The 55,599-nt window shown below is 39.4% G+C and overlaps 3 protein-coding genes and 1 long non-coding RNA gene across 5 annotated transcripts; 1 reads left to right on the forward strand and 3 right to left on the reverse strand.

The window, feature by feature from the left end:
• Positions 1-19,063: 19,063 nt before the first annotated feature.
• On the reverse strand, positions 19,064-21,882 carry LOC109827525. Of its 2 annotated transcripts, none has more exons than XR_002243458.1 (3): positions 20,602-21,882; positions 20,368-20,498; positions 19,064-19,745 (listed from the first exon to the last, which is right to left on the reverse strand). It is a non-coding gene; the product is annotated as an uncharacterized LOC109827525 (long non-coding RNA). The 2 variants fall into 2 exon arrangements; XR_002243459.1 differs by having other exon boundaries at positions 20,734-21,880.
• Positions 21,883-21,933: 51 nt separating this feature from the next.
• Positions 21,934-24,371, reverse strand: LOC109827524 (putative disease resistance protein At3g14460). The gene has a single exon (XM_020394535.1). It carries the CDS (start codon positions 23,771-23,773, stop codon positions 23,162-23,164), a length of 612 nt encoding a protein of 203 aa, XP_020250124.1. The 5' UTR covers positions 23,774-24,371; the 3' UTR covers positions 21,934-23,161.
• Positions 24,372-24,373: 2 nt separating this feature from the next.
• Positions 24,374-29,440, reverse strand: LOC109827523 (putative disease resistance protein RGA3). Its single transcript, XM_020394534.1, is given in 5 exon segments — positions 24,374-24,578; positions 24,581-24,639; positions 24,642-24,777; positions 27,828-27,982; positions 29,404-29,440. Coding segments are annotated over 5 exon segments (558 nt in total). The 3' UTR covers positions 24,374-24,407.
• Positions 29,441-43,895: 14,455 nt separating this feature from the next.
• LOC109827526 (red chlorophyll catabolite reductase) lies at positions 43,896-48,199 on the forward strand. Its single transcript, XM_020394537.1, has 2 exons — positions 43,896-44,288; positions 47,459-48,199. The coding sequence occupies exons 1-2, from the start codon at positions 43,986-43,988 to the stop codon at positions 48,068-48,070; spliced, it is 915 nt and encodes a 304-aa protein (XP_020250126.1). The 5' UTR covers positions 43,896-43,985; the 3' UTR covers positions 48,071-48,199.
• The last annotated feature ends 7,400 nt before the right edge of the window (positions 48,200-55,599 follow it).

Consider the following 55,599-nt stretch of genomic DNA (forward strand, 5'->3'; position numbering starts at 1 on the left):
CCTCAAGTGCTCGGTTACAACCTCTCTCTAGGCACGTCAACCGACGCCACTCCTCTTGGATTCGACCCCGTCTCTCACCACACACTTCTCTCGGTGTACAAGTGTATTACAAGTGAATCCTCACAATAAGCACAATATAAATCAAATGATTTGTTCTCTAAACAAGGTGAGAACTCAATTAAGCACAACTCTTGGTCACAAACCCACAACCCCAAATTATACTATGTATGTAAATACAATAAGCTCAATAGGTTGTGTGTGAACAAAGAGTATCAATAAAACGATTAAACTCAATATAGAAATCTAGCTTATGGAAATTAAGATCAAAACAATAAATAGCTAGAATTGAGTTTAAGGAAAACTTCTCTATAGATCAAGAGTGAGAGAGAGATGAGTTGAATGCCCAAACACCAAAGGATGATCTCCTCTTTGCTCTTGTGAAATTTGATTCACCAAAACAAACTCTCAATTTGCTTAAAAGCTTTTTAAACACACTTAAACCAAACTAAAACCCTTGTTAAAAACTTTATTAAACTTGATTAAAAAACTCTCTTAACTACTTTGAAAAGACATCAGCAATGGGGTATATATACCCACTCAAAGCTCAGCCAAAACCCCCAAGCCAAATGACAAAACAGCCCCAGCAAACAACTCAGGAAAATAGCCGTTAGAAGACAACGGCTAGATTGTCGGTCGACCGGAAATTCTGTCGGTCGACCGATGGAAAAATTCGGTCGACCGACGGAAAGTTCGGTCGACCGTTATCCAGGTCGAAAACAAGTCATCATCAAAACAAGAAGGCCAACATCCTCCAGTAGCTGCTGAAAAGCCGCAACAACCGGCTAAGCAAAAAGAGAAAGAACTTCAACACAAAGAGGTTCAAGTTCCGAAGCAGTTTCGTTTCAGCCGACCGATTGGACGAGATAGACCGGAAAGCTCGAACGCACCATACCGTTTCAATGTCATGGCTCAGTTGGCTAATATCCCAGCAAGGATCACGTTATATGAGTTGTTGCGCCTCTCGAAAGAAACCAGAGAAGCTTTACAAGAAGCTTTGGCTGATTCTGAAGTGTTCCTCACTCAGATCAAGCCAACTCCTGGAGGACCAGAGTCATCAGTGCAGCATTACAATCTGGCAGCTACCAAATTTCCTTACATTGCTTTCACAAAAGAAGACATGCAAGTCAGGAATTCAAAGCATGATAGACCGTTATATTTTACTGGATATATCGGTTCGAGCGTTGTCAACCGGATCCAAGTCGATCCGGGTTCCGCTGTTAGCATCATGCCACTTCGGTTGATGTACCACCTCGAAATTCCCGCCAGCAAGTTAGCCTTCACAGGAACGGTTATCTATGGGTTCAATACTAGCGGGTCAAGACCGTTGGGAAAAATCCGGGTGAAGTGACTTCCTATAACTTGCTGTTGGGTCGCCCATGGATCCACGGTAATCTTATAGTTCCCTCCACCCTCCATCAGTGTTTGAAATATGTCGACACTAATGAGGAGGTCAAGACGGTGGTCGCGGATAAGCAACCATTCAAGGGGTTAGAAAATTACTTTACTGACTCCCTTCTTTATGGTGCTGAGTCCGAAACTGAACCATCGGCCCATGGCACGGACAGCGGAGAAGAAGCTGATACCGAAGCCGGGCTCGATTATAGTGAAGGTCTTGTACTAAATGACATTGAACCTCTTGTAATCGATCTTGACGGTGATGAATCGTCGGACGAAAGTTGTAACTGGCAGCTTGCTGATGAGATAATAAATCATGATTTAGAGTACTCGTCTTGTCTTAATGATGTAATGCAGAAATTGTATGACGACCTTAGTCTACATATGCCACTTCGTTCGTCTTGTACGACGACGAAACACCTCCAAACTTCATTCGGAACAACATAAAAACGACCACATTAACGATCTGAAGACAATGTTTGAGCTTATGAGAACTCATCAGCTGAAAATGAATCCGACTAAGTCCTTCCTTGGAATGTCGAGCGGTAAATTTCTGGGATTCGTCGTTACCACAAAAGGGATTCATATTGATCCTGATAAAGTAAAGGCGATACATGAATTACAACCACCGAGGAATCTTAAAGAACTCAGCGGGTTGCAAGGTCGATTGGCATATATCCGTCGGTTTATATCAAATCTGTCTGGAAAATGTCAACCATTCTCCAAACTTGCAAAGAAAGGCATGTCGTTCGTTTGGGATGAAGCATGCCAAAAGGCATTCGAAGATATTAAGAAATATCTGGCGAATCCACCTATTCTCGTTGCACCGAAATCAGGCAGACCGTTTTTGATTTATGTCAAAGCGACGAGCCATTCGTTAAGTGCATTACTTGCACAAGACGACGATAACGGTCACGAACAAGCTGTGTATTATCTGAGTCGTACATTGGTAGGAGCTGAGTCTCGTTATCCGATGATTGAGAAGGAATGTCTCGCCTTGGTATTCGTGATTCAGAAAATACGACACTATTTAGTTGGACAGACAATATATGTCATTTCTAACATAAATCCCATCCGAGTATTCATGACCCAACCGGCCTCCATGAATTGGCGTTTAGCCAGATGGGCTTTACTCTTATCGCAATATGACTTGTACTTCAAGCAACAAAAATCAGTTAAAGGACGAGCTATTTGCGATCTTCTGGTGGAAAACCCTACGAAGGATGTAGTCGAATTGTACGACGATCTGCCAGATGAAACTCACGAAGTTAATACCACCTCACATCAACAAGTGTGGCAATTATACTTCGATGGGGCTTCCCGAGCAACCAACGTGGCGAGCGCGCCCGGATGTTCTAAAATCTCCTCAGGAGTGGGGGTCGTTTTAGTTTCCCCGGAAAAGCATGTCTTGCCTAGAGCATATTCGATGACCGAGCCATGCTCTAATAACGTGGCCGAATACAACGCATTGATAATCGGACTTAACTTTGCCAAAGAGCTGGGGGTCGAATACCTTGAAGCTTTTGGAGATTCTCAATTGGTAGTTAATCAGATTCGAGGAGAGTATGAAGTCAGAAATCGAGACCTGATTCCATACCACCAGGTGGCCATTGAGGTGGCAAGCTCGTTTGAAGAATTTTTCATCGAGTACGTTCCGCGTCTCCAAAATACATATGCAGACGCATTGGCGGCATTGTCGGTATCTCTGGCTCAGCCTCCCGAGACAGAACAATTAATCACAGTGAGAACTCATCAACTTATCGTCCCTATCTACGACTCGGTTGCCAAAGAAGCATATTCAATAGGAGTTGAACCTGAAGTTCGAGATTGGCGTTTCCCTATTATTGATTATGTCTTACACGGTATCTTACCAGAAGACGTAAAAGAAAGGGATTCGATTCGGCGGAGAGCACCGAGATTTTACTACAACGCTGAATCACAAATGTTGTACCAACGGTCGTACGACGGTCTATTACTCCGTTGTCTATCCAATAAGGAAGCAGAACAAGCACTCAAAGAGGCGCATGAGGGGACGTGCGGTGCACATCAACCCGGTCCGAAACTCTGTGACCGACTTAGGAGAATTGGATATTATTGGCCGACTATGGTAAAGGATGCGGTTGACTACGCCCGACGATGTCAAGCGTGTCAATTACATGCAAATTATATGCACATACCTCCTGAACATCTACATCCTTCGGTGACATCGTGGCCGTTCGAAACATGGGGAATGGATATCGTGGGTCCTATTTTTCCATCTTCGTGGATATCGTGGGTCCTATTTTTTCATCTTCGGTCAAAGGAGACCGTTTTATTCTAGCAATCACCGATTACTTCTCGAAATGGGCAGAAGCAGTTCCACTTCGAGAGGTGAAGACGAGTGATGTGATCAAATTTATCAAACACCATATCATATATCGATACGGTGTTCCGAGGCGAATAGTGCACGATAATGGACCTCAATTCGTCAGCAACGCATTTATCAAGTTCTGCAGTAAATTCGGGATTAAGGACGTTTCATCGACTGCTTATAATCCTACAGCTAATAAACGAGATTGGGACGACAAACTCGGCGAAGCTCTCTGGGCTTATCGTACGACCGTCCGCACGCCTACCGGAGCCACCCCGTATGCTTTAACGTATGGGTGTGAAGCCGTTCTTCCATTGGAAGTGCAGATTCCTTCTCTCCGTATCGCTCTCGTAACGGGAATGACGACGGAAGAACATCATCAGAAACGTCTCGAGGAATTAGAGATGTTAGATGAGAAACGCTTGGAAGCTCAACAACAAATCGAGTTTTATCAAGCTAGAATTTCTCGGGCTTTCGATAAAAAGGTCCGACGACGAAGCTTTAAAGAAGGAGATCTAGTGCTCGCTGTTCGAAGGCCTATGATTCTCACTTCTAAGAAGAAAGGCAAATTTGAACCTAAATGGGAAGGACCGTTCGTGATAGAGACAGTCTATTCAAACGGTGCTTATCGCCTGATTACTCAGGATGGCAACAAATTGATGATGCCAATAAATGGGAAGTTCCTGAAAAAGTATTATCCATAATACGTTCAGGATAACCTATGTAAAACGGGAAGTTCCTAGAGAATCCTGTATAGGATATTTCAGGATAACCCGATATCAGTTGATTATTCTAAATGAAAACTGATCATGTGAATAATCTATTCTTAATTGTTATAAAAATAATTAAGATCCTCACATTACTGTTATTGAGATGAGATTTAATGACAATTAATCTTTCCTCACAAAACCCTGTAATGTGATCATTTAATCTTTCCTCACAAAACCCTGTCACGTGATCATGGAAGAGGAGATTCGATAATTTGTAATCTCACACCATGAAACCCTCACTGATCGGATCAACCAATAGTCATCAGTCCGTATCAGTCAACAAATTATTTTGTGTCAAATTCTTATGTTTGAAAATAAAATTTCCCACCGAGTAGTTTGTGCAAATCAACGAACTCATTGTTATTTGCACCCTACTCCTATTCCTCACTTGGTCAAACCTTTAAACAGTTAGGACCAAAGCCAAGTCCACAAATTGAACGATCAAATCTTTAAACGGTTAGGATCGTCTCAAAACTCCCACTTGGTCAAACCTTACTACAGTTAGGACCACAACCAAAATCTCCTTTTCGATTCATTTTGCGAACGAAATGTCCACTTTTGAATTGAGTAATCAAACCTTATGACAGTTAGGATTATTCAAACCAATCCAGATTCTCTAAGTGGAGATCCCACTTTGAGTTTTCCTTTGCACAAGGAGATAGAATATAAAATTCTCCCTCTCCGATTCCGGGTTTATCTCTACCAACAAACAAGAGACCAGGAGATAGAATATAAAATTCTTCCTCTCTAATTTTGGGTTTATCTCTACCAACAAACAAGAGCCTAGGAGATAGAATATAAAATTCTCCCTCTCCAATTCCGGGTTTATCTCTACCAACAAACAAGAGACCAGGAGATAGAATATAAAATTCTTCCTCTCTAATTTTGGGTTTATCTCTACCAACAAACAAGAGCCTAGGAGATAGAATATAAAATTCTTCCTCTCCAATTCTGGGTTTATCTCTACCAACAAACAAGAGACAAGGAGATAGAATATAAAATTCTTCCTCTCCGATTCTGGGTTCATCTCTACCAACAAACAAGAGACCAGGAGATAGAATATAAAATTCTTCCTCTCCAATTCTGGGTTTATCTCTACCAACAAACAAGAGACCAGGAGATAGAATATAAAATTCTTCCTCTCCGATTCTGGGTTCATCTCTACCAACAAACAAGAGACCAGGAGATAGAATATAAAATTCTTCCTCTCCAATTCTGGGTTTGTTCCTTTTCAGCAAGTATTTTATCTTGAAGGTTCAGCTGCTGTAACAGGTTTTCTTCAACCTGAATTTCCTGCGTCAACTCGGACTCCAAGACCTCATGAGCATCCTTGGCCATTGCAAGTTCCTCCTCTAAGCGAGCTATTTCCGCTCGACTCGATTCTAAATCCCGGCGTAGGTTAACCTTGGCTTGTGTTCTTTTGCCAACACTCACCCTAAGTTGATCACTTCGGACTCTTAGCTTTTGAAGTTCGAGGTTAGCTGATTTTTGAGAATCACGCCACGCTTGCAACTTGGATTCCATATGAGAAGCGATATAGAAGGGTATGCCTTTGGTGCGAAGAGCTTGCAGAAGTTCAACATGTCGCTTCAAATCAACTAAATAAGCGTTGACTGAATCGGCTAACTCATTATACCCTTCCTCTCTGAATCCTGATATAAAACGCTCAAGAGATTTTTTATAATTCTCAAAATATGATCCTTTGAAGAGAATACGATCCACCATAGAGTTCAAAAAGGGGATGAAGCCTTGGAGATTAGAACAGATGACAGCCTTATCCGGATCGTCGTCGACCAACAAAGCTTGGATCTGATTTGATAGTGATGAGGGAACTGCAATGAGGGCAAATAGGTCAGTACAGAACATATGTATGCATACAAGACAACGAGTTGAAGTGTACCAAGTTTAACAGAAGAGCCTTCAGCACGATCTTGTTCACCCAATGGGGGTAGTTCGGCCTCCTGAGCAGCCAAAGTCGGTTCAGGAATAGCAGCTTTTGACGCACTAACTACGTCAGAAGATTTTTCAATCTCAACCTCAGGGAACTTTGGGTCTAAATTGAGAGGCTCCTTGGGAGAATATTCTGCAAACAAAAGAATCATAATAAGTATAATGGAATGATAATCCGAGATTTGAAACAAGTTATGGGTAAAACTTACCAGCTCTGGACACCACATCGGCTGATGTACCAACTTCTTTAGTTGGTCTCGCTTTTGTTGCAACTGGGCTAATTTGAGGAGTGACGGTAACTTCTATCATCATGGGGTCTATAGGAGTAGAAGGTTGAGGTTCAAGAACTGATGATTGCAAATCAACCTCAGTTCCTGCCCATGGCACGAGTTCACTACCCTCCGGTCGATCAGACATTCCAGTGATTATGGTAGTATCAGCTCCAGCAGCTGGTCCTATAATTCAAGCACTTATATGATTAATCAAGTTTAAACATATATGTATGTATGTATGGAGTTCACAGAACCAAAGTCTTACTCTCAGAAGGACCTGATTCTGTTGAACCGACTCTAACGTTGGATTCTGTGGCCGCACCAGGAGTTTTCCCCGATAATAAATTGGAGATATACTGATGGTCGCCTTCAGAGAGATCGAAATCGAGGTGATGCTCATTGAATTCCTCGACCTCTGTTGCATGCGTGGCCTCTCCTCCAATAGATTCTTTCATTATGGCATCTACAGAACGTGTTGAATCGTAAATGACACGTAAATTTAAACGATTTTGCTCAAGACAAAGATTAATTTTACCTTCGTTGGTCGGGACGGATTCGAGAGCTCCACCACTTGTACCTGCTTCTTTTAGTTTAACTAAAAGGAGACCAAGCGCACAAGTCATTAAAGGAGGCACACGGTCTGACTCATTCATTTCTCGGATTTCTCTTCCAAGGGGAGAAAGATCGGTACCTGTGTCCGCAGCCGAGGGATCGATGTCAGAAGTTGGTGGAACATCAGCTGATCCTTCTTTCAGAGCATCCTACATTTGCTGGACGAAGCTGGTCTCCTCAGTCTCCATACCTCCGGGAGAAACAGCATTAGCTGACAATTCTCCTTCTTCTTGATTCCCTACAGAAGTTGAGCATGAAATAAATTTGAACGTTAAGAAATGTGAAAGCAATAAAGACAAATAGTTACCTTGTTCATCAGAAGAAGCACTACGATCAGACGTCTCTTCTAGAGCAGGAAGATGAACGCGTGGTTTAGAGACAGCTTTCTTCTGTCTCTTCAGTGGACGTGCTTCGGAACCTTCATGGCGATATTTGGTGCGCAGTTCAACTCTGGGGGAAGCTTGGGTCTGAGCTTGAGTGGAAGATTGAGATCTTTGCCTATGAGCAAGAGGCACTGTATCCTCTTCATCCTCTTCGTCCCCACTGAGAACGTCTACCGTCATCCGATTAGGATAGGTCATGACGACTCTCTCTCTCCGTTTTCTCGGAGCAGCTTGTGGCTGGGCCGGAGCGACGGAAGGTCTTACAAGTCCCCTTTCAAAGAAAGAATCAGGGAGACCAGCTCTTTCATCAGAACTCGAGCTCACCCGCCCCTTTAGAAGTCTCCGTTTCCTCACTATCAAATTCCTCTTCACTACCAGCTGGAAGAATCGGTTCCTTTCCTTTTCTCGAGGATTCAGCAGCTTCTTTTCCTCGAGTCGACACCATAGTCTCCTCACGAGTCGCCTCTGTCGCTGGCTGCGGAGCTGCCTCTTCCTCTGAGTCCGATACTCTCCCACGTCGAGTGATGATATTAGCGGCAATCAACCACTTACAAAAGAGGAAGGTCATCCGTAGAGGCGGCGCCTCTAAAGGGAGATCGAATTCAACATTTGTACAGCCAGCAATACTCCAAAACCAAGCTCTCGCCCCATCAATAAGTCCACCTCGAAAGCTAAGGTGACGATTCGGGTTGCCGATATAAATTTGGTCATAGCCGAATTGATGGGCAAATCAACATGGAAGATAGGGCTCAATGTGGCAAACATCCCTTACCCTGAACAACAGATATCCAGGTTGGATATTCATCAGCCATCTGAAACATCCGACATCTAGAACAGTACGGTTCTGCCTCGGGTCTTCAGCATCCAATAAAGTTGTGTTGTAAGTGCCGGAGAACCGAGGGAAGCAAGGGAAGAATTCCCAACACTTATGAATTTTGAACTGCCTCGTTATGTCCGGCCATCGATGGTTGATCCATTTGCAACCCTCAAGGGTCTGTAAAAGAGGAAGACTAGGATCCACCGTCTCAGGAGCTTCCATTAAATCTGGCCGGTGCAGAACCAGATAAGGGCGGAATTTAGTTCCGTGTGAAAACCCATCTTCTGAATGAGAAGTATAAGACTGTGCGTTGGTTTTCTCCAACAGCCGATTGATATCACCCGGGCTCAAAGGAGATAATCCACGTACCTCTTTCGATCGATCCTCCAGGTTCTTGAATAGATAATCGGCGAATTGCTTTAAGCTGACCTGGGGAGATTTCTTCCTAGCTTTGGTTTCCATCTCAGCCATAGCTATATGATAATGACAAGTCAGCTCCCATAAAGTCTCGTGGGTCACAGATGACCGATCCTTCATCTTATTAAGCTGACTGGTGGTTGGGAAGAACTCTTGATATGGAACATCGCCTATGGGCAAGCCAGACACCTTCATCATTTCGTGCAATGGTAACCCGAGCTCCCCGTTCTTGGTGAAGAACGTATTAGTGTTAGGATTATAGATCTTGAACAAACGGAGGAAACGACCTACACTAATTTGCAGACCATGCATGCTGGCACGGATCGGGACTTCCAACCCTAGTTCTGCTAACTCTCGCCCCCAACGATTCAACACATATCGAGTCATTCTGGTCCACCACCATTTATCCCCATAATAATGGACCCATCCATAACATCTGAAACTCTCGTGGGGTAATTTCTTCTTCATTGCAACCAAACGATTCTTCACGGTGTTGTCCTGCGCTGTCTTTTCATTCTGAGGTATATTGTCTTGGCCTAAGACACCCGGATGAAGCCCTCGTATAGAAGCTCTTTCACTGGAACCTGGAGTAGCCTCTTTCCCGATGAAACCGCAATGAATACGTTCGTGGTTTTCGGTTAACCTCCAGAACATTTCACGTCCAACCGATAAATTCCTAAACTTTAACAGTGAATGCTCTCGACCACTGCGCAGGCTTGCAGAAAGCAATCGCCGGATCCTTTATGGAGTCACCAAACAAGAAGTCTGGTTTCCTTATACATTGGTTTGAGTCCTGTTCTGAAATTAATGTTGCGTCCGTGATTAACCGTTGCAGAATACGGCAACTACCTCGTTGAATCAACTCTCGGGCCCCTTCGTTGTAATCTGACTTGAACTGAGGAGCAGACTCGATTAACGATATCCCCTTATAATAAGAATGAGTGACACTACTCTGGCATGTAACTGCATCGACGGTGAAGATTGTGGCAGGAAAATGGACTGATACAGGAGATACACATAAGCTGTGTAAGTATAGTCCTAAAATTTTAGAGAAAACGGTATATCTTACTCCATAAGATATAGTCGCTATCTCATAACAGGTGCGACGATTTTCCATCTACTATATGTATAAAGGAGATATGCGTTACTATGCACGTGCATTATAACGGCATACCAGAACCTTTCAATACATATGGGATGATATGAAATCGCCCCTGTGTATTATGAAGTGTGTTTTGTCCAAGCAAAACAAACACTTTTAAGCGTCGATCCCCTCAAAGGAGGATACCGTCTCTTCTCGAGGGTATCTCAAAGGATACAAACGAGGATCTGCATGCAAATACAGGTACATATATATGAAATTAACGAAATACAATATTTAAATTCGTGAAAGGGCAAAAGAAATATACCCCCATGTGAAACGGCAGCGGGACCAGTCTCTTCAGGGGACTGAGCAGTCGAGCGACCTCGGGAACTTCTGGATCGGCGCGGCGACATGATGAGTGCGCAAACTACATTGAAACCCAATAAGAAAATTAGGGTTTCGGGCTCAGAATCAACAAGGATAACACTCAAATACATCACAATATGCGCCAGAAACATTGCATGCAAAGTCACAGTCAAGGAAAGTTGAGATTTTTTAAGAAAGAGAGTGAACAAACCTTCAAAATCCGAGTAAAATCTCCACAAACGAAAGCTCCACACGAATCAGAAACGAAGAGAAGGAGAAAAGACAGAGAACTGGTCGAAGCCTGCAGAAAATCGCCCAAGAAATCAACAAAAATCGCCCAAAATCCGACGTAAAAAACCCAGGAAAAACCCTAAGTCGGGGTTTTATAATCCCGACTTCGCCGTGTGGGACAGACTTTACTGTCTCGCACCGCGAGACAGTATTTACTGTCTCGCACCGCGAGACAGCATATACTGTCTCGCACCGCGAGACAGCATTTACTGTCTCGCACCGCGAGACAGCATTTACTGTCTCGCACCACGAGACAGTATAAGTTGTCTCGTATCACGAGACGGTAATGATTGTTTGGCGATATCGTGCTGTTTCAATACACATGGATACTCCAATGGGTACACGAGTCTAAACTGTTTTCCTACAGTCGACGGGAAGTTTCTGGAGAATATTACTCTTGATATTCTTAAGGATAACCTGAAAAACTTTCGAGAGACAAACAAGCATCAATCTGGAAATACCAACTTCAATTCAAGATCTCAACAACGGTCAAGCGATAAACGCAGTGCCAGAGAAGTATTAGCTATTCTACAAAGAACTGAATAGACTAATGAATGAAGAGATCAAGAGCCGAAGCCATTTTACAAATTCTTCTACACGATTTACTCCACCAAGCATTGAAGGGATCGTAAGTAAAATCTATCTTATCCAAAGTATCCCATGCTCCTCTATAAAAGAATGAGTCTGGAATACTTTGGAGGGGGTATCTGTAGGCGTCAAAAAATGCTAATAAATATCCAAACATAGAGAAAATCATTCAAAAGAAATCGACAGATATGAACTGTCTCGCCAGCGAGGCAGTCTTTACTGTCTCGCCAGCGAGACAGTGTTTGCTGTCTCGCCAGCGAGACAGTGTTTGCTGTCTCACCAACGAGACAGTGTTGAAATGGTTAAAACCACCTTTGTAACTGCCCTACACGTGTCCATTAACTGCCAAGGGACGTGGAAAATATCGTGGGCGAAAATCACGTGAATAACTGCAAAAATAACAGAGTTTGAAACGTGGGAAGTCAGTTAAAACGAAAACTGCCAGAATATTCCACTTCCGAGACAGCATTTACTGTCTCGCGGGCCGAGACAGCAAACACTGTCTCGCTCAGCGAGACAGTAAACACTGTCTCGCGGCCATAACGTGTTGTTTTGTTTAACTCCTTGAAATTGAGCTTTGACTTGATTTTAAGAAGAACGACTTTCTTACTTTGATAAGATATCGTTTCAAATTCTTACTTCGATAAACGAAGTCAGAATCAGTAAACCCCCTTCACGATCTGTGATTCGGCGGTCCACGAACCAAAGCGTTCCCGGCACAGGCAAAGTCCCACAAGAACAAGAATCGATAGACGATTTTTTGTGTTATTTTCTCAAGAGTTGTAATTTTTGCTTTGTTGTGTAGAAAAGGTCTTATAAAAAGACTATTTCTTTGAATTTGTTGTAATCAAACGAAGATATAATGAATTCCTCAACAGAACCAACTTTTGGCGAAAACAGTTACAAATTATAGTTAACATGCGGATGGCATTTACATTAACATATCTGCTGTGAAAGTTATCAGTTTATAAATAATAGTTAATATGTAATCTACAATAGTTAATATGCAACATACAATAGTTAACATGTTAACAATAATAATTAACACATTAACTATAACAGTTAACACGTTAACTATAACAGTTAACACGTTAACTACAATGGTTAACATGTTAACTATTGTTGTTAACATATTAACGGTTATTGTCTTAATTAATGACTTGTTTTTGTAAATATTGCTTCTACTTATTGACTTATATTTGTAAAACAACATTCACTTTATGGCGACCGTCCTCATCTGCAGCAACTATATAAAGTATATATACAGCATCATATTGCCGCTGACCGATCAATACTAATTTTTCCAATCGTTCGTCATGACCATTGGTATTGTCTCAAAGTTAGATTGGATTAATGAAGCTCTGTACTATAGCTCGGTATCTCACAGTGCTTACCTTGAGCCTGTTAATAAAATTATCAACTTCATAGACCATACGAAGACCGTATTTGATCCTGAAAAAGTATGGAGGACATACCAATATAAAGAAATCTCATGCGAGCCTCAAAAGGGAAGGTATGTTGGAACTGAACACCACTGATTTATTAAAGAATTGTCCTAACCAAAACTAACCACAAATATGTTTCATATTTGGTGATTTGTAGCTACGACTGTAGAATATATGTTTACCTTTATGTACGGGTTATTCTCAAAAAAGGTGATGTGTTGCATGTTACGCCTATTGATGATTCATCGCAAGTAGTACGTGCAAGGCTTGCAGCTGAGCTGATAATAGAAGGTCGAGAATTTAAAAGGCTCAAGGGCACACTAGACGCGGATGACCCATAATTAAAGGACGATGCATCAACCACAATTGTAAAGGCCGAGGAAGAATCTTAGTTATACAACAAAAAACAATCTTTACCCTTTTGCTTGTATAAAATTTCCAAAATATCTGTGGGTAATGTGATACTTATAGGAACTACTTTGTAGATTGACATTAACTTATGGTTAACATGTTAACTTATGGATTATAGTTAACATGATAACTGTGTTATACAAGGAGTGTGATATACAATTAACAAAAAATGACTTATTATTAACAGGAGATGCTTGTTAATTAATAGTTAATAGTTAAGGGAATCATGTTAACAGTATAAAATAAGTGTTAACATATAATTCAATATAGTTAACAGCCTACATATATAAGTTAACAGATGGACGAGATGAGACGAGATGAAAGGCGGACCAAACGAGACGACAACAAACCAGGATGAGATGACTCAACAGCAAACCAGACGAGACAACTAAACAGAGGGATGAGATGAGACGAAAGGCGGACCAAACGAGACGATAACAAACCGGGATGAGTCGACAACAAACCAGGATGAGACGACTCGATAGCAAACCAGACGAGACGACTAAACAAATGGATGAGACGAGACGAAAGGCGGACCAAATAAGACGACAACAAACCAAGATGAGTCGACACATGCCAAATGTCACGCAATGCGGAACTACTCGACATACTTAGTCGATACATGACAGGATGAGTCGACACATGCCAGTAGACACGAAAGGCAGAACTACTCGACATATTATAGTTAACTTGCTATTTATTATAGTTAACATAGTATATATTGTAGTTAACATATTATACATTATAGTTAACATGTTATATATTATAGTTAACATGCTATGTATTACAGTTAACATGTTATGTATTACAGTTAACATGTTATATATTATAGTTAACAAGGTATATATTATAGTTAACATGATATATATTATAGTTAACATGTTATATATCACAGTTAACATGTTATTTATTATAGTTAACATGGTAAATGAGAACACTCATATACCCAGCTGATGACATACACAAGTATTTCAATAGTTAAGGAGGGAAAATTTGTACATCATTTTTATATCGCATTCTGGTTATAGTTCACACATATACCAAAGTATTTCAGTTCATATACACACTATTTCATACATACAAAATTACCCAAAAGTGTTTCACAACCCTAATATCAATCGGCGATCGGTTCGTTGCAAGTTGCTCGGTTGTGCCCTTCGGCGCAGCATCGAGAGCATTTCAAATGTCGTTTGAAAACTGTTCTATTGTTGATACACCGTGTTTTATTTCTCCTCTTTCTTTTGGTAGTATGTGGTGGAAGTAGCATGATCTCATCCCTTGGTACACTTCGCTTCTCATAATCTGGTATATGATACAGAATTAGCTCATAGCTCTTTTTAAATACTTCTATAGACATAAACCAATCGCAATATTGGTAAATATCTCTCTTCATGTCAAGATGACTGCATATGCATGTTTACACGAAATTCGCATAACGTCCCAAGCACGGCAAGTGCATGTCTTCTTCTCCAGTTCAACCCGTGTAGTTTTATGTGATTGTCATTCAAATATATCATTTTCAGCTTGTTTAACATCCAATGGACGACCTTTTTCTATATTTTCTTTAAGCATCATCTCTGCTTTTAGACAGAGATATCCACCCTATTTTTCTACAAATACCTGACGACTACTCATTTGGACCATTATTTGTTTACGAATATACTCAACCATTTGTAGAATTCATAGCATTCTAGCCTCCCTTATCCAATTATTAAAAGACTCGGCGACATTAGATGTTAAGTGCTCATATCTGAAATTATATTAGGAGAGCATTAACAGTTACAGTTAACAGTTCATATATAAGGTTTATAGTTAACAATTTAAAAATAAGAGTTAACATATAATTGCTTATAGTTAACAAGTTACATATAAAAGTTAACAAAAAATTGAATATAGTTAACATGTTGCATATAACAGTTAACAAATAATCGAATATAGTTAACAGCTTACAGGCCTTTTGTTATCAATTTACCAGTTACGGTTAATATGCTACATATAATAAGTTCATACATGAGTGTAGATATAGAACAGATGTATAACGTTACCTTATTCTCGGAAAGAATGCATTTGCTCACTGATCAGAAGAGTAGTTCACAACAATGTTGTATGCCCTTGGATCAATGTCATATATCTCTTTCATGTAATCATTCAATTCTGCTATTGTGTATTTATAACAAGCATCTTAGAGCAAGGTACCCAAAACATGAGTGTCCTTCGATTTCATGCCCAAGTCCTTAAGATTTAACCTAAAATTTTTAACGAGATGTAGAATACACCTCGAGTGTAGATTTTCTAGAAAATATTTTACTGATTCTTTAATTCCTTTGTCCGCACCAGAAGTTATAACTAATTGGTGGGGAGGATTGTAAGGATCAGCTCTCTCATAAAGTATGGACTATAGACCTTGGAGGAACCACTTTCAATTCATCAAATTCTCCTGATCACATATGCAATACGCTAAGAGAAATATCTCTTGGTCCCTATTGTATGCTATGGTGGAAAGGAGTATACCTTTATATCGGTCCTTCAAAAATGTACCGTCCAAAAATAGAAGGGTCTGCATCCACTCAAGAAACCATTAATGCATGCAGCATAACAAACAAAGAGTCTTGAAAATGTTCAACATGTATATAGCTGTCAGGATTTGTCTCTTTAAACATGCACTTATACCTAGAAAAGTAACAAACAATAATCCAAAGTTAACATGTTATAGGTGTAACTTAACAAGCGAACAAAAAAGTTAACATGTTATTAGTGTAACTTAACAATCTAGCGGCAAAATTTAACATGTAATCAGTGTAACTTAACAAGCGAATAAAGAAAGTTAACATATTATCATTGCAACTTAACAACCTAACAAAAAAGGTAACATATTATCAGTGTAACTTAACAAGCCAACGAAAAAAGTTAACATATTATATGTATAACTTAACAAGCGAACAAAGAAAGTTAACATGTTATCATTACAACTTAATAATCTAACAAAGAAAGGTAAAATGTTATCAGTGTAACTTAACAAACAAACAAATAAAGTTAATATGTTATCAATATTATCAAAAAAAAAACTTAACAAGGAACATGTTTTCAATGTTATCAATGAAAGTTAACATGTTATCAATGAAACTGAACAAGGAACATGTTAATTTTTTGTGTTTTAACAAACAAACTTTGAAAGTTAACATGTTATAGTTGTAGCTAATCATGATCAGAAACAGACTTAACATGTTATTAGTGTAAGTTAACAAGCATTGTAACAATAAAGCAGAAAATTTACCATCATAGTTGATCATACGACTCATATATATCCCCGTACAGCTTCTCCTGTGCTCTCTCTTCCCCCACCAAATATTACTGTAATCAATTCTAAGGCCGTAGTTTGTGAGGAACTCCTTTTGCACATCAACGTGGTGGATCTCTGGACGGACCTTCAGGAGTGGTTGCAACTGTGTTGCAATGAATTTACGAGATTCCCTTGAACGACCTGCATTTTGCCCGTGCTGTGCACAAGTGTGTTCATTAACAATCTTCTTGATCGAAAGTCTCTTTTTATTCTTAACAGGTGAAGCAAACAACATCCATGGGCACTCCTAAGTTTCTTTATATCGGCAATATACACGGATACGTTTTGGTTTGTTCTTTTTAAATTCATAATCAAACTTTTTGGCCATAGAATAATATGCCAACGGCGTTCTTAATTCCTCAGCACTTTCAAATTCTTGATCATCTTCAGTTAATGCATTGTGCCACCAACCAGGAATTATTACTGTGTTGTTAACAATGTCATCGGATCGCACTATAATGCTACTGCTGAGATTATCATTGGGAATTTTTTCTGAAGTATGATTTGCGACAGAAGTGCTATCAATAAACTGTGGCTTCAATATATTCATAATGTTGCACAAATGTAAATATTTTTTTTCTAAAATAACGACTATGACTTGTAGTTAAATTCTGCATCTTTAAAAGTTAACACATATACTGTAAAGCTTAACAACCGTGTGATGACAGTTAACATATGACATTTAACAGCTAACATTTAACCTGAAACAATTCGCTATACTACTCATTTCTCCACATTTTACTCACACAATTCACAACTTTTCAAAAATTTAAAGATAACTTACATTTCAGGAGGTTCCTTCTGGGTGTTCTGACATTTGGAAACATCTACATCTATAGTAGCTTGGATATGGATCTCCAGACACCCGATATTACGGTTGAGCTCCACCATACACTTCATATCATCCTCGTTCTCAATCTCAAAACTCAGATCATGGATCCTTTCAGATTTATACACCAGACTTAACATGTCATATAGAACCTTCAACCTCTCAGCCACGTCAAACTTGAACTCAAAAAAAAGAGGTTACACACGTTACCCTTGAGAACACTGCTTTCTCACCCAAGGACACCATGCAAATCAGGGGTTTCTCTGCCATAAATAAAAGGGATTTAAGAGGATTTATGAAGGGAACGTTAGGACAAGCGGATTGTTGAAGATCAAAAGCCCTAAGTTCATAAATGTGCCCTTTACACCATAAATGAACTCGAAGCAAAGAAGAGTGGGTTATGAGGAGATATAATGGAGGGAACCCGTCAAAATTTCCCCCCAAGACCGCCATCACCTCGCCTTAATTGCGACGGGGATCGATCTCCAACAACCGGGGCTCGTTTTTAAGGCTGGAAGAGAAAGTCAGGGGCATTTTCGGGTCTCTGTGTATAAATACGGGTGAGAGAAGGTAACTTGGGGCTCGATCGTAATTTTTTCAAATTTTAAGGGGTTTGGCATATGGGCCAAAGTACACGGGGCTAGGCCACTTGAAAACTCTATTTTTAGGGCCTTGAAGCAATTTTTCCCAGAAAAATTGGTTTGATCCCCAACTTTAAAATTTCTAATGGAACACTTTATGTATAAACAGGGGTACATGATTTTCCCGGGAACTATGTTAGTCAAAGTAATCAGCTTACTTTCTGAATTGTCGTTTATGGTATCATACCTTTTAAAAACAACCATAGAATTATAGAACTAATACTTGCACGTTAAGCAAAATGACCAAAAGCAGCTACCAGCCCCCTGTTGCTGATAGTTACTCTATACAGAAGATGATGGTGGGTACTCCACCATGCGTACTGAAATAAAGGTGAAATTTGCAAAAAATATAGGGAAAAAAAAAAACTGTTTTGCCTACTTTCTTTTCATTGTGTTGATGCTCCCTATCCCCAGTGATATAATAATACCAGGGAATTATTACTGTCTCCCCTTGTCCACCACGAATGACCAGCCGCTGTGACATTTCATGCATTATACAATTTCATGCTCCCTAGTGCTGCAAAAGGATTCACCTTGAGCAAATCATTTTCTTTTCATAGGGAGTCCCTAACAAGGCAGAGAAAAAATATATATATATATGCGCATCTCAAGCCGAAAGAGAACTCCAACTATATTACCTTTTTCGTCGAAATGAAACTAAAGTACCAACATGGGTGAATAAAAAGTGAGGCGGATAAAATTTTCAAATTTAGCAAAATACCACAAGGTGGCCTCAGGAAATAGTATATGCATGCACCCCCTAACAACATGGGATGAACAAGGATAGCACTCGGCGAAAAGCAAATCTAAAGTAATACCGTGCGCTAAAAGCAATGCATATTATTAAACCAATCATGACGGGTTAGACCGAGAATCTCAGAGGCTATAATTACAAGACGATGACATCGATCGACATATAATCAACTTTTGCTCAAACCGATTAGCCTTCACTCTTCGATCCGTGCCTTGAACTGTTTTTGGAAATTTAAGTCATGCAGACAAAGAGTACTAAAAATGTGAGTAAAGCTATATAGACACTATATTATACTTACAAATAGTATACAGGGGATATATAGGTACAACAGAAACTCCAAGTTTGAATACTTACACGACAGGATTCGTTAGTCGTATAGTAAATCCTACAAAAAAAGTATGCTGGTTGCATGTTGTATGTATACAAAAAAAGAAGAAAGCTAGTTGTATATATACAATTATAGGTGCACCGATACATACAGAACCCTATACTTAAGATGTGGATTTGTTGCTGAAATGCTGAACTGTAGAGAATGAGAACACAGCGTCCAGCGGTTCTTTTTTGTTCACCTCCAAAACAAGAAGTCTCTATAGCAACAAGAGCAGTTTGATAAACAAAGCATGACTTTCCTTGCATAAAAGTTTCACAGCAGGCTCTTAATTAATGACCATGAATTAGAATATGCAGGACCATGCATCTAGTAACTCTCAGTACAAGGCATCACTTCCACTGTCAGAAATACTTATACGTACACTCCGAGAAATTGCTGTAAAAAACTCCTTTGAACTCAATCAGTCAGCTGGAGCAGATTGAACTCGTGGTTATAAAACAATAGCCTCAAGTTTATCGCAAGAGCTTCCCTCTTTATGTTCTCTGAAATCATCATCACTATCAAATTTGAAAATGTATAATGGTTGTGTTCGAGTGATGCCAGGATATGCCGATTAATGTTCAGGTCAATCTCCAAGCTCTGAAACAAATTATCAAAATGAAAACTGAGAACACCATCTGCAGAGTTGAATTTGCAAGGTTTAGTGAACACTAAGCTTAAGTATAATAACAAGCAGTTGAGAGTTCAGTTCTTTTAACTACCAAAAGAAGTTGATCAATCAGAAAAGCTCAATTTATGTGACATGACTTCAAGTAGACGTCTGCTGAAAAGAGGTAGTGCCAACTTTCTATTGATATACGAAGTCTAAAGATATATAAGTATATTGCCATTTTAGAAAATAACTTGTCAATCTATATTGTTACAGGGGATTATCAACATTTTTGCCACATTTACAATAAAGAAATAATATTTTAGAGACATCAAAGAAGTGGTCTCAGTTGGTAATTAATGGAAAACTGCGACTTCTCTAAAGAGTTGAATATAATGAAGAATACCTTTAGCTGTCACCATTTAAGAAAATAACTTGTCACTCTGAATTATTACAAGGGTACAAGTAAAAACCACGACTACGAATTGTTACAAGGGTACAGGTGAAAACTACGACTACCCAATTTCAACAATTTGACCTCATATAACCTAGGAAAAGAAACAATTGCCATTTCCAAGTAGGCGGATTTATAAAATTGAGGGGTAGTGTTACCTCATATAGATTATGTAGTGAATTTCCATCGTTCTCTCCATAGAAATATTGCAGTCTTCTAATATTTTTCTCTGATCGTCATTGCAACATATAAATGCAAAGTCTGCAGGATTGGACCATCATACTTCCAACTACAAGAGAAGAAACCATATAGGTAAATCATAAGGTCTGTAGCTCTGTAATACAGGACAGTAGAACACAAAACAACTTATTGCTCAATGTTGTATCTCGCACATTTAGATTCTAAAATAGAACATTCTTAAGAAGCGTGCGCAGGTGTACAAGATATGTCCAAAGCAGACGTAAAACTCAATCACTTGGAACACCAGTGGAAATCTCATCCCAAAGCAGTCGATGAATCTTAACTGTGAAATGTCTGATGTGCTTGAAATCGCATTGGTTTCAAGGAAATCACGAGTTGGTGCATGAGAATGTGGTTGTTTGTCGAAGTGGCGCAACATGAAACATGATCCTTTGCAGTAATGCAAGGAAATTGTAAAGGCTGATGAGTGAATTCAATCATTTCAACTCCACCCACATGCTTCTTACACAATTGAAGTTGTGTGTGGGTGTGTAAAGTCAATATCAGCGTAAGAGGTCATGTACTGAAGGAGCTTGGGACACGATGAGCTAGCAACACCACGCGTAACTGGAATGTGACAAGGCATTAGGACAAAGATGTTAGTTGTATAAAGCAGAGAATTGTAACAAACCCCACAAGTCTCAAACTTGTAAAAGATAAACATAGGCAAGAGGTTAAGACTGGTTGCCACAACCTAGCCGGTAGATTATCAGAATCATTGCCCTTTGGTCTAATCACAACAGGATTCTAGGATACTGCCAAAATAACTAGATCCTTCAGATCCAATCACAGCAGGATTCTAGGATACTGCCAAAATAACTATCATAAATATATGAAACGCCCTCCTAGGGAAAGGAAGGTATTCACAAACTAAAACCTCACTTTGTTTATTCTCTCTGTACTTTTGTGTAGTGTGCAAACCTGCATGGACACTTTGGGCTACCTGGTCTTCTCAGATGACAAATTTCTTGCTCTCGTCCCATCACCTAAATCCAACAACAAACCTCGGAGATCTCAGGTTTGTGAAATAGGATCATATTGGTCCTGGGTTTAGCAAGCCTGGGTCCATTGCACAAATACAAGGATTTCTGAGCGTAGATCTAAAAAGATTATCTTCCACGTAAAACATATGATCCACATGATTCGACTAAAGGTATAGATGCTACAACTTGATATATTTTCGCCATAATTAATAAACCTTATTAAATAATGAGTCCCTAGGATATGTGATATAAAAGCATGAAAACTGAAGAAATGAAACACAATCAAGATTTATAGATGCACAATCAAAATATATTGGCAATCAAGATTTATAGATGCACAATCAAAATATATTGCAAAGTCATGTACAACATAAGAATTGTTGTATATGATATATCAATTAATATACATATTAAGTACATGTGTTGTACTATGATCTATACAATAAATTTACCTCGTAAACCAAAATGTCTACTCAAATAATCTATTTATTGAATCAACACACACATACACACACATGTATACATCCTGGACTTTTCAGATTTATCCACTTATTCTATTTTGTTCTGCTAATGTTAATGCAACATAGCAGCACGTAAGCAGAATCTTGTTGATAAACTTTGCAATCCTCTGATGGGAGGCAAGAATGCTTGAATGGGAAGCATAATAATGTCCAGTAAAATATTCCTCTCACAGAAAAAAATAAAAATAAAAAACTCGTAGGTTGGGCGGGCATATGAACTAGAAAAGAAATGGGTATGAATTACCTAACAAAGGGTATCTTCCGGACATGAGCAATCTTTGGCATGTCTGTACCACTACCTCCTCTGAACCTTTGCTTCATATCTGGATGACAATTTCTTGAAACCAACTTCTTTTAAGTTTTAAGAAACCTGGAAGCCCGTTCTCCAGTAATGACTTCAACTCAGGACAGTCCTCCATCTCTAATTTTTGTAGTGAGGAAACTGCATGCAAGTTCGAAGGCCAAGCTTGCAGATTGGGACAAGCTTTGAAGCTTAATTCACAAAGGCTTGTGAGATTCCCCAGCCATTCTTGCTTCCCACCATCAGTAAACAAAGCAACTTTTAGAGAATGCTAAATTTTCAGGATCTGAAGCCTCCAATAAGCTGCCATATGATCAACGAAGTGTCATCAATACACTGAACGGAGTAATGACGGCCCATTTAGCAGCTCGTTGTGGTTCTGAGGAGAAGCCATTGTCAATCTGGGACATCTAGAATTGCCAAGCTTTCTGAGGGAAGGAAGACTGTGTAATGGTTCCAAAAAGGTAATATGTGCAAAATCCTATATGGTCAAATCTTAAGCGATATCAGGTGATGCAGGTTTTCTTTTTGCAGAGATGTTATGTGGACAACTGATCATCTTCAATGTAGAGAGAGAGTTTTACAGGCAACCTGGCAGTGACATGTAGAGATTGCCACAATATCCAAAAACAAATTTTTTTCAGAGGAAGGAGGAAGTTAGCCCTTCTTCCTGATTTGGACAGTCCCAACTCCAAGCATTCAAGGCTGATGAGATCTTTCAACCTCTCAACTGGCAGCGAGGTAACATTTCCTTTAATCCAGAAAGGTGCTTGACATAACAATTCTTCAAGTTTTCTTAATTTTGGACAGTTCTTGATGCACATCCATAGAGAGTGAAGAACTCTAACAGTTGCTATCACTGTGATTGGATCCAACCCCAGCTCCTGCAAGTTCATCCTATCCCATCCTATCCCACTTTCGACAGCCTAAGTTTTACAAGAGAAAATGGAATGCAAGGTAACCTTCTCAGCTTGGGGTAGTCCTTGACGTAGAGGTCAAGTACGCAAGGAAATAATTGTCTGGCATCTGTTGAAGACCTGTCATCCCATTCTGGCATGTTCCAGCATGATAGATGTTCGAGCACAGGGAAACTACTAATAGTTGGAGTTCCATAGAAGTTTAATCCAACTTGTCTCACTGCATTCACACATCCAAATTTCAGGTATTTCAGAGATGGCCAATGTCCCAGAGATGGAAGCTGCTCCAAGCTTTTGCAATTACCCAAGAACATTGATTTAAGTTTCGGGAGTGATGTTTTGTTCAACCAGCTTGGATATTTGACCCCGCCATATGTTATGACCTTCAGATCTTTATGATTAGGGTGTGGTTGTAAGGCATCTAGTACATCAGCATCAGGCACATCAATCCCCAACTGAGCATGCATGTCAAAGATCCATTTGAAGCGTAACTCATTGGGGCACTTCTTGTTGTTTAGCATAGCCTGATTAGCTTCTTCTTTAGTATCAACATTTTCCAGGTTACTAATGCATAACCTACCATGAAGCTTATTCATCTCCATCAGTTCTCAGATCATGCGCTCAGTTTTCTTTACAACTTTTAAGAGACTCAATTTTTGAAGAGCAGATAGCTTTCTATTTCAAATATATGTGCAGCACTGTTTTCATTTGCATCAGGTTTCTTCAAGTTGATAAGGTTTCTTATCCGTCTAGGAAAGCAAACATTCAAATGCGGCATCAATTTCAGTCTTGCAAGTTGTAGAGTCTACAAAATGATTCAGGGAAGCTTACAATGTTTGCAAGAGAGAAATCAAGATATCGAAATTGCTTTAAGTTACTGATGCTGTTAGGAAGCTCTTCCATGCACAGATAGCCTAAAGCCATTACATGGATGCTTCTGAATTACTTCAAGATGGTATCAAGTGCAAGGCGAGGATCAGGTGCATAGCTATAAATGAATAAGAGAGCACACTTAAATCTGCACAAGCCATAGAACTCTCAAATTCATGATTTGTATGCAAATGGATAAATTGCGAATAGAACTGGGAATGTTCTGCTATTTTTCCTCTTCTTCTACTCTGAAACAATAATATACTGCAATGTATTGTGCCAGGTCATGCAATAATCATGCATAACGTATGTATTTTTCAGCCAACAGTGTTTCTGAAAGGACACTGAAAGCAAATCATTAAAGTATTAATTCCCTAAATCCTCCATTCTCATGTAAGATGTTCTCTTTTTCAGGTCTAACAGACCTTGCGCCATCCACATCTGGATTAAGCTTGTATTACTGAAACGGTAATCTTTGGGAAATAAAGAACAATATTCAAAACATTGCTTCACGCATGAAGGAAGATACCGGTAATTCTTAAGTTTAAAATTGTGAGAATGTCATTTTCACCTTGTTTTAACTCCCACATTTTGCTTTCACAACACTCACCCAATATTTGGTATTCGAACTCAAATTAAAAAGGCCTCCAAGAGTCTTTGCAGCTAAAGGCGACCCCTTTAGCCTGTCCGAAATCGGCTTGCCGATTAACTCCAGCTTTGGATATCTTTCCAACTTTTAGTTCCCGAATGCACAAATCTAGAAAAAGCTCCAATATGGATTTGCAGATAAACCGCTAAGAATGAAAGGATCTTTGACACGTCCCGGGCAAGCAAGCCCATTGGCGCGTGCAAGCCGCGGGACCCACCGAGCGTAACGCTCTGTTTGGCTCAATCCACTGCCAAAATCGACTAGCCGGTGTTATACTTGAACATCATGACTTACATTATAAACACTCAGCACTTTCACTCACCCACCAATGTGGGACTATAATTTAGGGATATCACAATCACCCCACCTTATAAATGTGGCCTCCTCGTTGTGACAGATAATCGGTACATCCCAGTAGCGCTAGGCGATGTGGACTCTAGAGATAGCTCCCACAGCGCTCACGCGGTGTAGCACTTAGCTCTGTATAGCACTTAGCTCCACATTTTCGGGTGGCAACTGCTCTGATACCATTTGTCACATTACTTGATCTCGAAAACATATTGCTTGTACCAAAAGTAATATTGGTGTAAAGTTGTTCACTTGTGAAAATTACAAACCCTTCTAATTTAAGTGAAAAAGTGTAAACTCATCATATCAATTAAAATGGTTCACTTTATTTATTTTTGGTTCAAATACCAAATCACGAAAAATCTCTTGAATTCGTTAAACTGCTGAAACACATTTAAATCACTTCTTCAATAGCTTTCAAATAAAGCGATATTCACAATTATTTGAGATCGTGTGAGAATCAAAATCACTTATCACATTTTATATGAAATCAAATTTACTTTCAATATCTCATAAGGAATCAAAATCATGTTATGAATTAGGCAGCATTAGAATCGACCAAATCACATATTATTTTCTATATATAAAAAATAATAGAATAATTATTTTTCAAGCACAAGATCAATCAATTATAATACTCGTGTAATTTTATATTATAAAAACACTAGTGAGAAATGAACTCTCCTTACACTGTCCGAGTCTTCCAAATTTGATCCCCCTTTGATATCAACCAAATCCTATAGTATAAAATTATAAAGTTAATATTAAACTAATGTAGATTTAATCTATGTCCAAGTAGCGTCATAAGACCCATAAAAGGGGTTCACATAGGATTATTGCTAATTTATCAATTTACCATAATTTTTACAACACATTTCTAATAAATTTGGAGCTATTAACAATTCATGGCAATTTCTGGGAGCTACACATAATTATTCAAGCCAGACAATAACCCTACTTTCACAGTCTAGACCTATTTGCAAGATGTGGAACAACTGGGGTCTATAGATAATCTTTTCCCTCTTCAACTATTGCACTGTTTTGCAAAGTCTGGACCTGAGTCCAAACTTTATGAGACTCTGTAAACTAAGTTCTCCTAAAATCCATATTTTCCTCTCTCAAGTTGGGCCCTTTAACAAATCTTTTGTGAGTCAGGGGACAAGGAAATTTTCCTTTCCCCTTTCACTTTTCTCTTTGCTCTTACGCGACTTCTCATCTTCTCCCCTTTTTTCCATTTCTTTTTCTTTCTCTTTCTTTTCTTCATTTTTCGTTCTCTTTTCTTTCTCTTTTTCTTTTTTTCTTTTTTTTTCTTTTTCAAAGTCAGGCTTTAAGACCGGCCCTCATCTTCTTCCTCAGTTTTCGACGAGTGACCTAACAACGGCAGGTAGTTCTTTGGCGGCAAACGGTTCGGTGGCGGCGAGCCCTTGCTGGATCTAGTGTTTGTAGATTTTTTTAAGCAAGCAATTATCCAATAGCCTTTGTCCAAATAACAAAATCAAACTTTTTCCCCTCATTATTCACTCTAGAGATTTGATTAAGGGAAAAGGATTTATACCTTACGATTTGAATCTGATTGTTACCTGGATACTTTCCCCTCCTCTTCCCTTCTATCCGTCACTAAGCTCCAAGCTCCAGTAGAAGGTTAGGGAGGTGCAAGTAGGCTTCATGCTGATTTGATTTTCTTTTTCCTTCTATTTTCTGTAACTTTTTATATCAGTGTTGAGGCGGTGCCACACCCACTCTGTTGACAAGAGACCACCAGTTCTTTGATGTGGCAAGAGGGAGATTAGGGAATGGGAAAAATTTTACACAACACCCCCTAAAATTTGTTATTTGCACATATTATCCCTTCTTATGAGAAGTGAAATCTATTATTTGTTAGGGGATATTGCACTCTCCCCTCCTAATAAAAAGTTTCATCCTCAAAATTTAAACGTTTTTTAATTTTCAAAGCGCTTTGGATATTTCTCTCGCATAGAATCTTATATTTTCCAAGTAGTTTTTTTCCCTCAGAGTGATTTCTCCATTTAACTTTCACATATTTGTTCACAAACAAAATGGAGAAAGTCAATTTCACAAGTCTAAATGAAATGAAAAGGAGCTCGTGATCCAAGAAACCCAGCTTACCCTCGACAACAACATCTTCACTCTGAAGTTGTCTGCACCTTTCCCCAAGAAAGATCGTATTAGATCGATCTTAGGCTCAAAACCAAACTATCATCTGCCTCATTCTCACGGATTATGACACTAGAGATGCTATATACATCAAACTATCCATTTTTCACGTTCCAGACCTGCGTGCTCGTGGGAGCGTGCAAATCGTGGGACCCACCGAGTCGTATGTGTTGTTGGCTCAATCCACTGTCAAAATCGACTAGCCGATGTTACACTTGAACTTCATAACTTACATTATAAACACTCAACACTTTCACTCACCCACCGATCTGGGGAATATAATTTGGGGATCTCACAATCACCCCCATTTTACAAATGCGACGTCCTCGTTGCGACCTGTAATTGGCACATCCCAGTAGTGCCAAACGATGTGGACTCTAGAAGAGCCTCCAGCTAGCAACTGCTCTGATACTATTTGTTCTGTCCCAGGCCCACGAGCCCATTAGCGCGTGCAAGCATGAGACCTACCGAGTATAACACGTTATTTGGCTCAATCTACTGCCAAAAACTAGTCAATGTTACACTTGAACCTCATAACTTACATTATAAACACTCAACACTTTCACTCACCCACCGATGTGGGACTATAATTTGGGGATCTCACAATCTCTTACACCAATTAAATTCGACACTTGTTTGGAACGAGTTGTTACTAGGATTTTTCTATCCTATGCCCCGAGTTTCAATGGAGCCCATAGCATATCCCATTCGGTTCTATCTTCATTCCACACATTTTCAAGTACAAGCAAAAAATCTCTTGAAGAATAATCTATCCTCACGCATTCAATGGAGCTTATTCAAACTAGTGAGGTTGGATAGCTTTTCCCCTGGCTGGCCTCTGTTGTGCGCGGCGGAAGCTAAAACCAAACCGATGTGCTTCGAGAGACCAAATCAAAACAAACACCGAGAGAATGCCAAACAATGCAAAATAACGGCACAAACTCAAACAACCAATTTTAACGTGGTTCGACAAGTTGCCTACGTCCACGGGCAAGAAGGGGATGTGGTTTTCACTAATAGAGAAGAAGAGTACAAACTGAGATTACAAAATCACACAAACTCACCAATTAATCTCACCAACAAAGCTCTAATTCTTTCCAAACAAAACCCTAACCAATAGCTCAGAAAATACCTCTTTTCTGTGCTCCAAATATCCCCTTCGCTGCTCCCTTACCCATCAAGTTTCTGCTTAGATCCTTCTGACTACATTCAAGCTATATTTGCATATGATGTGCCACCAACTTGCTTTGAGTATTCGGGCATGCATCAACAAGATTTAGATTCTTAAGTCGATATTTTTCGTGAAGATGATTACCAATTGCAAAAGAAAAATATTGGGGATATGCTTGTGTAGGAGTTGCGTCTTACTCTTCTCTTTCTTGTGAGAGATGTTGATATACTTGTTTCGTATTAGTTTTGGTTGTAACCAGAAATTTATAAGACATTACTAATTTGTGAATTACCGTACAATACACCACTTTTTGCAATAATCTTTGATACCAATATTTAGTTGTGGCATGCACGCATTGCGTGCAGCAGGAGATTAATCTTCATTAAGGAAGTCAAAAACACAACTTTACATCCATGAAATTGAAAACATTGAATTGGGCTATGATGGAGAGACGACGAGGAGTGGCGGTGGCTCCCATTCCAAGGTGTCATGTTAGCATCCGCGATGGAGAAATGGTAATTGAAAAGGGAGCTCCAGTAGAAGAAGGGCCGAAATTGTCATAGAAATAGCCAAATAGCAAGCGATTGAAGCTCTTTTACAGAAGAGGATGAAGATGTGATGGGGGCTAATTTCTGATGTTCTGCATGCTGAGTTCTATTTTGTGTCCCTTGTTTTTAGATACTATGTATTTGGTTTTGATGGTCGCTGGGAGACGGGCTAGTCAGCTCATAAAACTTCGTACTACTCCTTGTTTGCTCTCGATCAAGGTTTTCAGGTGATTAGGCATATGTGATAACCAAACCCATCTCTTCTGAAACAGGTGGCGACGATGTCCGCTTCTTGTTCACTGTCGGTGGTAGGTTTGTTTATCTCACACATCCTAACTTACTCTTCAAATTTGATCAAGAATGTTAATACTAATATATTTTGAATAGGGATGCTTGCCCGAATTGGAGGGGTGACATTCCAATTCAGAAATTTGACTTGTCTTCTTCTTCTTCCAACCCTTCTCTTCTCACCTTCTGTATTGTACTTCTCCCCTACCTTTCTGTTCATCTACCATTCTATAATTTCTATTTCTGTAACCTGTTTATCTAGTTAGTAACCTCCCTCGGCATTTTGACCCGGTCGCTCAAGAAAAGAAATCTAAAACATAGCATTGCATGATTCCAAAAAAGCTACTTCCTACATATTTCAGGCTTATGTTCCTCATGTTGAAGGATTTGAGACTTGAGAGGCGAGCTACAATAAAAGAGAGAACGCGATGGGTTGTTGAAAAATATCCACCAAGTGACCAGTCAATAAAAAGGGTTCAAACCTCACCTTCCAAAAGGAAACAGCAACTTTCTGCGATTTCTTCGATCGAGAACCCTAGCGATTACAAACAAACGAAGCATCTGGATCATCCGCTCGCTCACCCTGCTTCAACAATCAGTGGGGAGGAAAAATCCCAAAATCAGCTTTCCTGAATCGAAATCAGTTCAAAAACGACATGAATCAAGTTGGTTTCAATCAAGAGAACCCTACTGGAAAACCCACCCCGCCATCGATCGATTAGAGCTTCCCCTAACCTCATCGAAGTGCGATTGCTTCAGTTTCGGCCGCGGAGTCTCCTCATTCTCCGATATAAGCCCACTCGGATTCACTATCGAGGAATCTCCGAGCAATTTCGTGCAACGGATTTCACAAGTTGTTGGCCTCTCGAGCTCTGGGGCGAACTCGAATCTTGTTGTTAGATCTAAATCAAAACTTGAGATCTAAAACCATATAGCCATGATTAATTCGAAGAGATTAATAAGAATCTAAAAGGGCGGATGCTTATACCTGAATCCATAGAAGAAATCTTGATTTGGGTTTTTGATGATCTTCTAACATTAGGGTTCCTCTAAATCCGAATTTCTCTTTCTAGATGGGGGTGAAGAAAATTAGAGAATGTAACCCTAGGTTAGGGACCATAACCCCTTATTTATAGATGTTGTACATTTATAATTTGGCCCCTCAACAAATTACAATTACAACCTGGTATCTGCACATATAACCCCATGACTTACTCAACAAATTACAATTACAACCTGGTATCTGCACATATAACCCCATGACTTATTTAAATACCTAATTAATCCAAATTTATTGATCACTTTAGTGGGTTATCCTGAAAGATACCAATACACATTGATTAATCATATGTGCCCACAATTAGATTTATTAGATTAAATCCAACAATCTCCCACTTGGGCACCATATGATTCCTTAAATTGTGTATAACCTTATGAGCTCAAAAAATTGCTATCACTGAACAGGTATTTCCGAACAATCTCGTCCATTGACTATATCAATATAGGATCAAAGCGGCCTTCGTCACATTTATCGTGACTCGACCCATCAATGGTCACATATACCAATACAATCAAACGATATAGATCAATCATGGATGTGCAGCATGAAAATTACATGCAATGTGATCAGTACATGTCTATTTTCAACTGGTCCTCCTTAGTGAGGTCAAAACCAAACATAATGTAACAGAGTGTCTTAACTGAATACTTTATTCTGATCAGACAATACAACCAAACATAAAGCACCACAAATACAAACTCCCACTAAAACATAATATCCTCAAATAATACCACACCCATATGAGCAGTATGCTCAATAAAGGCCTTGGGTGGTAATCTCTTAGTAAGAGGATCAACTATCATGGAGTTTGTCCCAATGTGCTCTATAGATATTTGTCCACTCTATACCCTTTCTTTCATAACCAGGAACTTAATGTCAATATGTTTTGACTTAGTTGAGCTCATGTTGTTATTGGAATACATTACTGCAGATTTATTGTCACAATATAACCTTAGAGGTCTTTCAATATTTTCCAAAATGCGCAGTCCCGTGACAAAATTTCGCAGCCATATTCCCTGATTGGATGCCTCATAGCAAGCTACAAATTCTGCTGTCATAGTGGAGGAAGCTACTAGTGTTTGTTTGACACTTTTCCATGATATAGCTCCTCCTGCTAACATATAAATGTAGCCTGATGTAGACTTTCTGCTATCTTGGCATCCAGCAAAATCAGAATCCGAATACCCAATGACCTCTAATTTTTCTGATTTTCTGTATGTGAGCATGTAATCTTTTGTTTTCTGAAGATACCTCATAACCCTTTTGACTGCTATCCAATGATCCATACCAGAGTTGCTTAAGTATCTGCCTAACATCCCAACAATGTACGCAATATCTGGACGCGTACATACCTGAGCATACATTAGACTTCCTACAGCCGAAGCATAAAAAATCTTCTGCATTTCCTAAATTTCAAGGTTACCTTTAGGGCACTGATTGAGATTAAACTTGTCTCTTTTAGCAACAGGGGTGTCACCTGGTCTGCAATCTTGCATGCTAAACCTTTTAAGTACCTTATCGATATAGCTCTTTTGTGATAATCCAAGAATAACCCGAGAGCGATCTCGATGTATCTGGATCCCTAATATAAAAGAGGCGTCCCCAAGATCTTTCATCTCAAAATTCTTTGATAGAAATCTCTTGGTTTCGTGCAACATGCCTATATCATTAGTGGCAAGCAAGATGTCATCGACATACAGAACCAGAAAAATATACTTACTCCCACTGAACTTGTGATATACACAGTCATCAACAATGTTTATCTCAAAACCGAACGAGATAATTATTTGTTGAAACTTATGATACTATTGACGAGGAGCTTGCTTGAGTCCATAGATGTATTTCCTTAATTTGCAAACCATATTCTTTGGATCTCCTGATACAAAGTTTTTTGGTTGCACCATATAAATCATCTCATCAATGTCTCCATTGAGAAATGCAGTCTTAACATCCATCTGATGTAACTCAAGATCATAATGAGCAACAAGTGCTATGATTATTCTGAAAGTGTCTTTCGATGAAACCGGAGAGAAAGTCTCTGTATAATCAATGTCTTCCTTTTGAGTATAGCTTTTAGCCACAAGACGTGCCTTATACCTCTTCACATTACCGTTTGCATCCCGTTTGGTCTTAAAATCCATTTACAACCAATTGGTTTTGCACCTTCTGGTAATGGGACAAGTTCCCAAACCTTATTGTCTTGCATAGATTTGTACTCTTCATTCATGGCATCAATCCACTGTTGAGAGTTAGAACTTTTCATGGCCTGAGAGAAGTTGATTGGATCATCTTCTAACATTCCACTACTTTCCTCATGTTCTTGGAGAAATACAATATAATCATCCGGAATAGCATTTCTCCTTTCTCTCGTGGATCTCCTTAATGGCACTGGTTCTTGAGGTTGTTGAGTTTGTTCTTCTGGAACAGGGAGTTGTTCAACATTATCATCTTGAGGTTCCGGATTTACTTCTTGAGCAACAACAGGTATAGGAACATGAATATTATCAGAAGTAACTGTATGGATTGGATCTGAGTCTAATTCCTCCTCAAAAGCAATGTCTCAAAAGCAATGTCCCAAACTCAACTTCCTCAAAGAATGTTGTTGTTCCCGCCTCAAAAATATTCCTTAGTGTGGGATCATAAAACTTATAGCCCCTAGAGCGTTCAGAGTACCCAATAAAGTAGCTGCTAACTGTTTTGGAGTCCAATTTCTTTTCATTCGGCCTATAAGGCCTTGTCTCACCTGGACATCCCCAAATATGTAAATGGCTAGGTGAACCCGGCATGGTGTACTGTGGGACGATACCGTATTCCTCTAGGTATCTAGCAAATGGTCCTGGACGTTGTTCACCTGAACCATCATATCTACCGTAGTACTCACCACCACGATCAGATCTGACGGTTTTAATTCTTCTGTTGAGTTGATTCTCAACTTCAGCTTTATAGGCTTTGAACATGTCCAGAGACTCAGATTTTTCATGAATAAGATATAGGTGCCCATAACGTGAGTAATCGTCTATGAATGATATAAAATATTGTTGACCATTCCAGGATTCCGTAGGGAATGGCCCACAAATATCCGTATGTATCAATTCTAAGACATCCGAAGATCTGTTGGCACCTAATCTTTTCACTTTGGTCTGTTTTCCCTTGATACATTCAACACATACGTCGAAGTCCGAAAAATCAAGGGAATCCAAAATGCCATCAGACACAAGACGCTCAATTCTACCTTTTGAGATATGACCTAAGCGCTTATGCCATAATGTCGCCGAATTTTCCTTATTTAATTTACGCTTAGTACCACGTGATTCCACATGCAAGGATTCATTGTAAGAAGCAATTGTATCAAGCAAATATAGGTTGTCATAAATACTCAAGTAACCGGTTCCCACAACATTTGAATTAAAAGATAAACTGAATTGACTGTTTCCAAATGAACAAGAATAACCTGATTTGTCCAATACAGAAACAGAAACCAAATTCCGTCTAAAAGACGGTACTACAAAAGTATCTTTTAAATCCAAATAATAACCAGTTCCTAACAACAACCTAAAGTGCCCAATTGCTTCCACATCTACCGATTGTCCGTCGCCCACAAAGATGTGTCTTTCAACATCACTTGGCTTTCGGTAGCTCAGGCAACCCTGCATAGAAACACTTATATGAGTAGTAGCACCAGAGTCTAACCACCAAGTGTTTCTAGGTACTGAAGCTAAATTAACCTCAGAACAGACCAAAGCAAGGAACGTACCCTTATTATCACGCCAGGCGTGATATTTTGTACAGTCCTTCTTTACATGTACAGGCTTCTTACAGAAGTAACAACCCTGATTATCATTATGTTGTTTCTTCTCAACTGGACCCTTAGCAGCTTCCTTATCATTCTTCCTTTTCTTGCCCTTATCCTTAGAGGCATAGGCCAAATGAACACTTTCTGTCTTATCCTGCTTCAACCTATCTTCTTCTTGCACACAGTATGAAATGAGCTCATTTAGAGTCCATTTCTCCTTTTGACAGTTATAACTGACCTTAAATTGGTTAAACTGTGCAGGAAGAGACAACAAAACCAGATGCACTAATAACTCGTCACAAAGATCGAGTTTAAGTGCCTTAAGCTTTGAAGCAATATGAGACATTTCCATAATGTACTCCCTGATATTTCCTTTGCCCTTATACTTCATTGAAATCAAGCGAGCTAAAAGCGTGCTTGTTTCTACCTTATCGTTTTTCGCAAAACGCTTCTCAATTTTGGCAAGGAAATCTTTAGCCTTAGTAATCCCTTCGGATTCTATGCCCCTGAAGGCTTACGGAACGCTGCGCTTAATGATCATAAGACTCATGCGATTTGAACGCTCCCACTTCTCATGCTCATTCTTTGCATCAAGAGTGCTTTCCGTATTGAGATGTTTGGGTTGTTCATTTCTTAATGCATAGTCAAGATCCATGCAGCCAAGAACAATTAATATGTTCTCTTTCCAAACCTTAAAGTTTGTCCCATTTAGCATGGGAATTGAGTTGATGTTAGCAGAAATTGTTGCAGCAGATGCATTAGCTGAAATAAAACAAAAATGCTCACATCAATAACTATAATCAATAAAATTCAAGTAATGACAATCCACATCCAAGATATCGGGCACAACATTAATATCAAGTCTTTGGACAATAATATTAACTTGTAAGTGATACCTTGTTGCAATGATCAAACATTGACAATAACTCATGTCAAATAATGAAACTATCTTTGGATCGATTCATTATTCACATGTAAACCTTATAATTGTCACACGCTTATCATCGCAGATGTGTATACAGTCTAAATAAATATTAACCTTCCTTTGGGCCGATTAAATATTTACACGAAAGCATACACACAAACATCTCACATTCCTCATGAACAATCTACACAAAAGAGGTTACTTTGGCAACTTCTTATTTCAATTAATTAATTAGAGTGAGAGACAACCTTAATTCCTTAGTGTCATAATAATTGAATTAAATAATTAATTAAAAACCAAATTAGATTTAAATTAAAATGTTTTAATTTAAATCAACTAAATTTCCAAAAAACTCAATTGGGGTCTCACAGCTTAATTAGGGCCCATAACTTAATTGAATAAATTAAGTATACTAAAGTGGACACATGAAAAGCTGAGGCTTAACCATAGTGAACACGAAGTTCGCTTGACTTCGAGCGCGAGGTTCGTTTGAGAACGAACGCGAGGTTCGTTTGAAAAATGAACGCGATGTTCAACTTGAGAACGAACGCGAGGTTCGTTAAAAAAGATGAACGCGAGGTTCGACTGGAGTACGAACGCGAGGTTCGACTGAAGAACGAACGCGAGGTTCGACTGAAGCACGAACGCGAGGTTCGACTGAAGCACGAACGCGAGGTTCGACTGAAGCATGAACGCGAGGTTCGACTTAAATACGAACGCGAGGTTCGGCTGAAAACTGAGCGCAAGGCTCACCTTAGAACTGAGCGCGAGGCTCACTTGAAAACGAACGCGAAGTTCGTTTGAACGTGAAGATCGGTTAAAATTGAACGAACGCGAGGTTCGTTTGAAGCTTACCGCTTCGCCAAAATTTGAGGTAACCACCTCCTTAATGTTCGCCACGTTTTCACGTACGAACCCTTAGGGTTTCAAACTGAAACTGCCGCCATTAAATCAAAAAACAGATCTATAATCGAAAAATGAGTTTTCTTGATCCAGATCCAAGAAAAAAACGCTGAAAAAAACCAAAAAATTCCAAAAAGTTACTGTTCAACGACGATTTTTCAGTTACTATTCATCCGAAAAATTTTCATTACTATTCATCCGAACAAAAACTTTACTGTTCATCCGAAAAATTTTCGCTACTATTCATCCGAACAAAAAAATTATTGTTCATCCGAAAAACAAAACTGAATCTTTAACCAGAGATTTAAGATTAGAAAACCCAATAAAACTTAAATCCCTAAGAATTAATCAAGGTGGCTCTGATACCACTTGTTAGATCTAAACCAAAACTTGAAATCTAAAACCATATAGCCATGATTAATTCGAAGAGATTAACAAGAATCTAAAAGGGCGGAAGCTTATACCTGAATCCATAGAAGAAATCTTGATTTGAGTTTTTGATGATCTTCTAACCTTTGGGTTTCTCTAAATCCGAATTTTTCTTTCTAGATGGGGGTGAAGAGAATTAGAGAATGTAACCATAGGTTAGGGATCATAACCCCTTATTTATAGATGTTGTACATTTATAATTTGACCCCTCAACAAATTACAATTACAACCTGGTATCTGCACATATAACCCCATGACTTATTTAAATACCTAATTAACCCAAATTAATTGATCACTTTAGTAGGTTATCCTGAAAGATACCAATACACATTGATTAATCATATGTGCCCACAATTAGATTTATTAGATTAAATCCAACAGTAAGTGACCCAGTCGGATCTTCTCCCAGCTGTCCCTCTTCATTGTTAGCGGTCTCTCGGTAACAAAATTGGAGTTTGTCAGGGCTTCTTCCCTTCGTCTTCCATCCATAGTCACCGGTGGTGTGTTTGGATGGAGGGCAGAGGAGGGAAGGGGAAGGAAAATTTGGACTAAAAAAGAAAAAGCTTGTTTGGAGGGTAGAGCGGGGTAAGTTAGAGAAATTTTACATTAAAATCTTCCTCCTCAAATTTAGGGGTTAGAAAAAGGAAAACGAAGAGCGTGTTTGGTAGAGGACTTAGGAAAAGGAAGGAAGAGGAACTTAGGGCTTGTTTGGATTGAGGGAAATGAGGGTGAAGGGAAGTTAGGGGAACCATTCACCTCCATTCACCTTGTTTGGGAACACTTAGGAGGTGAAGTTAATTCACCCTAGTTCTCCTTGGTTCACCCCCTAATAGTATAAAAATTGTTACCCCCAAATTGGGGTGTAACCAAGGGGAAGAGAATTCCCTTCCCTTTCCTTCCCTTCCCTTCACTCAGTTTCCCTTAACTTTCCTTCACCCCCTTTACAAATCCAAACAGACCCTTAGGGAAAAAGTTCTCATTCCTTCTCTTTCTCTTCATTATACCCCAATTTAGGGTATAAGATTTTGCCTCAAATTTTCCCTCGTTCCCCTCCTCTATCCTCCTAAATGGAACTCTCAAACAAGATTAAAATTAGATCTCTCTTCCCCTCCCCTTCTCCACCCTCCATCCAAACAGACCGTTTGGCGCGTTTGGTAGGGCGCTACCGTTTTGACTTTAAAGTCCCAGTTTGATTCCTCTGGTCACTATTTTTTTCTCATTTCCCCTTCTTTAACTTATAAACAAAAAGGTTTAGGCCGTTATTTTGATTCTCATCCGCTAAATTTTTCAACATGGAAATTGCTATTAAATTTAGCAACTTTTAAGTTATTCGGAATTAGTCCTTCAAATCTTTTAAAATGCTATTTTGTCACTCAGCTTTTTAAGTTATTTTGAAATTAGTCAATGCAATCAAGGGTAAAAGAAATCAACTTGAAAGATTATCTGTAAAGACTGAGAATTAGATGGCCTAATAGTAATTTTAATGATATAAGGGACTAATTTCAAAATAATTTTAGAATTTAGGGACCCAATAACAATTTCAATTTTAGGGGACGCAAAAAAATTCTAACTGTAAACCCAAAGTTTTATCCCTATTTTCTAAAGATAACTCTAGAAGTTTATCCTTATTTACTCCGAGTCAATTGACTTCCATAGTTACTATTAGATTCAAAATACTTCATGTTAATATGACCCAGTCAATTATTGACCAAACCAACCAAGGAATATTCCCTAGATATTATTGGGTTATTAGCATAACTTCCTATCTGAAGAAGAGGGATTCGTGGATGGTTAGAGGAAATTATAGAGGCTGATATGATTTGGGGTGGAGGTGGAACTAGAAAGCCTCTATAAAAGGAAGGGTTATCTCATTGTTGAGATACACAGAAAAACACAAAAGTTTCTATCCGGAACCCCAAATCAAAACCACCATATTTTATCCTTTTATTGGTGTCAGAGCTATCAAAAATCCGTTCACTTCTATTTCCTCAAGAAAAAAAACTAGTTTCACTTTTTGTCCTATAGAGAAAAGAGAGTATTCTGTTTTCAATCAAAAACCGTGATCACCATGCTCTTACATATATTTTTTAAAAAATTTTCTATAAACAACTAGTGAAGTTGTCCTTTATCCATTTTTTAAATATTTTTTGAGCCATATACCTCCACATGAAGCTTTGGAAGTTGTTCTCTCATTTTTTTTATTTTCAATCTTTGTCCCATCAAACACAGCACCTCCAAAACTAGCTATCATATCCCACTGTCTCATAGTCTTCATTATTATCCAAAAGATCCAACAATCTTTGTCCATCAATCTCTACACCATACACTGCTAGTTTCGCTTCCCAAGTTCCCTGCTAGTTTCATTGTTCTCATGTTTCATTTCTTCTCTGTGACCGAGGAGATCAAGAGAGAAAAAGCCAATAATTTTTTTGAGCTCCGTGCCTAATAGAACTTCCTTTTTTTGTTTTTGCAGTGACAAAGAATTTTTTTTTGGCCCCTCTATTTTTTTCAGCAGAGTCATTTCTAGCTTGAGGGAAAATTTACTTTATCCCCTTACACAATTCATAATCTGCTTTCAATCAGTTATAGTTGTCCGAACAATTCTTCGCAAATCCTATCCGGTGCAACCCAACGACAGCAGCAAATCATCTCCGAATCCAGTCAGAACCGACTTCGACAAAGTGCTTCTCCATTCAACACCACTAGGTGACGATCTCGTTCAAATTGGAGTTTCCTTTCTCAACTCGAAACAATTAGGTTCTTTTAATTTATTTATTTTATTTTTGGTATCTAACTTTATTCTATTTTTAGTATATTTGTCTATACATCAACTTTATATAATATTTTAAATTGGAATTTTAGTTTTAGTTCTCTACCAAATGACTAGTGAACTCATTCTATCAAAACTAAGAAAAATTGATAAATTTAATGGCAGAAATTATGATATATGACATAGAAAATAGGATATGCTCTTATCCATGACAATATCGATGATGTAATCGAAACCACTCCTCCAACCCTTACTGATAAATCTACACCTAAAGAAAAGAAAAGGTTTGAACAATGGAAGTCAAAAGATGAAAGGTAAAAAGCCTAATGCTCATGTTCATGGAAGATAACTTAATCAAAGTTTTCGAAACTTATAAGACTTTCATGGACATGTGGAATGCTATAAAAGAAAAATATGACACCGCCTCTGAAGTTAACATTCAACTCCTCTTGTATAAGTATAATTTTTGTCGTATGCAAGAGGGAGATAATGTTGTAGAGCATATTAACAAGATGATTGTCATGACTAATGACTTATCCACTACTGGGACTGAAATCCCAGAAAGAATGCAACCCTGCCAAATCCCTTGTTGTGGCTGCCACCACATTAAGAATGAACCCTGCCATTAAATTTGTCATTGATCTTATTATGCACTTAGCGATAGAACATGACTTAATAGACAGTAGGAAAGAACCAGAACTGAATATGGTGCAGCAAGCGATTATGTCCACCAGAGGCATAGTGCTAGAAGCTATAAAAACCCTAGTCCTAGTAAACCACAACCGTGAGGACCAAAATCGCAGCAGGTTAAGAGAAAGAAAGTACCCCATGGAACCTGCTACAATTGTGGAAAGTTAGGGCATTTCAAGCCCACTTGCTCGCAAGGTGAAAAACAGAAGAATAAAGGAGACTATAAGCATCCAGAACAAGGGGGTACTAGCAAAAGAGAATTCGTCGGTGTGATAGAATGCAATGATGTGATGACAGATGTCGTCGGTTGGTGGATCGACTCCGGTGCGACCAGACATATCGCAAAGGACAAGAATAGAGTCACTGAATGCACCGAGCTGAAGAAAGAAGAACAGAGAATCTATATGGGAAATAATATCTATCTCGATGTAGAAGATATTGGTTCGTATAGATTGGATCTTGGGGATAGTATTTCTTGTCCTCAAAGATGTGTTCTATACATAAGGAATTCGGCACAATTTGATCTATGTTCCCAGCTTGATGAAAAAGGGACTGGAAGTTAGGTTCTACAATAAACGGGTTTCTATAGAAAAAAATAATAAAGTGTATGCTTTGGGAAAATATGTGCCCAAACATGAATTATACATTCTTCCAGTAGTTGTAATAATTTTGATAATAAAATTTTAAATTTGAGCTACTTGTCATGTTATATTTCTGAGTCTGAATTGTGGTATTCTAGAGTAGAACATGCTAGTATTTTAAAAAAGAAAGAAATTATCAGAATGAACCTACTTCTTGTACTATCTAATGTTCAATTGAACACCATGTGAACATTGTTTAACTGATAAAATAACTAGAAAACCTTTTATTGGCGAACAAAGGGCCAATAAACTTTTAGGGTTGATACACTCGGATATTTGTGGTCCCCTAAGTGCCAAAAACTAATAGTAATAAAGAATATTTTATTACTTTTATATATGATTATTCTAAATTTGCACACGTCTATCTTATATCTAGAAAATTAGAAGCTCTTGACTACTTTAAGAGATATAAAACAGAAGTTGAAAACTAACTTGGAATGAAAATTAAAATTTTAAGAACTGATAGATGTGGAGAATATAACTCTAAAGAATTTAAAAGTTATTGTATTCAACATGGAATTAAAAGGCATATAACAATGTCATATACACCACAACAGAATGGTGTTGCTGAAAGAAAGAACAGAACATTACTGAATGTAGTTAGATGCATGTTGTCTCACTCTGGTGTCTCCAAAAACTTTTGTGGAGAAGCATTATTAACTGCAAACTATATTTTAAATAGAATTCTCACCGAGTCAGTTGTATCTACACCTTATGAATTATGGAATGGAAGGAAACCTAATCTGAGTCATCTCAGGAAGTGGAGATCTATAACCCATGTTCTCATTCCATATCAACTTAGAGATAAGTTGAATTTTAAAATAATAAAGTGTAGATTTATAAGGTATTCAGAAAAGTCAAAAGGTTATAAATTCTACAATAAAGAAAAATGGGTTACTGAAAACAGAGATGCTACATTTCTAGAGAACCTAGAGGAAGAGAAACAAGTTCGAAAGGAAACAAAACCTCTAACTATAATAGATGATGATTATTACGATGTTGTTCTCACTAATGTCCCTGATATTATGAATGAACATAACATTGAAAATGATAAAATACCTGTGGAAAATAATGCATCTCATCAACCGGTTGTAGGTAACAAAAGGCTAAGAACATAATCTTTATGGATGGATGATTACTATTTGTATTTATGTGAGCCATCCTATTTCTCATAGACACAAATATAGAAGAACAAGATCCCTTGATCTTTTCTGATGCGATGAAATCGCATGAATCAGCTTTATGGCTAGAATCCATGAGAGAAGAACTTGATTCTATAGAAAAGAATAAGATATGAGAGTTATGTGATCTACTGAAAAATAGAAAAGTCATAGGATGCAAATGGGTGCTTAAAAATAAATATCGTGTTGATAGATCTATTGATAAATTCAAAGCACAGTTAGTTGCCAATGGTTATAATCAAAAGGCAATAATAGATTTTTCAAGAGACATATTCTCCTGTAGCTAAATTTGCATCAATTAGAATTATTTTGACTATTGTTGCATATCTTGATTTGGAGTTATTCCAAATAGATGTTAAAACTGTATTTCTTAACGGAGAGTTAAAGGAAGCGATATATATACAACAACCTGAAGGTTTTCTGGTGAAAGGACAAAAACATAAAGTTTACAAATTAATGAAATCTCTATACGATTTAAAACAGTTTCTAGACAATGATATCTCAAATTTAATGATCCGGTCACTAAACTTGGTTTTATTCAAAATAAATTAGATAATTGTGTACATGTCTTGAAAAGTGAGAGCAAATTTATTATATTATCCTTATATGTCGATGATATATTGCTCTCTAAAATGACATAGAAATATTGAATAAAATAAAGGTAGATCTCAATGAAAAGTTTTGAGATGAAAGGTATGGGAGATGCATCATATATTCTTGAAATTCAAATAATTCGAGATAGAAAGTCTAGAATGCTAAGTTTAAACCAAGAAAAATATTTAAGATTAATTCTTAAAAGGTTAGGAATGAAGAATTCTAATCCGACGCTAACTCCGTTGGTCATGGAAAAGAGATTATGTAAAGAGCAAATCCCTGGAAGGGCAAAAGCCATTAGATGTTCCTTATGCTCAAGCAATTGAAAGCTTGATGTATGTAATGTTATGCACTAAACCTGATATAGCTTATGTTGTAAGTCTAGTCAGTCGATATCAAAATAATCCAGGACTAGCACATTGGGAAACTATTAAAAGGATTATAAAGTATATCAGAGGTACATTGACTCATAGATTAGTTTATCAAGCTGATTCGCTTGATCTCCTCGGTTATTCTGATGCTGATTTCGGAGGTGATAAAAATAATGGAAAGTCCATTTCTGGGTAATTATTTATCTTTGGAGGAGGAGTTGTTTATTAGAGTAGCAAGAAATAAGGGTGTGTTGCTAGATATACACAAGAAGCTAAATATGTACCTTGTAGTATGGCAACTGCACATGCTTTATGGATAAAACGGTTTTTGATTGATCTATATCTCAAATTGTTAGAAGGGCCTATTAATATTTATTGTGATAATCAAGCAGCGATTAGCTTGATCAATAGCGGTGTGAATAGCTCTAAAGAAAAACATATTGAGATCTAGTATCACTATATTAGAGATATTGTAGAAAAGGGAGAAGTCGAAGTAACTTATATCCCTACTACAAATATGATTGCTGATACTTTTACAAAAGGAATACCGGCGAAATCTTTTATCAAACATGTAAGTTTGATGGGACTTAGGAATAGATAAGTCCAAGTAAAATTTTATGAATAATGAAATAAGAGTTACTCTATATAAATAGTGAGAGTAATGGTAAGAAGAAACATCTGATCTCACGGATAGTGGGAGACATGTCACTTGGTTAATTTGATCAAGTGTAGGAGATGTTAATATGACCCGGTCAATTATTGACCAAACCAACCAATGAATTTTCCCTAGAGATTATTGGGTTGTTAGCATAACTTCCTCAATATCTGTAAAAGAGGGATTAGTGGATGAGTAAAGGAAATTATGGAGGCTGATACGATTTGGGGTGTATGTGGTTACCGTAAAGCCTCTATAAAAGGAAGTGTTATCTTATTGTTGAGATACACAGAAAAACACAAAAGTTTATATCCGAAACCTCAAATCAAAACCACCCTTTTTTATCCTTTTACTTCACACAAAATTTATCCCATTTAGTTTTAGGCCATTTCACTTTTTCCCAAAGCGTTTTTTAGCTAGTAAAACAAAAGCTTTATCTACGTGGCTACGGCTACTTTCAAACTCATTTACTTCGGAAAAATCACTTTTGGAGAAGAATAATGCGGTGAAAATATTTTAAACATGTTTTGTATTTTAATAGTTGGGTGTATGATGCCACTTATAAATAGAGTTACTGATTGGCGTTAAAAAAGATCATCTTATTCTCTAATAAAAAAACAACTTATAAATAATCATGAAATGCGTAGCAGCCAGACGTGCCCCGCGTAATGAAAACCAACCAATAAAACTCCATTTTACCGCGTAGCAGAAAAAAAAAAAAAACGCAGTTTCCAGCCCAATCATCGACCATCGATGCTCACGCTCGCTCACTGCCAACCATTTTCTCATCTCCACCCTCCCCTCTCGGTGAAAAGGACCCGAACCAGAACTCGAGCGTCGATGGATCCAACTGTCAGTAAACCGGCGGTGACCGGATTCCCTTACCTGCCGCCGTCGCATAGAGATCTGATGGTAGACCTTCTCTCTTCCATCGAGGCTCGGCTGGGCCCCACCCTCCTCCCCTCGCGGGTCCCACCGGACGTTCTCTACTTTGAGAACCAGCAGGGCACTTCGCAGGGCGCGCTCGACATCAGATCCGGCGCTCAAGATTCCTCGGTAAAAAAGCTCTTTTCTTTTGCAGATAGGACCCTCTCTTTCATCATATTTAGCATGTAAATAGTTGCCGACTGCCACTTAGATGTTGGAGATAAGATCAGGCAATAATTTGGGAACTTCAAGATATCCACATATTTACTACTACCATATTTAAGATATTGGAGATATTTGCCGTACCCAGGAGTTCTGGCTAAACCCACCCAGCGTCCATATTAAAGTGTTCGCCGTTAGAGCAAGTGCAGCAAGCTCCCAGTTGGGAGTCCTAGTCAGCATGCTCTCAAGAGCTCTCAAACATTTTAGAATAAAAAATTAACAAATTAAGCCTTGGGAGGCACTCCTTCTTTTATGGAGCTCCAACAAGCTCCTAGTTAGGAGCTCCAACAATATCAAAAAAAACTCTCTTCTATTTTAATATTTTACCCATTACTTTTAATTATATTTAAACCTCTTGTATTTTATTTCTAACCGTTGGATACGGCCGTCGAATCAAATCCACGACTCTTCATCTCTAGTGTTAAAGTCTCTATTTTGTCGAGGACTTGCCGATCGGAGCTCAGGCCTTGCCGATCGGAGAGGGGACTTGCCGATCGGAGATGGTCTATCAGGTTAGAACCGGTCAAAGTCACTATTTTGATTAATCGAGCATTCTTCATTTTAGAAAAGGTTGGATTTTTTGCTTCTTTTTTTGGGCAGATTTTGATCACTCTGCAATTGTGTGTTTTGTGGGATGGAGGGAGGGGTGGTTTTGTAAATCTTGCATAGCTTGTGAGCTCCCAAACGATCCACAATTTTGTGGAGCGCTTGGGAGCTCCCAAGCTCTCAATGTCCACGTCAGCCTAAGGAGATGGCTTGGGAGCTCATTGGGAGCTTGTTGGAGGGCTTGCAAACTCTCCCACCGCCACATAGGCCTTGAGAGGGGGTGCAAGGAGCTTGCTGCCCTTGCTCTTACGAAACTCTAAAGTTGTGGTGAGGGTTAGTGGTTCTTGTTTTGTATTCTAACCTATCCCTATAGGTTTTATGGATTGAAATATGGATTCACATAGCGATGTCAATTTTTAGAAAGTCCATTTTAATTTTGTAGCTGATAGGATTTGAAAGAGATACCATCTTAAAGCTGTTGCCTCCACAAGAAAACTCTGAAGCTGTAGTGAGAATTGAAGGTTATTGTTTTATATTCTAACACTCCCTCTAATCCTGAGAACATCATTAATTTTGCTTGACCTTTCTGAAGACGTTCACATAGCGGTATCAAATTTTAGAAAATTCATTTTAAATTTGAAGCTCATGGGCTTTAAAACTAATACCATCTTATTGTCCCTAACTCCATAGCAAAACTCTGAAGTTGTGGTGAGGGTTGAGGATTGTTGTTTTATATTCTAACACTCCCTCTAATTCAGAGAACATCATTAATTTTGCTTGACCTTTCTGAAGACGTTCACATAGCGGTGTCAAATTTTAGAAAATCTATTTTAAATTTGTAGCTGATGAAATTTGAAATTGACATCATCTTGAAATCCCGTACCTCCACAATAGAACTCAGAAGTTGTAGTTAAAGTTGAGGGTTATTGTTTTATTTTCTAACTCTCCCTCTAATTATTAGAACACCATTAGTTTTGCTTGAGCTTTCTGAAGGCGTCTAAGGACTTTTATGAACTAAAATTCATGAATATTCATTTTTGGTGTTTGGATTGGAATCAATAAATGAAGAACTAGATATAGGCCTTTTGCAGATTTATATTAACATTTAAAGTTGCATTTAGCTGATCATAAGTCAAGGCAAACGAATAGACAATTGTCCTTATTATGCAAAATAGTATGATATGAGCGAATTCTTTAAACTTGGTTGCAATATTTAAGTCTGAAAGCAAGCATGGCATGTGTGTATAGGTTATGTCACGCCCCGGGTCCGCGAGCCATTTGGCATGCTGCAAATCATAGGTTGAGTGTAGTGCGTTGTTTAGCTCAAACCAGTGCCAAAATCGACTAGTCAATACTACACTTGAACCCCATGACTTACATTATAAAGCCCTCAATTTCTCGCAATCCCACTGATGTGGGACTATATTGGTGGGGTATCACAATCACCTCACCTTACAAATGCGGTGTCCTCATCGTGACATGACAATTGGTACATCCTAGTATCACTGTCAGGTGACGTGGACTCTAGAGGTGACTCTAACGAGCTCTAGAGGTGGCTCCCACCGAGCTCACACCGTGTAGCACCTAGCCCCACATAGCACTTAGTTCCACACTTCCCCTTGACAAATTGCTTTAATACCATTTGTCACACTCCGGGCTTGCGAGCCCGTTGGCGCACTGTCAGAATTGACTAGCCAATGCTACACTTGAACTCCATGTAAAGCTCTCAATTTCTCACACTCCCACCGATGTAGGACTATCTTAGTGGGGTATTACAGGTTAGGTCTCCAGATGGTTCTATATCAGATCCCAGTTTGGAACTATACTACTTTGAAAGAAACTGTTGGTTTTGTTCAATAAGGTGAACTGCTCAATATATATGAAAAGACAATTTTACTTTTTATGGCTTCGCAATAGAACACTCGCACAGCACAAATCCTAAGACTAAATACTCAAAGTCGCAAACTTGAAACCTTTCCAGAATCGATAATGTAAGTGTAGCACTGTTTAAGTCACATAATCAGGGAAAACAATAAAATTGCATGTGTGTTACTTGAAAAAGATCAGTTGTCTAATGAGATGCAGTATTCTTGGTTGTATATTTCAGACGAATTCAGGTTAAGAGAGTCTGGTCCAAATTAAGGTACTTGATGCCCTGTATGTTTCATTTTGTGCCGCTTATGAAACGCCTTTTAAAGTTGTGAAAACTAAAAAACTCTGCAGATATAATAACAAAAATCGTCTCACTAAGATATGAAGATTCTGAATGGTAATTTGATATTAGTAACGGTGAACTTTCTCAATTCAGCATGTTGCTAGTAAAGATACCAATATTGTTAGGCGACTGTGAATAGTTGAGATTCTGTGCTTCAATGTGACCTTTGAACATTTTCAGCTCAGTTTCTGCCAAACTCCCTAACATGTTTACATTATATAATTAGCTCTTATTAACTGTATCTAACAGTTAACTCCTAGATATATGATCCAATAATACAATTATCTGAAGATGGATATATTCCTGCTATGTGCAGGTTGATTTCATATTACAATCATGGCTCCATTGCAAGGTTCCTACTGGGGATCTCAACATAACCACAGTTTTCGCCTTCCTCAATGCCTCAACTGATGCGCCTCACCTTTTAATGGAGTTCATACAAGGAAGCCCAACATCCCTCATCCTTTTCATGGACTTGCTACCGAGAAAAGATCTCGTCCTTCATCCTGAGTATCTCGATGAATTCTACAACACCACCAATTTGGACAAATCAAGGCAAGACCTTAATCAACTACCTCAAGTTTCTCCTTATCTCTCCTCCTCTCTTTACATCCGGAGTGTTCTGTCTCCAACAGCCACTGCAGTTAATGTTAATTGTGGAGAAGGAGGAGAGAGTTGTTTTGAAGAGCTAATTAGGGTTCATGTCAGCCAAGCTGCGAAGGATATTGTTGGAGTTTGGACCAACAAATGTGTAAATAAAATGAAAGCCTTGGAGGAGAGTGAGCGAGTTGGATTGTTGAAAAGGGATGAATTAATTAAGAATAAGACTGTTGAGATTGATCTTGCTGCTAACTTACCGAGATTGTTTGGTTCAGAGGTCGCCAGCAGGGTTGTTGCAGAAATACAAAAGGCTTTTAGGATAAGGTAGAGGTAGGAAGTGAGGGTTATTGTTTAAAAGATTCATGATTTGAAGAATGTATATGCGATACTTGAGAAGAAAGCTCTGGAGTACAGAGTACTTATAGTCTTACTAGTTTTCTCGCATGTGATGCACTTTGAAGCAGAGATGTGTCACACTGTGCAAACTTCACTGAGATTTTCAATCTATTTGGACATACCCTAGAGTATCATCTAATAGTTAAACACTTATGGCAATGAACTGGTTTGATACAGAAATGAACCATTTCGACCATCCCCTTACCACCATGTAAAATATTAGGGACCGCATATACTTGCGAACTTGGCAGAGAAAAGAACAAGAGAGTACAGAAAGCAATCACGAAAGACATGCATTTTACATCGTCTAACTGGTTTCTATTATCCAATAAAACTGGGTTAGGTAAATTTAGCAAACATTAAGGATTAAAAACTTTAAAATTATCATGTGAGTGCCAGTGATAATTTTCAGACCAATACTGTCACAATTTGCATTACAAAAAGTACTGAAGTGCCAATTTTAAAACCATTAAGTTAGTAGCGCTCTGAAACAAAGTGAGGGCATATAGAAGTGCAAAGCAGGGGAGACTGTAAGATATGTAACTGCTAATTAACCACAAATTTTATTTAGACTAATCATAAAATGATACGGAGACCTTGCAGTCTATCGCCATCAACATAAAACCAAATGATATGAAAACCTGGTACAAGCACGAATTGTAACATTTTCGAGAAAAACTTTGAACTTAGAAAATCGACTGAACTTTAGACAAGGATCTAATAAACTCACACCCATTAGTTTTAACCAAACCTAGGTTCGATCCATGCAGCTTTCACATTCTTAAGCTTGCTTTTTACTCTCCTCCCCATCTATGATCTCAACAATCTCAGAGAATTGGCATCCAAGTTCAAATAAGGAACAATAACAAGAACGCCAGCCAATTGAGGATGAAGAAATCCCTCCTGCTCCAAATTTGTGCACCCAATCATCAGGGAGCAAAAGATCCAAAACTGAGTTCATGGTTCCAACCTTTTCATGCCAATAGATTGCTTGCCATTCAATATGGCTTTCGCGAGGAAACTCGACTCCAATTACCCTCACCTTCTCTTTTTCTTCCCCGACCACCAAACCATAGATCCAAATGTTGTTATTGACACAATCACAAGTACGCATTCCCAGGATCGTGTTCAACGTTTGGCCAATCTTAAGCATAATCCACTCTTCTTCGTTAATTTTACACAATGCTATCTCTAATTATTCATTGTTTCTTCTGGTAGCAATATAAAGGATGCAACTTGAACAAGTTGGGACTGTTGAAAACTTAAACATGTGATCACCTTCAACTATGGAGTATTTTCTGATGTGAATCTTTTGAAGGGAGAAAGGTTGTAGAAGAAGAAGCTACCAGCGCGATGGGCAAGGAACCAGCCAAGCTTTGACTCAACGATGGTGGCTCCTTTGAGATCAGGCAAACGAATTGTGCACGAATAGGAGTTGCTATATGTTATACTCTGGAAATTACCAAGCTTCAAAAAGCAGACACGTGTAATAACTAGCCGGTCAACTCACATACATTTGAGAGCAAGATATGGGAGCGGAGTTCGCCGACCTATCTCGCAACTCAAACCCGAGACGAAAGGCATATTCGACCCGTGATATACTAGAAGCCAAATCCAAGATGGAAGGTGTTCCCTTCTCGGACCTGACACTGAGCGTCTTGAACAGTGGAACAATTTGTCAGCTTCATCAAGAGTCACATCGCATTTAATGCATGATCAGTTAGCGTTCACACTTCGTCGGCCAGTCGCCATCAACATTAATGAAATGTTAGTCATTATGACTGTAGAGTTGGTGAAAAGTCAGAGGTATGCCTCTGGAAGTTGGGCGGTCGACCGGCAGTGGAGCTGCGGTCGACCGATATGTGCACACAACTCTTAGTGTGCCTCTGGAATTTGGGCGGTCGACCGGACGAAGCGCTGCGGTCGACCGCGAATTGTCCAGAGAGCAGACTGGACCTCGGGATATTTTGCGGTCGACCGGCAGTGGTGCTGCGGTCGACCGACTATCTTTTGTTGGAGTCTATTGGAGAGATCAAGTGATCTTGTTTGAGGGTTTTGGGTAAGATTTGTAACCCTAATTTGTATTCCCCTTTGATTTGATTAGTGAACCCCCCCCCTCCTTGTCCCGTGGACGTAGGCACATTGCCGAACCACGTATATCTTGTGTTCTTGCTATGATTGGTAGTTTGTGTTCTCTTGTGGTCTACTATTGTTCGTGTGTGTTTTTGTATTGTCTATTCGAGGCTTCCGCGGCGCACAACAAGTGGTATCAGAGCTCCGGGTTGGATTTGGGAGTTTTGTTCGAAGGATTCACTGTTGGATTCTTATTTGAAGAGTAGATCTACAATATGGGTGATACAAGAAGGGCTAGTTCAAGTGCTACTAGTACATCGGGGTCGGCTTTGACAAAGGTGATCCAAAATTTGAGCATCAATAACACTAAAATTGATGTCCCAAAGTTCGACGGCAAGATCAACTTCGGTTTATGGAGGTGTCAAGTAATGGACGCATTGGATGCACAAAATTTGGAGGAGACTCTTGAGTTTCAAGAGAAACCCGAGGAGATTGATGATAGGGTTTGGAAGAAAATGCACAGTAGGGCTTGTGGGGTTATTCGGTCATGCCTAACACCGGATCTCATTTATGATGTGATGAACGAGACTTCGGCAAAGAGATTGTGGGAAACGCTCAATGAAAAATATTTGACAAAAAGCATTGAGAATCGGCTTCACTTGAAGAAGAGGTTCTACCAATTCAAGATGAAGAGGGGAGTTTCCGTTCGAGAGCATGTTAACGACTTCACAAAGCTAATTTCGGATATGGCCAATGTTGATATCATGGTGGAGGATGAAGACAAGGCGATGTTATTGTTGTGTTCATTGCCAGATGATGAGTTTAGCACCTTTGTTCTCACTATGATAAATGGGCGAACTACAGTTAGCTACAAGGAGGTGACCTCGGCATTGGTGAATTATGAGCTGAGGAAGAATGATGGTGAGCCCTCCGAGAAGGCATCGGGTGATGCACTTGCAGTTCGTGACCGTGCTCCAAACCGTCAAAAGTTCAACCGCTCAAAATCGAAGAATAGGGGTGGCCATAAAAGTGTTGGTAGAAATCAATGTGCCTTTTGCAAAGAAGAGGGACATTGGAAAAATGAGTGCCCAAAGTTGAAGGATAGAGCCGGGAAGCAAAGGGGGAAAGCTGTACAAGCTTCAGAGGTGAATGTTGCCAATGTTGTTGGCGACATTTCAGATTCAGATTCTTCCGGTTATTCTTGTCCTGCACTGCCGTCAATTTGTTATGCCGACTCTACGGAGTGGATGCTTGATTCGGGAGCTACATTTCATATTTACCCTAAGAGGGATTGGTTTACCAACTTTGAGGAGTTGAAGAGAGGAGACGTGGTGCTCATGGGGAACGATCACGTTTGTCCTATTAGTGGGATTGGCTCAGTCAGAATCAGAATGCATGACGGGGTGACTAGGGAATTGAAAGATGTGAGGTTCGTGCCGCAGTTGACGAAGAACCTCATTTCTCTTGGGACTTTGGAGGCATCCGGTTATAGAGTGATCTTAGAAGATGCTAGTTTGAAGGTCATGAAGGGGTCCATGGTGGTGATGCAAGGTGTCAGGGAAAATAACATATACTACTTGAAGGGCAAGACAGTTACAGGAGGTCTGGCTGCTTCTATCACCACAGAGGAGGACACTACCACACTATGGCACATGAGGCTTGGACACACAGGTGAAAAGTCCCTTCAGTCATTGGCAAAACAGGGGCTATTGAAAGGTGCAAAGACCTGCAAGATGGAGCTGTGTGAGCATTGCATACTTGGGAAGAAGACTAAAGTGAAGTTTGGCACCGCAATTCACAACACCCAAGGTATATTAGACTACATTCACACAGATGTTTGGGGCCCTTCTAAGCACACATCGCTTGGTGGGGCAAATTATTTCGTCACTTTCATTGATGATTATTCCAGGAGGAATTGGGTATATACCATGAAGCATAAACATGAGGTCCTGGATATATTTGTGGAGTGGAAGAAGAAAGTGGAGCTGCAGACAGGTAGAAAGGTGAAGACTCTTCGTTCAGACAATGGTGGAGAGTACAAGAGTGATCCATTTCTGCAGTTTTGCCAGGATCACGGCATTAGAAGACATTTCACAGTTAGAGAAACACCGCAACAGAATAGGGTGGCAGAGAGGCTGAACCGTACCTTGCTGGAGAAGGTGCGATGTATGATGACGCAGAGTGGATTGGCTAGATCTTTTTGGGCCGAGGCGTTAGTTTATGCGAGCCCATTTCACAGTTAGAGAGACACCGTAACAGAATGGGGGTGGCAGAGAGGCTGAACCGTACCTTGCTGGAGAAGGTGCGATGTATGATGACGCAGAGTGGATTGGCTAGATCTTTTTGGGCCGAGGCGTTAGTTTATGCTAGCCATCTCATTAACAGGTTGCCGTGCACTGCGATAGAGGGGAAGACTCCTTTGGAGCGTTGGTCTGGTTCTGTGGCTAGTGATTATGAGACTCTTCGGATTTTTGGGTGTCCAGTTTATTTCCATGTTAGTGATGGGAAGTTGAATCCGAGAGCGAGGAAGGCTATCTTTGTGGGATTTAGAGAAGGTGTCAAAGGCTTTAAATTATGGGATCCACAAGACAAGAAGATGGTCATTAGCAGAGATGTCACATTTGATGAGGCGTACATGATGAAGCCTCGAGTTCCTCAGCAGGTGGAGGAAGATCAGACAGGTGGGATATCGCAGCAGGTGGAGGATGATGTGACTCCACCCACTCCAGTTGGCACTGTTCCCATTGAGACTCCTACAGAGGTGACACAGGGAGGAGATGAGATGACAGTCGGGCATTTGGGGGATACAGTGGATGACGAGGCTCATGAGCAGGGTCATGCTCAGGGGTCCATTGCAACAGATAGACCGAGGAGAGAGATTCGTCGGCCAGCGAGATATGATGATGTCATGGTGGCATATGCTTTATCGGTGGAGGTCGTTGATGATCTGATTCCTGCCACATTCTGGGAGGCAGAGTCCAGTCCTGATTCCATTAGGTGGAGGAATGCTATGGAGGAGGAGATGCAATCTCTTCAGAAGAACGACACTTGGGAACTTGCACAGCTACCTAAGGGTAAGAAAGCTATTGGTTGCAAGTGGGTGTATGCTAAGAAGGAGGGATCTTCTATTGGGGACATTCGATATAAGGCCAGATTGGTTGCCAAGGGATATGCACAGCTTGAAGGTGTTGATTACAACAAGGTGTTTTCACCCGTTGTGAAGCATTCGTCGATTCGGATACTATTGGCATTGGTGGCACAGTTGGACCTAGATTTGGTCCAAATGGACGTGAAGACGGCCTTTCTACATGGAGACTTAGACGAGGAGATCTACATGACACAACCTATGGGGTTTAAAGCTGCAGGAAGGGAAAATTTGGTGTGCAAATTGAGGAAATCTCTTTATGGACTGAAGCAATCACCTCGACAGTGGTACAAGAGATTTGATAGCTTTATGATTGGCCAAGGATACACGAGGAGCCCTTATGACCCATGTGTTTATATGCGCAAGCTACAGGATGGTGAGCACATTTATTTGTTATTGTATGTTGATGATATGCTCATAGCTTCCAGGAACACTTCAGCTATTGGGAAATTGAAAAAGGAGCTGTCATCAGAATTTGAGATGAAGGACCTGGGAGAAGCTAAGAAGATACTGGGTATGGAGATTGAGCGAGACAGGGTGAAGGGGAGATTGAAGCTTACACAGAAGAGTTACTTGCAGAAGATGCTGAAGAAATTCAGTTTTGAGGGTAATACCAAGGTGGTGAGTACTCCATTAGCTCCCCACTTTAAGCTTTCAGCTTTGATGTCACCAGTTTCAGTGGAGGATAGGGACTACATGTCCAAGGTTCCATACGCCAGCGCAGTGGGTAGCTTGATGTATGCTATGGTGTGTACTAGGCCAGATTTGTCACAGGCCGTGAGCATGGTATCTAGGTACATGCACAACCCCGGGAAGCGCTTTCTACTACGGAGGCGGAATATATGGCGGTGACTGAAGCAGTGAAGGAGGCTTTGTGGCTACATGGCTTGTTGGATGATTTGGGGATTACACAGGAGACCATTCAGGTACATTGTGATAGTATGTCAACTATCTATTTGGCAAAGAACCAAGTCTACCATGCACGCACGAAGCACATTGATGTCAGATTTCACTTTGTACGTGACGTATTAGATGATGGTGATGTCACGTTGGAGAAGGTCCACACTAAGGATAACCCTGCTAATATGTTGACCAAAGTTGTACCAGGTGTGAAGTTTGGTCATTGTTTGAATTTATTGAACATTCTTCGTTGTTGAGGCCGTTGACGGCCATTTGGATGAACTACGTTCGGCTTGATTCCTTGGGCAAGAGGATACGTAGGCAGTCTTGCAGATGCAGCCGGTTGAAGTTGATTGGGGGTGTTTTGGTGTCGGCTCAGTTTTGGGATAAACGTTCGCCGAGGTGGAGATTTGTAGAGTTGGTGAAAAGTCAGAGATTTGCCTCTGGAAGTTGGGCGGTCGACCGGCAGTGGAGCTGCGGTCGACCGATATGTGCACACAACTCTTAGTGTGCCTCTGGAATTTGGGCGGTCGACCGGACGAAGCGCTGCGGTCGACCGCGAATTGTCCAGAGAGCAGACTGGACCTCGGGATATTTTGCGGTCGACCGGCAGTGGTGCTGCGGTCGACCGACTATCGGGTTTTGGGTTTAAGTTGGTTTTCCAGACCCGTTTTCTTTGTAACTTGTATATAAACCCCAAATCTGTTCTAGGGTTTAATGCAATGGAGATTTTGAGCTGCCAAAGAGGATTTTCTAGGGCTTCTTTTGATGGAGTCTATTGGAGAGATCAAGTGATCTTGTTTGAGGGTTTTGGGTAAGATTTGTAATCCTAATTTGTATTCCCCTTTGATTTGATTAGTGAAACTCCCCCCTCCTTGCCCCGTGGACGTAGGCACATTGCCGAACCACGTATATCTTGTGTTCTTGCTGTGATTGGTTGGCTTGTGTCTATTGTGGTCTATTTTGTTCTTGTGTGTGCTATTGTTTTGGCTATTCGAGGCTTTCGCTGCGCACACAACAATGACCTCTCGGGCCAGAGTCTTCAAAGCTCCTCGGATTGTGCCAGTACTTCAGTAGCCTCATCACTATTGCAAGGACGACTCATCCAACCAGTTGCCAACATGTGTAAAGCATGTTCTGACCCATCATTGCACAAACTCAGCCAAATTACCAACACGCTCCCATAAATCCTCTATAAATAATAGTAACTTCCACCATATAAATGTATGCAATTTTATACATAAAAAGTCAACAAGACTATACTCTATTTTTTGCTTCAAATTAATCAGATTAGTCACTGACTTGAGCATCAAAGGTACACCGGAGGAAACAACATCCGGAGC

The sequence above is a fragment of the Asparagus officinalis genome, unplaced genomic scaffold, assembly GCF_001876935.1.
Source record: "Asparagus officinalis unplaced genomic scaffold, Aspof.V1 AsparagusV1_Un276, whole genome shotgun sequence".
Classification (NCBI taxonomy): Eukaryota; Viridiplantae; Streptophyta; class Magnoliopsida; order Asparagales; family Asparagaceae; genus Asparagus; species Asparagus officinalis.

Bases quoted from the DNA above. Each gene is read 5' to 3' on its own strand.
- LOC109827524 (XM_020394535.1), bottom strand. From the start codon at position 23,773: ATGGAGATGAATAAGCTTCATGGTAGGTTATGCATTAGTAACCTGGAA.
- LOC109827526 (XM_020394537.1), top strand. From the start codon at position 43,986: ATGCTCACGCTCGCTCACTGCCAACCATTTTCTCATCTCCACCCTCCC. The intron at 44,289-47,458 runs GTAAAAAAGCTC...TGCTATGTGCAG, and splicing joins CCGGCGCTCAAGATTCCTCG to GTTGATTTCATATTACAATC.